A 72,089-nucleotide genomic window follows, 5' to 3' on the forward strand; every position below is an offset into this window, starting at 1 on the left:
TTTGAAATTATTATTGGTAATGTTTGATTGTGCTATTGCTTCCTCTATGAAATTGATTGTATTAATGCTTAATACTTGCTTGTTTAATCTCACTCTAAGCTTGTTAAGCTCACATCATTACCTCAACTTCTCAGCTAATGATGGAACTTAGGATTGGAATTGGCATGCGGACGTACGGCCGGCCTCGGACTTTACTTCATCAAATTATTTTAAGTTAATTATATTTTAGGCTTATTTTATTATTATTATTTGATTTTAGATTGTAAAGTTTCTTTAAACTATGGTTTGGGACTGTTTGAGATTTTGGGGTTTTTTATGCATGCACGACATGCATATTTGGTATAGAGACACGGTATTTTATAAATATTTTGAAATGGACTATGCATGATATATGACTAAATTAATAATTTGACTAGTAATGGTACATTTCCCCTGCTAAGAAGATAACAAAATGATTTTTCGAAGGCAACGCCGATAGTTAGGTTTTTTTAAAAATTCACTGAATTCACCAATTCAACCTAAACATGGTTGGACAAAGTAAATGGACATTTTTCCAAAGCTAACAATAGAAACCATGGTTTTATAAAAGGGAGTACTTGAAGGTTTTTAAATATCATTAGGGTAGCTTTGACATTAAGGTGTCCAATGCAGCTTTCCCGATTCGACCATGACTTCTAGGTCGACTTTAGGAGGTTACACTTGGATTCATTGATCAATTTCCTCTTCTTTTTTTTTTTACTTTACCTTTGGTTAGTTTTCTTCTTTTGCAAGTATCACACCATTTTGGATTGGGGAACACGACACTTCTCGATTCAATCCATTTGACTACAACAATCAATACAGTTTAAGTTTTCTTTTCCTTTATTTATTATTACTGTTTTTCTTATTTCCAATTTAAAGTTTTTAATTTTAGTATTGACTGCATTCCATTGGATATTGAGTTTGTTTTTATTGGCTTTAAGTGCGAAAATTAAAAGAATGCCCCTGAGAATGCGTAAACGATCTCGTTCCCACACCGCCTCGATTTTTTCGTTGAAATACGATGGTGTTAAATTTGCATAGCAAGAGGCTGCAAATTTTTATCAAACAATTTAGGGACATACTTTCATCCCTGAACATGATTTTGATCTAGCCTCATCATTTAATGATGAGATATAGGATGATGTACACTTTCATCGTTGGGACAATTTTTGCTTGCTTGGGAAGCAAGCTGGCATTGTACCTGTAGTGCTAGAGTTTTACTCCAATTTCAAAATTGGTACGCATGACCGACTATACGTCAGGCATGCTAACATGGATATTTCCTGTGCCGCCATTTGCGAGTACCATGGCGTACCGTGCTATGAAAGAGACGACCTATTGTCTCTTGACTTGAACAATTTCACAAATGTTGACACAGATGCCATTCTTAGAGAATTTCATCCTACTAAAAGGCCTTAAAATAAAATTTGTCCCCAAAAAATTGTCGTTTGAAATAATTGTCCGAGTCCACTAGAGCTTGACACATAATCAAAAACTAAATTCGAGTATGTTTAAGTATGCAAATTGTTTTACAAAAAAAATTTATTTTAATTTAACGTTTTAAAATGATTTTATTTTAATTTTAAAGACAACATATTTTAATGTTTATACTATAGTATTTGTATACTATTATAAATTAAATTTTTATATGAAATAAATTATATAATATATTATACAACTAAAGTTGAATTGGGTTTCTGGTCCAGAAATTATTGAGTTAAAATTTTTACCCAAATCTAATTTTGGTGCTTAATATTTTTATACGCACATTCCGGACCAAATTGCAAATTTTGGTCTTCCAATTAAAACAATATTATATGCTGCTGCTTTAACTAGGAAAGGTACTTTGTTAAGGTTTATATACTTATTGCTCCTGCTTTGGCTCTTTCGCCTTGGTTCTTTCCTGTGAACGTAATTTGAGATAGAAATTCTATCACTACTATTGGGACCGGATATCAGGAATATGATTTTTATATGTACATATATTTAAAGATATTTTAAAGAAGTATACTTGTAATGTATGTATAGAAAATAATTTTCATTGCAAAACTTTTATGGAAAATGAAAAGCTAAGTGTAACCATCTTCAAATCCACCCAATTTAGGCATCAGCCAGTAAAATGATTTGTTGACAAGTATAATCTAAAGCCCCTTTGATCTTCATCAACAAATAGCTGCCATAAGAAATTTAAGAAAAATAAACTAAAAGTGAACCAAGCCTGCAGGAACCTCCCACATAGATGCTTCTGAATGATAAATATATTACAAAATTTGGGTAAATGATAAAATACAATTTTATCAGCTTCAGTCCATCATAAATTTTCATAGTGAAAGACCAATATTTTAAATTACTCATTGCTAAGATCTCTATATATTGCTTTTCCCACTAGAAGTTTTCTGCACTAAAACATCTAAACAGAAGTGACTTAAAGAAGATAAAAATGAAGAAGCAAGTAATTTGTTCGACTGTCTTCCCTCTCCTTTGCATTCTTCTTCTTTTTCTTAGTGTTGAAGCACAGACGTGCAGCCCTAGTGGCAAGATCAAAGGGAAAACCCCTCCACCCGGGCAATGCAACCAGGAAAATGATTCTGATTGTTGCAAGGATGGCAAGTGGTACACGACATACAAATGTTCACCCCCTGTATCAAGCCAAACGAAAGCAACACTGACGCTTAACAGCTTTGAGCCAGATGGAGACGGCGGTGCACCATCTGAATGTGACAACCAGTACCACTCCGATGATGACCCTGTGGTGGCACTTTCTACAGGGTGGTATAACAACGGAAAGAGGTGTTTGAATTATATCAACATCCATGGCAAGGGAAAATCTGTGAGGGCTAAAGTTGTGGATGAATGCGATTCTACTATGGGATGCGATTCGGACCATGATTATCAGCCCCCTTGCCCTAACAACATTGTTGATGCCTCGAAAGCAGTTTGGAAGGCTCTTGGAGTGCCTGAGAGCGACTGGGGCGAGATGGATATCTACTGGTCTGATACTGATTAATCACTTGATCCATGTTTATATTTATAATGTATGTACTAGAGTAAAGATTTCTTGTGCATCTTAGTTAACATTTATGTTACTATTAATGTAAAATTTATGTATATATTATGTATTTTGAGCCGTAAACTATGTTTTAAATCTTCATTATCTGCTGTATCCTTACTTCTTACTTGCGGGTAATATTCATCAATCTTCTCATCCTACGTAAACTAGGTAACATGTTTCTGGTAAGAACTAACACTGCTAGTTCATGGTTGCCTTAATTTATCAAAAAATTTACCTTACTCGGATTTAGTCACCAGGGCTGGACATAGATATGCTTTTCTTTTTCAAGATTTTCATATATTTGAAAAGTCTTTGGAAGATTATATCTTAGTATTTCTGTGCACACATGTACGTTGTATGTAAGATCTAAAGAAAAACGATTAGTGGAGTTTTTGTTTCACCAGCACAGGGTTTTGGGTGAAGGGATTATAGTCGCAGATGTTGATGGATCAGCCTGCTTTCAAAAAACACCATATGTGCCGACAAGCAGTCTCGATGATAATTCAAGAAAGCAACCGAATCAAATATTGAAAGCTGCTATGACCGTGAACAAAGAAAAAAAAAATTTTCTCCTATTTGATAAAGACTGGGAAGAATCAACTAAGGAGAGAATTTACAAATGTGGAGGTTGAACTCTCACCAATCAATCTACGTATCTAGTTTGTTACCAGTCAAAGCTCTTCGTTGAACAACTAAAACTACTCTAAATATTGTCCTCCCTTGGCTTCTTTTGTCCCTTTGCGGCCATATTTGGAAAGTTACAACAATTAAAATAAATTGAACAGTACCATCAAGTAAGTCGTTGTAGTATAGTGGTAAGTATTCCCGCCTGTCACGCGGGTGACCCGGGTTCGATCCCCGGCAACGGCGATTATTTCTTTTTTTTTTAATCTTTCTAGCTTTTTTTAGTGATGCAATCAGATAATCTACTTCCCTAAATGCTTATTTGGAGCCTTTTGGGACAGTGAAAAGCAAGATTGTTAAAGCTGCGGCACTCACGCTTAATTCAGAGTTTTACTTGTAAAATTTTATTTCATGTTTGAACTCTTTCAATTAAGTTTGTTTATGTGATCAACTTCAATCACTGGCGTCTATTAAGCAAGCAACCCTATGCTTCAACAACACTTTGCATCAACAGCCTATGCTTCCACCCCTAGATTAAAAACCAAGTCTCCTAGATCCTTTAATAAGAATCTCAGTTAAAGTTTTTGTTACTATTAATGTAAAAGTCATATATATATATTATGTATTTTGAGTTGTAAATTATGTTATAAATTAATCTTCATCGTTAGCTCTATTCTTACTTCTTATTTGGAGAAATTCTTAGTACTTGAATTTAGATGAGTGCTTGATTTGGTTTGTTTTATAGAGGTGTAAATGATGCACGTGTGCTCGAAAGTTGCTTGAGTTAAATTCGAAAAGAAAATTCAACTTCGATTAAGGGATTATCGAGCCAAACTCAAGTTTGTGCAGCTTGAATTATCAAATGAACTAGGTTTCTTTAGGGTTAATGTACCTAAGAGGTCTCTGTATTATATGGAATGAGTTTGAATTGAAGCTAAAATATGTAAATCAGGTGAACGAGCTTACTTTAATAGAGCTTAAATAGAGTTAAAACTTCTAAAATAGTATTTGATTGAGCAAGAGTGGAGTTTTGAACAACAAATGTCAAGTAGAGCTTGCGCTTCTCATTGTTTGAGTACAGCCCTAGTGTTTTACTCTTGTATATTCAATATTATTTTTTGTTTTTTTCATGAATTTTGAGGATCCTTATAGGATCATCATATGGATCAACATGGTCCATAATTATTGTTTGTAATCAAATGGTCAAGTTTCAACGTACTAAATTACAGTTAAACAGGAAAATTCAAATCCTACTTGGAGTATACAATAGGGGTGGTGATAACACTATTCGTGGAAATCCTAATCTGAGACTAGAGTTTGCCATCCTTTGCAATTTACTTAGGCTTGTTGGGTCTCCTCGTGTATTGGGCCAATTATATGTGCTATCTGATCTTTAAACCAACTTATATAATTTATTCAAACCTAATAAATATATTATGCTATGTCCAAAATATTATTTATTCTTTGTAATTAATTAAATTAAATTAAATTAAATATATTATTTTCTCAATCTAATTTTAATTTCATTGAAGTCATGGCAACTTTATGTTAACACTTTTCTTTTTTTGGCACTTCAGAAGTGTCATTTCAACTTTCATTATGTTAACACTATCGTTCCTTTCGTGAATTGCCATTTAAAATAATTGTCTGACAACCAGAGCCCGACATGTAATCAAAAATAAATGTTTAAAACTTGGGCTGTGAAATTTTGGATTCAAAATTTTCAAAATTTTTTTTTGATTTATTTGGAATTTTTACAAAAATTGATATTTTAATTTTCGTAAAGTGAAACCAAGACTTTGCCGCCAATTCAAGTAAGAATCTTCGAACTTTAGATATGCTTTAGATACTTTTACATTAGTTACTTTAGTACAACTATTTACCTCTAGAGACGGTAGCAAATTAAACATTCTTTAAACTCTGATAAAACTCTAGCTTTAGGATTTTTCATTAAACCTAAGCTCATTCATACAACTTTGAAATTGTAGATAAGATAATAAGTAGGCAAGGTGCACGATGTCATGGTACTCATGCGCGAGGAGCACAAATAATTCCACTTTTGTACAAAACAAGATTCAAACTTGGAAACTAAGGGTAACCTAAGACTTTACCACTGAACCAACAACCTCATTCTTGTTAACAATTAAACAAAGAATATAGATAAACTAGGTGTGACTAGTTAGATATACGGATAAAAATAACAAAAATTTAAGTAGAAGGAAACATATACAAGATCTCAAACACACATCTAGAACACTTAACCATTGAGCCAGATCGATTTACTTTACACAATAAAAAATTCAAATATTAAGAAACTTGGCACGTTACAGATTTTTTTTTTTTAAATTTTAAAGACAACATATTTTAATGTTTATATTTTAGTATTCTATAGTATTATAAATTTAATTTTTATATGATAAAAATTATATAATATACTATAGAAGTAAAAATTGAGTTGGGTTTGGCTCAGTTAGGCTAGTCTTAACTCTTCCATAATTTATATGAGTTAAATTCTTTACCCAAATCTAATTTTCGTGCTTAATATTTGTATATGCAAATATCCAAATTACGGACAAAATTTTAAATTTTGATCTACCATATCTTCTTCCTGCGAATTAAAACACTATTATATGTTGCTGTTTTACCAGCCCATGAGTATAAGTGCCCAGTGATTGAGACAAAAGATTATCATGCTAACGAATTTGCAACTTTCATGGAATGGTGTGATTTTTTAGGTGTTCGTGGCCGACGCAAGAGTATCCAGATGAAACCCCATTTCGGTGGTGTTATTGACCGCCTGTGGCGATTGAACATGGATTTGTAAATAATTAGATCTTTTGAGCATGGATTCCATTTATTTCCTACATTTAGATTTGGATTTTAAACTGTATTAGTTTAATTTTAGACTTGGTAGGTCGATTTTTTATGATTGAGATGAAAATTGATGATTTTGTCATGTTTTTAGGGATTAGTTCAGAGAAATTACAATACCCAATGGGGCATATTGCGACTTTCTGGATAGTTTCGAGAGGAACCAAAATCTTCAGTGGTATCACAATATCCACCTCCTGATATCACAATACCCTTGAAATTTCAAAAGTGATACCCGGTTCCAACTTGGGTCACGATATCCAACTTAGGTCACGTGATACCCAGTTCTAGATATCGCAACCTAAAGCCTCTAAATACTCCAAAACTCTTAAACCTTCTCTTATTTCCCCAAAACATTTATTCTAAACCTTTAAAAACTCTTCCCCCAATTAATTTCTCTCTATTTCCCCTTCAAATTTCCTTCGTGTAACATCCCAGATTTAGCTCAACAAAAATGTAGATATATATCAAAAATAAAGAATTAACTCAATGGTTAGTTATTTAATGTAAAAGCATGAAAGTTAGTTTGAGGTCTCTAGTTTAAGTCTCAACTCTTACAAAATAAATTGATTTATGCAAATTCTCTTCTTTTTTTTGTGGGTTGCCATCCAAGCCTAGTAAACCTAAGCATAAATACAATTTTTTTATCAAAATAATCAGCCTCTGAATCCTTTTTTCTTCTACGTTAGCCGTCCCTAACCTCCTCTCCCTCTCTTTATCTTTACTTTTTTTCTTTTCCCTTTTTCCTACATTGTTCACGTTGTCTACACCTCTCCTTTTACCATCTTATTCTTTTTTTGCATCAAGATTGTACACCATCTCCCTTTACTATATTGCTTCAATTTCCCCCCAAAATAAATTAGCCTTAAATCTGAAATATTGAACTCCAAAATCAATCCCAAACATTGCCAAGAAGGTGTCATTGTCGTTTCTCTCAACTAGTTTGGGTAAGATCTCTTTTCTCCTCAATTTATTGGATAATCTTGTCAATTAACAACTAAAATTTCCAGATTTGGAATTCGGGATATTTTAAATGTTTTTAAAGGTATTTTTCCAGATTTTAATGAGGTCTCAAACCATTTTAAAATTCAGCCCAAATTTCAACCACCATGGGTGGTGGTGCGTACGCATATGTGTAGATTAGGGGGCTGTTTTGTTTCTTGAATATTTCCCTTTTAAATCCAGCCATAATTTGAGTTCTTGAACCATTCTAATCATCTATTAAACACATTCCAATTATGGGGAAACGTTATTGATCATTTGGGCATTCAAAACTCAAAAATCGAGAAGCGTAAGTGCAATTAAGCGTAAAATTAATTGTTGTTTCGACATAGTTGTACGGTAAAGGTTATTGGTTGATTAAGTGAAGGAATTTAATCATTATTAGCTACTTATTTTTAGTATATTATTTAATTAGGTGCTGACCCAAACACCCCGAATCAACCGTAAAGCCGAAGAACGATCGTACGTACAGTTCGCATCGATACATGCTAAGGAATCGAACTAGTTTGAATTCATAAAATAGTTATTAACTTGAACATTTGTTTGAACTCATAAGTGGGTAATTCAGAGTTGGTTAAATGGTAAATTGATTGAATTTATACTAAATTTTGGTTTAGGATTGTATAAAGGTTTATTAAGGAAAATTGGAAGATTCACTAGGATGTTGCGAAAAAGCGAAAAATAAGGTGTAGGTCCTAAACTTGTAAAATTTGTTTGATAATGATAAATTTCATGTTATATTTGATAAATTAGTTTGCTGATAGGTTTAACTTAATAGCCAAAATTTTAGTTTTGTAAATGGTCGAACCATGTGCGTTTCGAGCCTTAAAAGATTGTTGTGTTGGCAACATTACTAGTTTGACTGTATGAACATTTTGCGAAGCTAACAATAGAAACCACGGTATTATAAAAGGGAGTACTTGAAGGTTTTTAACTATTGTTAGGGTAGGTTCGAAATTAAGGTGTCCAATGCGGCCTTCCTGATTCGACCATAACGTCTAGGTCGAGTTTAAGAGGTTACACTTCGATTAATTGATCAATTTCTTCTTTTTTCTTTACTTTACCTTTTGTTAGTTTTCTTCTTTTGCAAGTATCACACCGTTTTGGCTTAGGGAACACGACACTTCTCTATTAAATCCATTCGACTACAACAATCAATACGGTTTAGATTTTCTTTTCATTTATTTATTATTACTTTTTTTCTTATTTCCATTTTAATGTTTTTAATTTACATATTGACTGTTTTCCATTGGATATTGAGTTTATTTTTATTGACTTTAAGTGTGAAAATTAAAAGAATGCCCCCGAGAACGCGTAAATGATCCCGTTCCCACACCGCTTCGATTTTGTCATCAAAATACGATGGTGTTAAATTTGCATAGCAGGAGGCCGCGATTTTTTATCAAACAATTCAGGGACGTACGTTCATCCTTGAACATGATTTTGATCCAACCTCCTCGTTTAATGATGAGATATAGGACAATGTACACTTTCATCGTTCGGATAATTTTTTTATTGATTCCGAAGCAAGCTGCCATTGTACCTGTAGTGCTAGAGTTTTACTCCAATTTAAAAATTGGTCCACACGAGCATGTTCCCAAGTCGTGTGACTCACTATTTATGATTTAGAACCACGCGGATAGAAAACATAGGCATGTGTCAGGCTGTGTGAGCCACACGGGCAAGCACATGGGCATGTGCCAGGCCGTGTGGCATATCAATAGGATTTGGACCTTAGTTTTGAGGCCATGAGTGTTGTCTAACACAAGCACTGACCTCCACAATGTATTTATGATTTGACTTTAATTATATAAGGACTATCTGATGCTCTGACACTGAGATATGAATTATATAAATGCATGTGTAATGATGGCTCTTAATAATACTGATCTGTATTATCTATTTATGAATTGAATTGGAATGACTAAACAGATGTCGTTGATATTTGCAATCTGCATTTGCATAGGTTGGGATATTGTGAAGGAGGAAGTAATCTGCTCTGAATCAGTGGCTAAGCCACAATGCATATATATGAATCTGGTGCTTTGTTGCATTTCAATCTAGCAGCTAGTCTGCATCTCTGTAAACGTGTTAGACAGATACTTTATGGTGTGTAGGGTTTGTAATAGGCCCAATTAGCCCGGGCCTGTTAAATAATATAAAAAACCAAAATATAAATAAAGTCCAAGTATTAGACTGTTCATTTACATAGCCCAATAAAATACCTAGCCCAGCTAACGAAACCCAAACCCAATTACAAACCCAAATACAAGCCCTAGCCCAACTACCATACGACCCAACACCAGAATAGAACCAGAAACCCTAGCCACATATTGCTTTAGTGCCGCAGCAACTAAGAGCCAGTCTCTGCCCTCGCACGTGCACCACCGCTACGTACCACGCCTCCACGCCACGCACCTCCGTACGCCGTACCTACAAATGACACAAAAACAGTGTAGCAAAAAGAAAAATGATGATTGTATTTTTTATTTTGATTTTATTTTCTTTTTTTTTTTGCTATAAAACAAAAGGAAGAGCCTTTGTAAGTTTTTTACACAGATTGTATTAGAAAATTAAAAAAAAATCAATCAAAAGCAAAAGACTAAGTCTTTTGAAGGTGATTTTTCTTTTTTCTTTCAGTTGTTTTCTGGGTTCTTTCTTTCTGGTTTCATTAATCGCATAAAAAAGAAAAGAAAGGAAACAAGGGACTTACCTGGTGGCTGGATCTTCGCTTACTCTGTTGTAATCGGAGTCTGGCGGAGATCGAAAGGCCAGAGAGGGTTGGGTCTCCTAGCAACTGGCAGCTAGGTTTTCGGCCATCTCAAATGGCCTGAGGTCGTCATAGTTCTTTTAATTTTATACATCGTATTAGGGGAGAGACCCGATGACCAACCGGAACAAGATTAGATCCGCGCGTTCATCCCTTGATTTTATCTCTCTACTTCAATTTCATCTGTTATTCTTTTAAATTCACCGTGTTTGTTTTGAGTTCTTTCATTTTGGTCTCTGTCGCTGCGTTGCATTTTGGGAGGCAGAATATTTCCGATATGATCCCCCATGTTTCCTGCGTGCTGCTCCTTGGCCCATCCCTTTATTTTAATTCTGTTTGTTACCTTTTAGATTTGTTTTGATTTTGATCTAGTCCTTGAACTTTACCTTAAATTGCTTTAATATACATTACATTGTAATTTACTATGTGTATTGCTTTACTTATTTATTTTAAATTTTTGTATATAATGTCTATTTTAATATATATATATACCCATTTTATTTAGTTTAATTTATTTCTTATTTTAGGATTTACCTTCAAATTGCTTTATTTTATTTTCTATTTTACTTATTATATCAATTTTTTATAGGTTATTTTAATTCACTATGAAAATTATCTATTCCAAATTATTTTCGTGTATTATTTTTTAATTACTTTATGTATTAAATATTTTAAAATTATCATATATCATTATCTTCATCAAGTATTATCGTTTTTTTAAATTATTATATATATCATTGCTAAAATTTGCGATATTTCTCATATTTATATATATTTCCATGTTTTGAAATTTTGCATTAAAATGTTTTTTATATGGTACCATTTTTTATATATGTGTACAGTTATATTTATTCTATATAATGACTTTCGCATTATTATAACCATTAGCCTTAATTTCTTTAGTTGACATGTTTAATACATATATTTGTTTAAATCTATCTTTATATATATTTAATTTATTTCTTTAAAAAATATACCTATTTTAGTATATTTTAAAGTTCATTTACATATTAACATTTCATATAATATTTTTTTTTACTCCGTTTATTGTAATATACAATTTATTTGATTCTAATTTCCTTTCTTTCCTGCTATTCATTTTCTATATCATAAAACTTGTTATATTTATGCTATTTACCATGGTGTTTCTTTTAAAATTAGCTTTTAATCCATTAGCTTAAGATTGTCAATATGATGCGAGATTATTTTGTTTATTTATATAATTTGTTTATTTATTGTCCATTAGCGAGCATTTTATTTCACAAATTATCATCTCGGGATATACACTATCATTCAATCACATTACATGATTTAAAAGATTATGTTTCATTCAGGCATTAAATCATTCTATTTCGTAAATTTTCAAAATGCTCGGTGTTCACGATTCTCGAGAGAATTATGCCCTAACTTACTGGCTTCAATTATTTTCGATGAATTTAGATAGCCAAGTATTTATTTTATAATAAAACCATATAATTTTGAAATAAAGCCTTTCGGGATTTTAAAATGTTGGATCCTAACTCACTGGATATGACGTTTTACTACCTCGAACTAAGGACTTTTAAAAATAAATGCAGTATTTGTTATTTAAGAATTTTGAAATACTATGGGATGCGATTGGTTCTAGCAGTCTTCTCAATTTTTGAATCGAACGCAAGAGTACCTGGAGCAGATCTGGTCATAAGAAACAAAAAACAAGATTAGTACGTTGCCAGTCCCCGTCAATGGCGCCAAAATTTGATGCGGTCGTTGAAAGCACCAAAAATATCCTATCCCTAGTAAATAATGAAAAAGAATAGTAAAAGGGAAGTAGGGTCAAATCCACAGGGACTGGATTTGCACAATATCTTGTTCTGTGAAATCTCAGACAGAATCTTGCCTAAGAAGCCTGCGTTCCTGAAAATAAAAAAAACAGAATTAAAGGTTTGGATCTGGAAACAAAAAATAAAAAAAACATAATTAAGAATATTGAATCGAAAATTTGAGAAATTAAAAATAGAGTTGAGAGAAAGGAAATTCTTATGGGAGATTCCAGCCTCCAACCACTAGCTCCAAGGATTTAGACTTATGATTTGGTGGAACCTGACTCTAGCCAACAATCGCTTCAGTGGGATTGTCTTATGCTAGATCAACGATTCTCAACTGCGAATCCCACGCCATTTTGTCTCTTGGGCTCGCCAACCTCTGACGCAGTAAGCTAACGAACCGACTGTGCAACCTTCCCAAAACATACAAAGCGGCCGCCTTTGCATACGTTGAAAAGCTTACTTCTTAAGGGACATGGACGGAAGCGTCAGCCCCGTAGTATGGAGAAATGATGAATACTCGTTGAGAAGGCTAAGTACGGATTCTAAGCCTCATGAGCCCTTTTGGGGATTTTTGACAACTTTTGGCTAAATGAGTTTAGTGGCTCATGGTTGTGGTGGAAAAGAAAATAAATAAAATAAAAATGGAGATTTTATAGAAAAGAAATATGAGAAGAACAAAAGCCTAGACTTTTGAGGAGAGAGTGTTTACAGAAAAAAAATAAAAGATGGATCTCTTTTGAGTCATTTCACCCCCTATTTATAGTGTTAGGGGAGATAGTCTAATCCTACTTAAATTCCTAAAAGATAAATACATTTAATTGAAGATAAATAAAGATAAATACAGGATTTAAAAGATTATGTTTCATCCAGGCATTAAAATCTTTCTATTTCGTAAATTTTCAAAATGCTCGGTGTTCATGATTCTCGAGAGAATTTGCCCTAACTCACTGGGCTTCAATTCTTTTTGATGAATTTAGATAGTCAAGTATTTTTTTGTAATAAAATTGTACAGTTTCGAAATAAAGCCTTTTGGGATTACAAAATGTTGGATCCTAACACACTGGATATGACGTTTTGCTACCTCGAACTAAGGATTTTTAAAAATAAAGGCAATATTTGGTATTTAGGAATTTTGGGAAATTGAACCTTAACTTACTGGGTATTGATTTTTCATTTGACCCAAATATCCAAGTATCCTTCTCAAAATGCATAGGTTTTAAAGAGTTAAAAGATAAACTTAATTTTGAATGTTAAAAATGTTGCGCCCTAACTCACTAGGTTTGGCATTTTATTTCTTTGAAATAAGAGTGTCTTATCATGTAATTTAATTTATTCAAAGTTAAAAGGATTGTATTTTGAAATCATTTCAAATTTTTGACACTAAGAAATTAAACAATCAATTTGGTACCAATATTGGGCGTTACGAGGGTGCTAACCCGTCCTCGTGCGTAATTGACTCCCAAACCTATTTTCTCAAAGTTCGTAGACCTATAATCATTTTCAAAGTGGTCTGATCACACCTCAAAAAAAGATCGGTGGCGACTCCAATTTTCATTTTTAAGTCGACTACTAATTTTTGTTTTCAAAAAAATGGTTTCGACAGGGTTGGTTGGGCATTAAACCCCATTAATGATGTGTTGGGATGGTCGGAGATGGTGTGTAGCAGATGGGGCTAGGAAAAACTGCATATGTATCTGATTTGTTCTATACCTAAAACTAGAATTGCTTCTGTTATCTAACTGAATCTTAGGATTTGAGAATTATCTTATAAATCTACTTTAATTGAATGTACATCTTTTATGCATTGGGTTCACAACTCATTTCGTTGTTAATTGGATTTCAGGTGGCTCTCAAGCTTGAATGGGTCGATGTTGCGAGAGCTCAGTCAATCTGATTATCTTTACTTTAAATCTTACCATTAGTAATCTCAGCTTTCTCTGATAGTATGATGTTTGGGAAGATTAAATAGTTAGTTAATTGTTGTGTTAGTTATAAAATGTTGAATGATTTCATTTTGGCTGTGTTTATAAATGCAGTTTTCCTAATACCGACAATGTAACTCACTGGACTTGGTCTGGACGTTTAGGCCGGGTTTAGGGTATTACATGTTGTGCTAGAGTTTTAATCCAATTTAAAAACTGGTACGTATGACCGAGCATACGTCAGGCATGCTAACATTGATATTTCTCGTGCCACAATTTGCAAGTACTATGGCGTACCGTGCCATGAAAGAGACTACCGATTGTCTCTTGACTTGAGTAATTTCACAAATGTTGACACGGATGCCAGTCTTAAAGAATTTCATCCTACTAAAAAGCCTTAAAATAAAAAATGGTCCCCAAACTGTAGCGCTTTTTTGATATATGTACTTCAAACTTTTCCTTTTCTGTCAAAAGTTCTACTTGAACTTTCATTATGTTAACATTATTGGTCCTTCCGTGGATTGTCATTTGAAATAATTGTCTGAGTCAACCAGAGTCTGACACATAATCAAAAACTAAATTAGAGTATGTTTTAGTATGCAAATTGTTTTACAAAAAAATTATTTTTTTATTTAACGTTTTAAAATTATTTTCTTTTAATTTTAAAAACAACATATTTTAATGTTTATACTATAGTATCGTATACTATTATAAATTAAATTTTTATATGAAATAAATTATATAATATATTATAAAACTAAAAGTTGAATAGGGTTTCTGGTCCAGAAATTATTGAGCTAAATTTTTTACCCAAATCTAATTTTGGTGCTTAATATTTTTATATGCACATTTCGGACCAAATTTCAAATTTTGGTCTGCCAATTAAAACAATATTATATAATGCTGCTTTAACTACGAAAGTTATTTTGTCAAGGTTTATATACTTATCGCTCCTTTGGCTCTTTCACCTTGGTTCTTTCCTGTGAACGGAATTTGAGACAGAAATTCTTACACTACTATTGGGACCAGATATTAGGAATATGGTTTTTATATGTGTTGACACAATTTTTGATTGAAAACGGGGTCGACTTGGGTTTTGAAAAATGAAAACGAAAATGGGAGTCGCCACCAGTCTTTTTTGATAAGGTGTGATCGGGCCACCTTAAAAAATGGTTGTTTTAATAAAAATTTTGATTTTATCAAAACGATGATTTTGGTCCACGAAAATCAGAAAACGGGTTTGGGAGTCAGTTACGTACTAGGAAGGATTAGCACCCTCGTAACGCCCAAAAATTGGTACCTAGTTGATTAATTAATGTCTTGATGTCGAAAATTGGAAACTTAAAAGAATTTTAGAATACGATCCTTATTTTGAAAGAAAATTTATAAAATCGAGCCGCTCATTAAAACTTTTTCATTTCAGAAAGAGAAAATGTCACACCCAATGCGTTAGGGTACGGTATCTTACCCCTTCAGAAATGAGCAAGTCTAAACTCGCATAAAAAGTTTATAAGTGTGTTTGATTGTTTAAGTCATATGAAAAAAAATTGTAACCCAATACGTTAAGGTACAATTTCTTCAATCGTTAAACATTGAATATTGCATTTTATTTTGAAAAAAAAATTCTCGTCTCGAGAAATCAACGTATCTTGTCCAATGCATTAGGACACGACGTATTGGATTCTCGGTAATGAGTTTTTTTATTTATGTCTTTTTTATAAAGGAATAATCTCGATTATTTTTTATTCAACAAAGAAAATCGGAACCCAATACGTTAGGGCTCGATTCTCTCGAAAATCTCAAATATCGAGTGTTATTTTTATCTTGAAATTTTTCATTTTTTGGATAAATCCGAGTAAATGAATGTAAAATGATAATAATGATGACAATGCGAATAAAATAATACGAGTAAAATAATAAAAGATAAATAAATAAGATGGCAAATATATAATAAAAAGAAATCAACAAATAAAAGTAAATAAACAAATAAAAATTAAAGCACTTAAGTAAATAATAATAATGAGCATGTAAATAAATTAATTAATTAACACCAAATGAAACAATAATAATGAATAAAATCATATATATAAAAAATATGTATGTATGCTAGAATTATAAAGTATAGAAATATACGTGTGTATAGAAGAGTATGTATGTTTATAAAAACTATATGAAAATGTAAAGCATATAGGTACATGTATATATTTATAAAAAGATGTATATAGATATATAGATTCAAATTGTAAAATATGAAAACATAAAGATAAATATATACATATACATATATATGATAAAATTTATAATTTTAAAGGTATAAATAAGCAATAATAGCAATAATAATTAATAATAGTATAACATCAAGTTTATTACTTAATAGGAAAATAAACAAAATGCAAAAGGACTAAAATAAAACTGAAGACAAGATTCGGGGTCTAAATCTGTAAATAAATTAAAAAGGAAGGACCATATTGAATACGCGAATAACAAGGAGGGACTGGAAGGGAAATTTTCCCTTCTCCTCCAAAACGCACAACTTCAAAGGACCAAATTTAAACAAAGCCGAAATTATAGGGCCACATTTAAAAACACAATAAAAATAAAAAGGACTGAAATTGAACCAACAAAATATGCGGGAGGACTGCGGGCATAAATAACCCAACAAATGAAAACACGCAGATCCTCCTGGTAATGGGTCGGGTCGCCCGCGGGTTGCGCAAAACGGACCCGTTTTGGTGCTAAAACACTCAGACGAAACGACGTCGTTTCGTTCTGTCCGTTTAAAACAATTTTTTTCTTCTAAAATTTCATTCTTTCAGCCTTTTTAACAAAAAATTTCAGAGAAACAAAAAAAAGAAAAAAAACTCAGCCACCCCCTTTTCTTGGTCGAACGGCCCACCACCGGCTCCACCACGCGCGGTGGTCAGACGCACTGAACGGTCGCCTTTGTACCCCGTTCTCGACCCCCACTTAAGATCTACCCTTTGAACCCCGAAAAGTAAAAAAAGAAGGGGTTTTTCATACCCCTTTCAGTCCGATTCCAACGCCGAAAATAGTCTCCGGCGACGGGCTTTCGAGACAGGTGAATATCTTTTTTTCTTTTCCCTTTCATTTTGTTTTTTTATTTCAAAGAATAGTAACAAATAAAAAAAATAGAAAGTAGAAACAAAATAACAAGAACAGCGAAAAAAAGAACTTTGGAATCAACCTCTTTGCTTTTTCTTTGATCTGCTTTTCTTTGTTTTTTATTCACTTTTTTGTAAAAAAAAGGAAGAAGAAAATTACAAGGTTGATATCCAGGCTTTTTATAGCCAAATAGATACAACATTTTTCTATTGTTTTTTTTCATTTTTTCTGCTATCTATATTGCTCCTGTTAGGCTTACTTTGTTTGCAGATGACTGTGGCAAGTGGGCGGTGACAGAGGAGGTGATGGGATGGGGTAGCCTACAAACGGCGTCGGCGCTGGGTGTCAGAAAGGCTAGGGTTTCAGACTGAAACCCTAGTTTGACTCTTGGCACTTGGGCTTGGGTCTGTTGGGTTGTTTTGCAATTAGGCTTGGTTGTTTGTTTAATTTTGTAATTGGCCTGGGCGAAATTGGGCTTCTACAGCTGCCCCTCTTTGCTCGTTGTCGTGTAACGAGAACGGAGCAAAGACTAAGAAAGACCAATTTTGCCCGGTCTCTTCGAATCTTGACTTCTTGGTGCGTTTCTTCTTCAGGTAGCCTTCTCGCCGTCCACTGTGTCTTGTTGCTTCGATCCACTCCACTGCACTTCAAAAAGATCCGACTTGTAGCTTCAATCTGCATGCGGCGCAACTTCAAGGGGACCAGATTCGTGGTTTTAGTCTACTCCACTGCAACGTCAGGGAGATAAGACTTGTATTTCAACCTGCTCCACCGCAACTTCAGGGGGATAAGGTTTGATGTGATAAGATCTAATTCGACCTACTGCAACTTCAGAGGTATATGATTCATCGTTTTAATCCGCTCCACTACAACTTCAGGGAGATGAGATTAGTAGCTTCAATAATGTCTGACGCGTTCCGCTCTACTGCAACTTCAGAGATATAAGATCCATTATTTTGATCTGCTCCACTACTGCTTAGGGAGACAGGATCTACAATCTTCGATCTACTTCATTGCCAAATACAGGAAGACAAGATCTGCTATATTCGATCTACTCCGCTGCCAAATACAGGAAGACAAGATCTTCTATCTTCGATATACTCCACTGCCCAAATACAGGAAGACAAGATCTTCTATCTTCGATCCACTCCACTGCCAAATACAGGAAGATAAGATCTTCTATCTTTGATCTACTTCACTGCCAAATACAGGAAGATAAGATCTGCTATCTTCGATCTCCTCCGCTGCCAAATATAAGAAGACAAAATTTGCTATCTTCGATCTCCTCCGCTGCCAAATACAGGAAGACAAGATCTGCTATCTACGATCTCCTCCACTACCAAATACAGGGAGACAAGATCTGCTATCTTCGATCTACTCCGCTGCCAAATATAGGAAGACAAGATCTGCTATCTTCGATCTCCTTCGCTGCCAAATACAGGAAGACAAGATATTCTATCTTCGATCTACTTCGCTGCCAAATACAGGAAGACAAGATCTGCTATCTTCGATCCATTCTGCTGCCAAATACAAGAAGACAAGATCTGCTTTCTTCGATCTCCTCCGCTGCCAAATACAGGAAGACAAGATCTGCTATATTCGATCTCCTCTGCTGCCAAATACAGGAAGACAAGATCTGCTATCTTCGATCTACTCCGCTGCCAAATACAAGAAGACAAGATCTTTTTTCTTCGATCTACTCCATTGCCAAATACAGGAAGACAAGATCTGCTATCTTCGATCTACTCCGCTACCAAATACAGGAAGACAAGATCTGCTTTCTTTGATCTACTCCTCTACCAAATACAGGAAGACAATATCTGCTTTCTTCGATCTACTCTGCTGCCAAATACAGGAAGACTAGATCTGCATCTTTTAGTCCATTCCTCTGTAATTTCTGAGAGATAGGACTTGATATGACGGCTTCAATTCATCCCACTGCAACTTCAGGGGTATGAGTAACTTCATTAATATGCTCTCTGGGGAACATGACCTATAAAGTTCATTTTATGAACCTACTTATGCCTAATTACTAGGATGTTATGATCAGAACGAATCAAATGCTCCTAACTAGGTGTGTATGAATGGTATTTGCATGAATGCAGGATGTCATGAGAATGATCCCTTTTTAATGTTAGGGTTGTCATTGCTCGTTATTCAATAAGGTTTTATTACCAACATGTCAGAATGCTATCTTGCTCGGCTGGTAACACTCATCTCTTACTTAGCCAGATTGCCCCCTACTATAATCTTCAGAGTTGAATCCGTTGTAATCTTCAAGGTTAAGTCCACGATAATTTTGGGACATAAAATTTGAGCCATCTTCCTCCCACTGAGTATAAGATCTGACTTTTCTCAATCCTCTCCCACTTAATTCAGGGATACAGGATCTGAATCTCTTTGGTCTTCTACACCATTCCCCAGGTGTCGTACCAAATGTTTATGCACGATTGTGAAACTTTCTCTTCCAAAAGCCTCTTTTTATCACTCGGTGATCATTGCTCGTTTGTTCATTGAAGTTTTGTCACCAACTCGACATTTTGTCGTTTTGTTCAATCCATGCTTGGACAACAAAATTCGAATGGATAGTCTTAATTTAGACTTTTCCTTCTTAGACATTTCACCCTTTAAACTTGGTGTGTTCTAAAAAATAGTCCTATTTTAGGTTCCTGTATTATTTAGAAGCTTTCAGAGTAATATGCAAAACTCCTTTTGCTTGAATATTCAGTCCATTAATCGTTATTTCAATGAAAAATGCTTGAAAAATATTATCAAAATGGACAAGATGAAATTTTATTGAGAATAAGGCTCAAAATGAATAAATTAATCAAAATAACAATTTTGCTAAGATATGAACTGAATAAGATGAAAAGGGTTATCACAATGGACAAGATGAAATTTTATTGAGAACAAAGCTCGAAATGAATAAATTAATCAAGATAGCAAATTTTGCTAAGATAAGATGAAAAAGATTATCACAATGGATAAGATGAAATTTTATTGAGAGCATAGCTCGAAATGAATAAATTAATTAATATAGCAAATTTTGCTAAGATACGAAATGAATAAGATGAAAACAGGTGCCCCAGATATTGCAGCATGAGCTTCTCTGCATGAGTTTCTTAAAGACTCTTTTGAACTTGATATGTGTTTAGAAGTCCTAGAAGACTTTGTTGATGCCCCAAGATGCATCGTATCACCTTCTTGCTAATTCAGGGAGGACAAGGCCACCGCATGCCCCACTTTTGATCAAATTTGAATTGCCCATTCTTGGGTTTTCAATTCAAAACCCCTTTGGTCTCAAGGCGCCCTTTGTGGGTTTTCACCTTGGCCTCTCCTTTTTTCATTTTCTTCTTTTCTTTTTTCTTTTTTCTTTTTTTTCATTTTTTTCATTTTTCATTTCTTTTTTTTTCTTTTTCTTCTCATTTTTTTGAAAACTCTTTGATTGAATTCGAACTCGTAGGATCAGGTAAATCCTCGTTATTCAAACTCGCAGGATCAGGTAAATCCTTGCTATCCTTTCTGGTCAAAATTAACGCTTCTCTAGATAAAGCCTTTTACATAAGGTCTTTTCAGTTTGACATCCTCTTTCTTCTAAAGTCCTTTTTGTATGGGGAGGATTTTCTTCAATGTTAGGTCCCCTTCACGGAACTCTCTAAGGTGAACATTCTTTGGTGAGCTCACGTCTCTTTTTTTGGTGCATTTGACTAAGACAGATAACTTTGAACATTTTTCTTCAATCAGGATCTGATCCAACACTCGGAGGGAAGGAATCTTGACCTCAATGAGCAAAACTACGATAAGCCAATGCGTTGCCCCGGTAGTAGTTTTTCCTCTTTTTTTGTTTTGTTTTTTCTCCCGCTACACCGTGCATTTTAGGGCGAAACATGTTAACCTTGAACAGACTGCAAACTTCTAACATCTTGCCGTTGTTCAATTTTAGTGCATTGTCAAATATGCTCCTTTTTGGTATTTCATACTGACATATGATTTTTCAAGAATTCACAGACTGTTGACTTTGTGACATTGGCATATGAAGCAGCTTCTGTCTACTTAGTGAGGTAATTGATGACCATAAAGATAACCGTCAAAAACCTTAAGTGAGATCGACCTTATGACATCTGTGCCCCACATAGAGAAAGGTAATGGCTTCCATTGATTCTGTGTAAAGTAGGATCTTATTCTCCCGTCCTTAACAAATCAGGAGATAAGCTACAGTCTCAGTTATCTCCAAAGTTTTGAAGTTTAATCTAGGCACATATCCTGCTCAAAAGGAGGTTCTGAGTCAATAGCAATGTCGCTCATATCATTGATATCTGGAGACCTGTTATAGGACGAAAGTAGATCTAAAGAATAAAAGAATCTAAGAATATTTATTTGTATAGTATGATTATGAATGATATGGAAACAATAAAAGAATGTTTGCTCAGAGTGAGAAACAAAGATGCATTTTATTGAAATAAAGATGTTGGGCATAAGCCTGTCTCACAAAAGGATTCTTATTGCCCCTAGGCTTAGAGCAATAAGCGTATTTTGGACATTACTCCGAATTAGCTCTAAAAAGTACAGGGATCCTCTCCACGCTCCCATTGTTCAAAATACTCCCAAGTGTGTAAGGGCAAATGCTTGATTCTTCCTCGGGTCACTCTTCGGGTACTGTATTAATACTTTGATAGCCAGCGATTACGACCTTCGGTTGGCCCACAGTGACCGATTTTGAATACCCTTTTTTATACAAGCTCAGGTTGCTCACTTCATTTTCTTTGATATTTGGGGTTGATCTTTTAACAACTTCCCCCGCATTTATCTTCCCACTTCTTATGGCATTTTCAATCATCTCACCAAACATTATCATATCTGAGAAGCTCATGGTAGCGCTTCCCAACATGTGGTTAATGAATGGAGCTTTCAGTGTGTTGATGAAAAGCACCTTTTTTCTAGAAGAGGTGGTTGGACTTATGTCGCTACCTCTCTCCATCTTTGGGCATATTGCCTGAAGCTCTCACTTTGCTTCTTTTCCATGTTCTGTAGTGTAGTTCTGTCATGTGCCATGTCTGTCACGTGACCATATTGCTTCATAAAAGCTTGTGCCAAGTCCTTCCATAAGTGGATATTGGTACGACTCAACTAGTTGTACCATTTGGCAGTCGATCTAATCAGACTATCTTGGAAGCAATGAATTAATAGTTGATCATTATCAACGTATCCTGTCATTTTTCGATAGAACATCGTGATGTGAGCTTCAGGACAACTAGTCCCATTATATTTTTCGAATTCTGGAGCTTTGAATTTTGGTGGGAGTACTAGATTTGGGACCAAACTTAGATCCTTGGCATCGTTCCCACAAGGGTAATCAACATTCTCCATTGCTTTGATTTTTTCTTCCAACCACCTATACCGATCTTCAAGTTGTTTTGGCAGTTCTACCCTTGCTTTTTCTATTTCTACCATTTCATCTAAATCAGAAACTGCAGGATTGGTTGGATCACTCATTGGATTGGAACCTGAGCCTATCGGGAAGTTCATCGGTGCTGAGGCACCGACTTGGCATTGGGGTCTAATATGATCACGCGCTCCATGTGGACACATATCCGGTCATGTTTGGGTGTTCGCTGGGGCAAAAATAAGGCCCTCCTGATCAACTCCCGAATTGATTACAGGTCTCTTTCCTTTATTAGCCAATAATTGTGCCAGTTGGCTCATAATTCTTTGGGATTCTAGTGCGTCTTGTTGGATCTTTTCTAGTTGTTCTTGCATCTGGGCTTGCATCTGTTCTTGCAATTGCTCTAATCTCTCCAACCTTTGGTCCATTTCTCTAGTCTTTGCTTGGATATCGTAAGGGTATATTTGGTTGGTTGGTTTTCCAGGTTAGCTGAAATAATTTTACTCGTTTAGACTCTTTCAATGGATTTTAATGCATGTAATGCAATGTAATGCAAATGCATGAAATGATTGTCTAAAGAGACGTTGATTCTGATTCAATTACATTTAGGAAACTTTTCTAGAAAGCAAATTCCATTACATAAAACGGATACATGTACGGCCTCACCCTCATATTCCAAGAAACAACATCGGTCTTTTTCTTCATCTGCATGTTTGAGGTAATCTCGCCAATAGATGCCATTGCTAGCTCATTCTCTTGATCTTGGTCGCGATCCATCATCTGCCCATCTTCAATAGGCTCGTCAGCTTGTCGAAGGCTTTTGGACAATCGTCTCGAACCCTTAGGCCACGAAGTAAAGATCACGAACTCTTCCATCGCCCTTCTTGTGTTTCTTAGAATATATTTGGGAAGTCGTATTGTTTTCCACTTTATCCAGGAATCCGTATTCCATGAAAAGCTTTCTAATTTAGTAATCAGACTTAAATCAATATCTATTTCCTAAGATGCAGATGCGATGCAATCATAATCAAAGCACAATAAGAGGGGTTAGTACAAACATAAACAAGGAAAACAGAAAGTACCTAATCGGGTGATTACTAGGGGTTTGGAGTGGCTCTATCTAGGCTAAGTTCCTAAGTCCACTATATGAGTTTTGGCTCTAAAGATAAGGTACCCGAACCAGCAGATTCCTCAATCTTCTCCCATTATAGGCTCATACCGACCGAGTTCGGTTCAGGGGAATACATTTCCCTATGGCTACACGGAGATGAAAATCTCACGAAGACATAGGTACGGATGTATCCCGAAAGTGATTCACTATCCTGCATGGAGGTGAAAACCTCACGAAGGACTAGTTTCTCACTCCCACTTAAAAGGACAAGACTAAACAGTCTCATGCAAAATGATGCCAAAATATACAAATCAATTTCCAATAATCATGCAAACAAGCGCAAAGAAAAGATCGTAATTTTTCAAATCAAATTTTCAGTTTTCGACAATAAGACAGAAACAATCAATTTTACGGCTTGACTCTCTAAAATCGTCCCCAGTGGAGTCGCCAAGCTGTTGACACCATTTTTGATTGAAAACGGGGTCGACTTGGGTTTTGAAAAATGAAAACGAAAATGGGAGTCGCCACCAATCTTTTTTGATAAGGTGTGCTCGGGCCACCTTAAAAAATGGTTGTTTTAATAAAAATTTTGATTTTATCAAAATGATGATTTTGGTCCACGAAAATCAGAGAACGGGTTCGGGAGTCGGTTACGTTCGAGGAAGGATTAGCACCCTCGTAACGCCCAAAAATTGGTACCTAGTTGATTAATTAATGTCTTGATGTCGAAAATTGAGAACTTAAAAGAATTTTAGAATACGATCCTTATTTTGAAAGAAAATTTATAAAAATTGAGCCGCTCATTAAGACTTTTTCATTTCAGAAAGAGAAAATGTCACACCCAATGCGTTAGGGTACGGTATCTTACCCCTTTAGAAATCAGCAAGTCTAAACTCGCATAAAAAGTTTATAAGAGTGTTTGATTGTTTAAGTCATATGAAAAAAAATTGCAACCCAATACGTTAAGGTACAATTTCTTCAATTGTTAAACATTGAATATTGCATTTTATTTTGAAAAAAAAATTCTCGTCTCGAGAAATCAACGTATCATGTCCAATGCATTAGGACATGACGTATTGGATTCTCGGTAATGAGTTTTTTTATTTATGTCTTTTTTATAAAGGAATAATCTTGATTATTTTTTATTCAACAAAGAAAATCGGAACCCAATACGTTAGGGCTCGATTCTCTCGAAAATCTCAAATATCGAGTGTTATTTTTATCTTGAAATTTTCCATTTTTTGGATAAATTCGAGTAAATGAATGTAAAATGATAATAATGATGACAATGCGAATAAAATAATACGAGCAAAATAATAAAAGATAAATAAATAAGATGAAAAATATATAATAAAAAGAAATCAACAAATAAAAATTAAAGCACTTAAGTAAATAATAATAATGAGCATGTAAATAAATAAAGAAATTAACACCAAATGAAACAATAATAATGAATAAAATCATATATACAAAAAATATGTATGTATGCTAGAATTATAAAGTATAGAAATATACGTGTGTATAAAAGAGTATGTATGTTTATAAAAATTATATGAAAATGTAAAGCATATAGGTACATGTATATTGCTCCTGTTTTATTATTTTTTTTCATTTTTTCTGCTATCTATATTGCTCCTATTTTGCTTGCTTTGTTTGCAGATGACTGTGGCAAGTAGGCGGCGACAGAGGAGGTGATGGGATCGGGTAGCCTGCAGACGGCGTCGGCGCTGGGTGTCAGAAAGGCTAGGGTTTCAGACTAAAACCCTAGTTTGACTCTTAGCACTTGGGCTTGGGTCTGTTGGGTTGTTTTGCAATTGGGCTTGGTTGTTTGTTTAATTTTGTAATTGGCCCGGGTGGAATTAGGCTTCTACAATATGTATATATATTTAAAGATATTGTAAAGAAGTATACGTGTAATGTATGTATAGAAAATAATTTTCATTGCAAAACTCTTATTGGAAAATGAAAAGATAAGTGTAACCATCTTCAAATCCTTCCAATTTAGGCATCAGCCAGTAAAATGATTTGGTGACAAGTATAATCTAAAGCCCCTTTGATCTTCATCAACAAATAGTTGCCATAAGAAATTTAAGAAAAATAAACTAAAAGTGAACCAAACCTGTAGGAACCTCCCACATAGATGCTTCTGAATGATAAATATATTACAAAATTTGGGTAAATGATAAAATACAATTTTATCAGCTTCAGTCCATCATAAATTTTCATAGTGAATGACCAGAATTTTAAATTACTCATTGCTAAGATCTCTATATATTTCTTTCCCATTTGAAGTTTTCTGCACTAAAACATTAAAACAGAAGTGACTTAAAGAAGATAAAAATGAAGAAGCAAGTAATTTGTTCGACTGTCTTCCCTCTCCTTTGCATTCTTCTTCTTTTTCTTAGTGTTGAAGCACAGACGTGCAGCCCTAGTGGCAAGATCAAAGGGAAAACCCCTCCACCAGGGCAATGCAACCAGGAAAATGATTTTGATTGTTGCAAGAATGGCAAGTGGTACACGACATACAAATGTTCACCCCCTTTATCAAGCCAAACGAAAGCAACACTGATGCTTAACAGCTTTGAGCCAGATGGAGATGGTGGTGCACCATCTGAATGTGACAACCAGTACCACTCCGATGATGACCCTGTGGTGTGGCATTTTCTACAGGGTGGTATAACTACGGGAAGAGGTGTTTGAATTATATCAACATCCATGGCAATGGAAAATCTGTGAGGGCTAAAGTTGTGGATGAATGCAATTCTACTATGGAATGCGATTCGGACCATGATTATCTGCCCCCTTGCCCTAACAACATTTTTGATGCCTCGAAAGCAGTTTGGAAGGCTCTTGGAGTGCCTGAGAGAGACTGGGGTGTGATGAATATCTACTGGTTTGATACTGATTAATCACTTGATCCATATTTATATTCATAATGGATGTACTAGAATAAAGATTTCTTGTGCGTCTTAGTTATCATTTATGTTACTATTAATGTAAAATATATGTATATATTATGTATTTTGAGCCGTAAACTATGTTTTAAATCTTCATTATCTGTTCTATCCTTACTTCTTAATTGGAGAAATTCTTAGTTGATTCTCAAATCAGATGAGTGTTGGATTTGGTACGCGTTCGATAGGGGTATAAACAAGGCCCTTGTGCTCGCATGTTATTCGAAAGAAATTCGAAATCGTTTCAAGCATGCGCAGCTTGAGTTATCAAGTGAGCCATGTTTGAGTACCTTATTACTTGATTTGAGCAGCTCGCAAGCTTGATCGAGTTTTTTTATTAAAAATACATTTTCAATATTTTTAATATTAGATTACTATGTCGTATACGAAACGGGTTCAAATTTAAGCTCGAATATGTAAATACTTTTTCTAACCAAGCTTAAATAGTTTGATTTTACCACAAGCCGAGTTGGAGCGTCTAGAATAATATTCGACCAAATTGGAGCCATATTTCAAGCAATGAATTTTGAGTAGAGCTCCAGCATGAATAATCTCAACAACCAGGGAGCTTATATCCATAAATCAAATGGCATATGGGTATAAAGTTCATTGTCTTTTTAACTGTTACTCTTCCATGTTTTCATAGGTCATGACTTGCGGGTAATATTCATCAATCTTCTCATCCTACGAGAACTAGGTAACATGTTTCTGGTAAGAACTAACACTGCTAGTTCATGGTTGCCTTAATTTATCAAAAAAAAATTTAGGTGTATATTATGGGTTAGTATTTGGTACATTGGCAAAATATTTTTTTTATTCCACAAGCAACCTTAAAAAATTGTTATGTGTTTCTTTTTTTAAAAATGTTTTTTTTAAGTATTTTATTATATTCTTGTAGGACATTTGTCAACCCCTAACCTTACAGGCGGAGTCTAAAATCTCTAGTCGCAGTGTATCAAATATTTCCCCTCCTATTTTTCCACAACTTTTCCAAATTTAGTAAATAAACATCTAATAAATACATTCCATAAAACATATATACATTTTAATTTCAACCTAAAAGGTAATAGAAAAATACAAATATAATCAATATTCAAAGTCCACTTTTGTTCCTTCCATTTTATGCATGTATGCAAGCCTATAAATAGCATTAATGTGAAACAACACAAAGAATTATAAATCAAATAATTGGAAGTTTAAGGTTTTTTAACCTGTTTTTTCCTATTTTAAATTTTTTTCTTAGTTTTACTTTATATCTTTTAATCGTATTTCACATGATTTGTTATAACATCATATTTTTCTCTGATTTTTTACATTAAGATTATGGAAGGGAATCATTCATTAATGATTTGAAGAATGAATTCAATGAGAGTCACTACACCAAAATAGGTCTTTAGCGGCGTTTTTTTAGGCCTTTAGCGGCGCTTTTTAACGCCACTAAAGGTATTTGCGGCGCTTCCAAAAGCGCCGCAGAAAAGGCCGCTAACGAAAACGTCACAAACGTTTGCAGCGTTTACAAAAAAAACGCCGCTAAAGACCATGTTCTTTAGCGGCACTTAGAAAAAAACGCCGCTAAAGAACATGTTTTTTAGCGGCGCTTAGAAAAAAACGCCTCTAAAGACAATGTTCTTTAGTGGCGCTTAGAAAAAACCGCCTCTAAAGACCATGTTCTTTAGCGGCGCTTAGAAAAAAACGCCGCTAAAGACCATGTTCTTTAGCGGCGCTTAGAAAAGAAACGCCGCTAAAGACCATGTTCTTTAGCGGCGCTTAGAGAAAAACGCCGCTAAAGAACATGGTCGTTAGCGGCGCTTAGAAAAAAACGCCGCTAAAGACCATGTTCTTTAGCGGCGTTTTTATACAAAAACGCCACTATTTTTGGGATTTTTTATATATTAAAATTTTCATTTTTTCAGCCTCCTGTAGCAACAAATACAAAAACGCCGCTATTTTTGGGATTTTTTATATATTAAAATTTTCATTTTTTCAGCCTCTTGTAGCAACAAATCAAAAGGAACCAGATTTAAACCAGCCAAAAGCAATAAATTTATATAATATTTCTAATTAAATGAATAAAAAAATATTAATATCAATAAATAAAAGTGAATTCATAGTATTTTTGCAAAAATGTTAAATGTTAAAATGATAAAAATATTTATGTCATACACTATGAAGGCGGAAGTTGCGACTGAAACAACTTCATCACAGCCTGAAGCTGTTTCTGGAGTTCGTCGTACTTTTTGGCCTGCTCTGCTTCTCTCGTTGTAGCTTCCGCTTCCCTCGCTGCCGCCTCTGCTTTAAGTTGTAGCTGGAGTTCTTCATATTTCCTTTGAACCTCAACTGTGGTCGCTTGCATCTCAACCATTTGGTCTTTCAACCTCTGAACTTCAGCTTGAGCCTGACTCCCCGAAGCCATGTATTGGTGGGAGCTGGATCCAAAATATTGGGTTGGACTAACAAAAGATCCTTGAAATCGAACCCGACCATACCTTTCAGGACCCAAAACTTCAGTAATAATCCGGTTATCAATGTCTTCAAGATAAACAGAACTATCATTAGAAGCAATCGCTTCGTACTCCACCTTTTTATCCTTTAGTTTTTCTTAATAAATAAATCACATAGTTAGGAATGCAATATTATATATTAAAAAACATATGCAACATAACAATAGTTACATTACAAGCAATGAATTATACCATTAGAAAATAAACACTAAAAATAACTAAAATAAGTCAAATCTTATTAAGTAAACGTACCATTATTTCACCAGCTTTAGGAGTCATGGGAGATCCATCTTTCTTCCTATGTGTAATTTCAAAAAGTTGAAGGCGTCCAACTTTTTGACCGGGTGACAGTTCCTACAATATGGTAGTATAAATATTATTTAACAGAAAGTTATACATATTTGACAATATTAAAAAATTAAAAATACCTCCGCCTCAGCTACACATGCAAAACTTCTCGACCCGGCTGTGTGGGTGAATTTTTGTTTCTGCCTGCTGCTTTTTCCAACTTGTTTACGATCCTACGTTATGAAATTTTTAGTACGTAAATAGAAAATACTATAAACCAAAATAATTACAATAGTTTGGAAGTACGTCATACCTCGCCTTTCTTCGAATGCCAAAATCTAACTGCATCTTCCCATTGGTCCCTCAACATACCCGGCGGGACATTTTGCAATTTCTCATCTAGGGTTGTTTTTGTTTTATAATAATTTCTCTTCAAAGTACTTTTATTGTCTCTCCATCTTTTTCCCAATGCTTTCTTTACGTAAGCATCCGAAACCTCTAAAGCAAACCTCACCTACAAAAAACTAAAAACACAAGTTAATAAAGTAAATATAAATGAAACTATTTCCCAAGCATTACAGATGACATTAACATTTTGTTACCTTAATATTATCGAAGGCTTGGTTTTTGTTGTTTTCAGGCATTTGATGCCATGACTCGTAGTTGATAGGCAACATATTCGCATTTCGTGCTAAAATGCCCATGTATCCTGCTAAAAGTCGAGCTTCTGATCCAACAGGCTGACCAAAACTGTTTCGTCCAACTTTGACACGCTCGACTGGATCTAACTCGTATAACTCTCTTAGTAGCGTACGTCCTCGACCTCTGCGCGTCCCACCATTTTCAGCTACAAATGGTATATTACAATATAAGAATTTGAAAAATAAATCAACTATAACAGAAACACGCATGTAAATTAAACATAAAATTACTTTGAACTTCTGTAGGATCCTCAGCTGTAATCGGAACATTCGAAGATCCAATTGCTGTCTGCTGTTCAGTACTATTTGTCTCTGTCGAGTTAGGATCATTCCTCGTAATGCTTCCCTTAGAATTTTTCTTCTAGGCATTTTATCTACAATACACATAAAATAGTTGACAACTTAATAACTAATTACAACAATATCAGCACATATAAAACAGTTGAAATATATAATAAGACCAATATTTAAATTATAATATATTACATATAAATAAAGAATCGTAAAATTTACTACATCATTATTCGTAAATATCTTCATCGGTATCCTGACGAACCCATTGAAATTGTGCACTAGTACTAGGGATATTATCGTTTAAATTTTGTTCTGGAAAGGGCAAAGTTTCTGATCTGTCGTCGATGTTATCTCTACTTCCACTGCCCATGTCAAACAAGTCTCTAGGGATGTTACGGAGTACAACGTACCAACCCTCATCAGTTGGATCTTTTGAGTAAAAAACTTGTTTGACTTGAGATGAGAATACATACGGCTCATCTATCAGTTGTTGTCCTGTGTGAATCAATCGGTCAAAATTCACCATTGTAAAACCAAATTGATCTTGCTTAATTCCACGAGCTGTATTAACATCAGCCCAATCACCTCTAAATAAGACAACTTTCCATTTGCCGTAGTAATCCAACTCTATTATGTCAGTAAGATGTCCGAAATATTCCACATTTCCCTCGACAGGATTATTGTCCCTAGCACTAGCATAACTTGTGATTGCAGAATTGACAACTATTCCACAATTTTGCGTTCTCCTCAACCTCTCGCGACATTTTGTATGAAATCTGAATCCGTTGATGAGGAACGCACTATATCGTTTAACCACTCGATTTGGACCTTGGGAGAGCCATTTAACTTCGTCGTTTACGTTCTTCCCACTCCAAACCTATTGAACGGAAAGTAAACTAAGTAATTAAAAGTGTTATGAGAAAACATTATTATTTGTAAGCGGAAGCTCCAACTGCATACCGTTTGGCTTAACCATTCATAAAAAGATTCTGTAAACATCTTATTGATATCTCGATGTTGTGTTCTTCGGGAGCGCGAACGAGATCTCAATATTTGTTTGTACTCACTATGTTAAAAAAATGTTCACCTTGTTAGAAGATAAATAGTTATTAGTTTGATAAATATTTATCAAATTTGTAGAACTTACTTCCGTAAAGGTTCCAATGATTCGTGGTGAAACAGAACATATCGATGTGCTTGTACCCACGATAAATGATCTAATTCTGCAATTTCAACTTTGCCGATTGGTTCTCCAAAACTTTGGAACAAATAAGTATCGGCTAAGTTATGGTTCGTGAGTCCAACATTTCTATTTGGTCTGTTTAACCTTGTTTCAACATCTTCTAAATATCTTGAGCAGAAGGTCATACATTCCTCTGCCAAGTAGCCTTCAGCAATCGATCCTTCTGGATATCGCTTGTTACGGCAGTAAGACTTTAATTTGGATAGGAACCTAAACACAATATACAACATTTCTTAATTATTGAAACTAAAGGCATATAGGTGAATGAAGGAAAATTGCAAAAATTTTAATTAACACCTTTCTATGGGATACATCCATCGATAGAAAACGGGTCCGCCAAGAATTGCTTCGTGCGGGAGATGGATTATCAAGTGAACCATAATGGTGAAGAAGGAAGGTGGGAAGATTTTCTCCATGTTGCATAAAGTCAAAGCGGCTCGATCCTGTACCTTCTGAAGTTCTTGAACATCCAAAACTTTGACACAAATGGCTTTCATTATGTTGGATAGTTCAATTATACAAGACATCACCTTCTTGGACATACAACATCGTAGAGCCACTGGCAGTAAATCTTGCATCAAGATGTGATAGTCATGTGATTTTAGCGAATATAATCTTCGATCTTTAACACTAACACATCGAGATATATTTGATGCATACGCATCTGGAACCTTTATATCCTTCAACACCGTGTAGAACACTTCTTTTTCCGTCTTCGACATTGAAAAAATAGAAGGCGGCAACTGATATTTCCCATTTGGAAGTGGATTGGGATGAAGATCAGGTCGGATTCCCATTTGGAGTAAATCAAGTCGACTATGAAGATTGTCTTTTGATTTTCCGTCGACATTCAAAATTGTACCCACAATGTTCTCGCAGACATTTTTCTCAATGTGCATAACATCAAGATTGTGTCGTAAAAGGTGATGCTCCCAATAAGGCAACTCAAAAAAAATACTTCTTTTTTTCCACAAGTCTGCCTCATTAGGATCGTCCTCTTCATCAGAGTCATCATCAGCTTCATCATTTGATCTTCTATTTCTTTGCGTGTTTGGCGGTTGGTTCATCTTCCCATAAATGAAATTCATATCTTCCAACATGAACAAGATTTCAGAGCCACTGGCCTGCGAAGGAGCTTCTCTAAACTCTTCAGTACCATCAAATACAGAACTCTGAAATCTAAATCTATGATTTTCCAATAACCACCGACGATGCCCCATGTAAGAGAACTTCTTCCCATTGTACAACCATTGCGAACATGTTTGTGCAGCACAACAAGGACACGCATAACGACCCTTGGTACTCCAACCAGATAAATTGGCATAAGCGGGAAAGTCATTAACGGTCCACATCAAAGCTGTACGTAAATTAAAGTTCTCATTTCTCAGCACATCGTATGTCTCGACACCAGCCCACAATTGTTTTAACTCTTCAATAAGTGGCTGTAAATAAATATCGATATCATTCCCGGGCCCTTTCTCTCCAAGGATAATCATAGATAAGATAAGGGAAGATTGCTTCATGCAAATCCACGGAGGCAGATTGTAAGGAACAAGCACTACTGGCCAAGTACTGTACGCAGTGCTCATGATCTTGAAAGGATTAAATCCGTCAGATGCTAGCCCAAGCCTCACACTCCTAGGATCGCTTGCAAAGCCTGGAAATTTATTGTCAAATGATTTCCAAGCTAAAGAATCTGCCAGATGCCTTAATAATCCATCATCGGTTCGTCCATCATGGTGCCACGTCATAGACTCCGCAGTCTTCGACGACATGAAAAGCCTTTGAAGCCTCGGTATCAGCAGAAAATACCGTAAAATCTTGACTGGCTTCTTTCTTGATTGTGCATCATTTTCATCGTCGTTCCCACCTTCTGCATTTTTACTTATCCAACGGGAGTGGCCGCATACATGACAGCACTGTTGATTTCTCCGATCGCCCCAATACAACATGTAGTCATTTGGGCAACTATGGATTTTGTTGTACCCAATGCCTAAATCTTTTATCAATTTCTTCATATCTTTGCATGACTGAGGGATTTTTGCAAAAGGAAACATTTCTCTCAAGAACTCTAACAGCATTGTCAAAGAGTTTCCGGTCCACCCTCCCAAACATTTTAATTGAAAAAGACGAACACAGAAAGACATTTTTGAAAATTTTGATCCCTCATATAGTTCGTCGTTCATGTCATTAAGTAGCGCGTAGAACTTCGCCGCTTCGTCGTTCGGCTCTTCATGACGTACACTACTTCCCGGTTTGGTAAAAACACTTCTCCCGATATTACAATCATCAGAAGCCACAAAGTCCGCTGGGAATGACTGGACACCATGATTGTGCATATTAAATGCATCCTGCAACATACCTTCCATGTCATCCCCTCTATCAGACTGGTGGTAAGTAGTACTGTCATAAGATACATCCATCCTTGAAGAAGAAGTACTAGGCGGGCATTCTCCATGAAAAAACCATTGTTTATAACCCCGAACAAACCCATCAACAATTAGATGCTCGTATACAACTTCACGATAATGCCAGTTTATGTTGACACACTTCTTACACGGGCAAAGAATCATGTTCTCCTGGCTTGCATATTGAAATGCAAAATTTAGAAAAGTCTGTACTCCATTTCGATAACCGTCGCTTACCCTTGACAAATTCATCCAAGACCGGTCCATTTCTTATTTCTTGATGTCTGATTTTCACCAGAAATTACAAGGGTAAGTTGTTAAGTGGTAACTACAAATGAGTTTTTTGAAATATATATCATATGATATATATTTATGTATTAAGTCAATTATGTAAGTTATGTACGTATATAAGTTATGTAAGTTATGTATTAAGTAAGCTATTTAAGTTGTGTAGTATGTAAGTTATGTAAGTTATCAAAGTAATGTATGTTATGTAAGTTGTAAGGTATTATGTATTATGTCGGTTATGTAAGTTATGTAAGTTTTGTAGTATTTAAGTTGTGTAAGTTATGTATGCTATGTAAGTAATGTGTATTATGTAAGCTTATATAAGTTATTATGTAACTAATGTATTATGTAAGTTTATTTGAGAATTTTATATAAGTCATGTATTATGTAAGTTAACATGTAAGTTATGTATTATGTAAGTTTTATAAGTGTATGTGTGATAGTTATATAAGTTTATTGAATATTAATAAGTTATGTAAGTTCTTGTAAATACAAAATTTGATTATGTAAGTAAATATTAATAGTTAGTCACTTTTATGTATCTTATTTATAATAAATATTGAAATTATAATATATTTTAACAAGTTATGTAAGCAATGTAATATATACTTAAATTTTAGTAAGTAATATATATTTTAGTAATGTATTTAAAATTTAAACACATTTTAGTAAGTAATGTATTTAAGTAAATTATTTAAGTAATATATTCAAGTTAATTTTAGTAAAAAATATGTTTTAGTAAGTAATGTAAGTCATGTAAAATATACTTAAAAATATATATTTAAGTAATGTAAGATATCAATTTTAAAATATATATATTAATAAGTCATGTAAAATATACTTAAAAATATATATTTAAGTAATGTAAGATATCAATTTTAAAATATATATATTAATAAGTCATGTAAAATATACTTAAAAACATTATTTAAGTAATGTAAGATATCAATTTTAAAATATATATATTAATAAGTCATGTAAAATATACTTAAAAATATATATTTAAGTAATGTAAGATATCAATTTTAAAATATATATTAATAAGTTAAATTAAATTGTTAAAATATATTTAAAAATATAATAAATATTGAAATTATATATTAACTTTAAAATATATATATATATATATTAATAAGTTATTTATATTAAACATGCAATCAAGTAATAATTTGTTGAGAATTCATTATATAATGAATTTATTAAACATTCAATCAATTAACTAACCAAAATTGATAATTCATTGACATTCATTATATAATGAATTTACAAAACATTCAATCAATTAGATAACCAAATTTGATAATTCATTGACATTCAATCAATTAATCGATCAATTTATTGAATCATCTTAGATTATTAAACATTTATTAGTTAACCGGATAAATTGTAAATCGATAAAATTGCAAATCGATAATTATAAATACAATATAATTATGAATATATATTCGAATAATTATAAAATTAAATAAAATTACCTAACAAATTATTTAAAATTTACCCATAACAACTAACAACTATACATGAGAAAAATCAAGGCTATATTAACATTAGAAAACAAATTTTGCATCCTTATCAACAATGCCATTTGCAGGATACCTGAAAAATTTTGAATTCATGCCTAGTGCTGAAATGATTTATGGGAATGGCATGAAAGAAATATGAAAGTAAATATTGACATCGATATCAAACATACAACCACTTCATCTAAAATTGGAATGCATGAAAAATAATTTTAAATTAGGAGTAAATACTGCAAAAAAAGGAAAACATATGTAAATTACACCCAAATAAACAGGAAAAAAATAAAACACTTTTACTCTAAATCCATTACTGCAAAATAACAGTTAGGCACCTATAGCAATTCAATTCGGATTTCAGTTTGGTTATAACATGTTACAACAAAATCAAACCAAATCAGAAAAGATAAAAGGAAGCCTATATATATTCAATATAATCAAACAGAAGAATGGTTTTTCTTTAACAAAAAAGTTTCCCATTGAAAAGTTTTTAAAACAAATTCATTAGATAAAACGTAAAATGCCAATAACTTTTCCACGCGAAAAACCATTGTCTAAATAGCAAACTAAAGGCATTTCACATAAAAGAAACACGTCGTACCCTAAACCCACTATCGAACTAATTAGAAGCATTGACCAATTTCATGTATAAAGGACCGATTTTTGAGCATCAAGGAGTCCAATAAAAGTAACCATATCAGAACTAAGGACCCAAAGCCACTAATTTTAAAAAATTAAATTAATACCTAGAGCTTTATACCTTGGAAAGGGTATTGCCCAAAACTGCAGATGGAATCCGTTAACACTAATTGCGGTGTCTTCTCCTCGGTTTCAGCCTTGGATCTTCTGGGGAAGTTGGAAGATTGAAAGCGTGGGTTGCTACGAGGAAGGAGTCAAAACAACAGCAATGAAGAAGCAACAGAGAGACATTAACGCATGAAGAAAAAGATGGTTGCGGCGCAGAGAAGAAGCAACAGAGAGACATTAACGCAAGAAGGGTAAGTACTCAAACTTACCGATGGTTGCGGCACCAGAAACGGACGGACGGAGTGATGCATAACAGGAGACGGCAGAGTAGCAGGTGGTCGGGTTTGGGGGGCTGTTAGGGATTAGGGGAAATTTTAGGGATTTGGGGGAGAATGAGTATTTGGGGGAAAAATATTTACCAAATTTCGGGTGTAATATTTGGTCAGACTAATGGAAAAAATACGACGCCGTTCTCATCTAAAAACATATCCATTTGCGACGTTTAGCGCAAAGCGCCACTAAATTTAATTGAAACGCGGTCGTTTCATCAACAAACAGGTGAAACATGTGGCGTTTCCCAATAAATAGCACTAACAATATAGATGAACGGCATCGTATCAAACATTGAAATACATTTTTGCGGCGTTTTAAGCAAAGCGCCACAAAATATAGGTCAAAATTTTACGGCGTTTTAAACTAAGCGCCACTAACTATCACTCAAAACGCGGTCGCTTCATCAACACTTACCTCAAACCCGTGGCATTTTCGATAAAACGCCACTAATAACATTAACAAAACGGCAACGTTTCAACAAATGTTTGAACAATTTTGCGGCATTTTAAGTAAAGCGCCACTAACTATAACTCAAAACGAACCCGTTTCCCCAACAGTTTACCCAATGTTGTGGCGTTTCTGACAAACGCCACTAATACAATAGACAAAACAACAACATTTCAATAAATATAATTATAATTTTGCGGCGATTCATTGAAAGTGCCACTAATAGCAACGTAAAACGGCGCAGTTTCAGTAACTCCTAATCCAACTTGCCGCTATTTTTCAAAGCGCCGCTAAGACAGATGAACAAAACGGCACCGTTCCCCTTCCCAGTGACAGGAAACAACACAGTTTTACTTAACGTTAAATACTCTTTCCGGCGTTTTGAGATAAATGCCTCTAACGGCTTTCATTGCAAAAAATTTTTTTAAAATTTCTACAAAATTTAAAAATATTTATAATTTATTTTAAATTATATATACTCTAAGAATAGAATACAAAAATACTAGCACGTGAGTTGTCAAAATAGTGTCATCCAAGATTGAAGTTAAATTGATCCAAAATTAAAACCAAAGTTATAAAATGGAAAAATTAATAATAAAAAATGAGAGAGTAATACATTTAAAAATAAATAAATTCGCGTTTTAAACCTGCTTAAATTATAATTTGTAATCCTTAAACCTCAAAAACCAAACCCCAAACCCCAACCCACAACCCCCAAACCCCAAACCCTAAACCCCAAACCCCAAAACTCCAAACAATAAAAGTCAAAACCAAAAGTCCCAAACCGTAATTTTCCTAAACCATATTTTAGGGTAATTGCATGGCCAATGTTACTGTACAAAACATATATTTTATATTCATATATTAAAGTACTGAATGAATCTTTAGTAAAATCTAAATGTTCTTCAATTTTTAAACAGAATCCTTAAACCCTAAACACAAACTCTAACACATAAACTATTAACCCAAAATATTAAACAGTAAACTGTAATCCCTAAAACTCTAAACCATGGACATTAAATAATATATTCTATAACGCAAACCCAATAGGCCTAACCTGACCCCGAATTTTTAAACCCTAAATCACTAACTCTTATCTTCTAACCCTTAAACCCTAAACACCAGCCCTGCTAACTTTTACTAACCCTAAACCTTGTTTAATACCTAAATTAAAAAATATTAATTAATCCAAATCCTAAATCGTAACCCGAATCCCTAACCCCTAACCCTTAAACCATATTTTATAAAAATTAAAAAACACTAATTAATCTAAACCCTAAAGCCTAACCTCACACCGAATCCATAAACCTTAAATCCATAACTTCTTAATCTATAACCCCTAAATTACAACCCTTAAATTAACCAGAATCCATAATTCCATAATCTATATAAACGTTAAATTTGTAACTCTTAAACCGACCTTAAATCCTAAATTAACCGTATACCCTAAACCGCATATATATTAAACCCTAAACTATAATGATAAATAATTAAATATTTTAAAATTAATACTATCCTATCTTTTCTAATTATATATGAAATTATTTAATATATATATAAATTACAAATCAATCAGTCATGTACCTAAAATTTTTTAAAATTATTTTAAATAATACTATTTCAATATTTCCATTTTTAACAAATATTCAATTAGAAATAAATTGAATTTTAATTAATATAACTAAACAAATTAAATATAAAAAACATATAAAATGATTTTGTGGTGCTTTAAGGAAAAACGCCGCTAAAGCACTAAAAAGTTCCGAAACGATGCCGTCTGGCTTTGGTTTTTTGTGGCGTTTCGGTAAAAGCGCCGCTAATACTATGCTTCAGCGGCGTTTTCCCATGTGCGCCACTAATTCCAGTATACATCAAGAACTAAACGTTGTGTTTTGGTTAAGATACTTTGCGGCGCGTTACACAAACGCCGCTAATGATATACTTTAGCGGCGTTTTTCATCAAGCGCCACTAATTCTAATACTCCTCAAGACCAAACTCTGCGTTTTTGTTAAGATATTTGGAGGCGCTTACCACAAAACGCTGCTATAACTATCCTTTACTGGCGTTTTCCTTAAACACCACTAATTATAGTATACATCAAGACCAAAATGGTGCGTTTTGATTAAGATATCTTGCGGCGTTTAACGCTCTGCGCCGCTAATACTATACATTAGCGGCATTTTCTTTATAAGCGCCACTAATTGCAATATACATCAAGACTAAACTCTGCGTTTTGGTTAACATCTTTTGCGGCGCTTCCGCTAAGCGCCGCTAATACTGTACATTACCGGCGTTTGTTCATAAGTGCCACTAATGCCAATATACATCAAGACCAGAATGCTGCGTGTTGGTCTTGATATTTTGCGGCGATGCGTGGTAAACGCCGCTATTGATGTTCTTTAGCGGCGTTTTGTTAGAATTGCCGCTAATGCTAGATCTTTAGTGGCGTTTTTTTCTTTGCGCCGCTAATGGTCGATTTTTAGCGGCGTTTGTTATCAAAACTCCACAAAATATGCCGCTAAAAGCTTGTTCTGGTGTAGTGAGTGTAATCAAACAGTTGCAGTGCGAGACTGAGATTTTTTACCAGAAACGATTTATTACATTCAGTAGGATAGTAATTCTCTCTTAATAGAAGCCGACGGAATTGTTATTCTCAGAAAATAGAATTTATACTTAGAAAATAAATTCTCACTATTTTTTGGCGGACTAATAAACTTGAAAACTTACATGAACTGTTGTGTTTATAGCTCTACCAGTGTCATCTATCTATAGGGAGAGACGGGAGAATCTTGATTGAATTAGTAGAAAACAAATAATATTTATTTAATAGAAAAACTAATATTCTAATTTAGAGATATTTATTTAATAAAATTTCAAACACCAAATATATTTTTTTTAGAGATATTTCAAAGAAGTACGTGTTGAAATATGTATAGAATATAATTTTGTATGCCAAAATTATATGAAAAATGAAAAAGCACAATGTAACCATCTTCAAATCCCTCCAATTTAGGCGTCAGCCAATAAAATGTTCTGTTGACAAGTATAACTAATATAAGGCCTCTTGTCTCCAAACCAACCCATTTCATCTTTTATCAACAAATTGCTGCCATAATATATAAAAAATAAATAAGTGAATCCAACCTGCAGGAACCTCCCACAAAGATGCTTCTGAATGATAAATACATTACAAAACTTGGGTAAATGATAAAATACCATATTATCAGCTGTATCATAAGTCATCAATTTTAGCGGTCCACCATAATTTTTTAGCACTTCACAGTTTTGTCATGACTTTTCTTCCTATTTTGTATAGATCATGAAGAACAAACAAAGGAGATAATATACAAATGTTGAGGTTGAACTCTAAATAAACTAAAATGATCGATTAATCTACGGTCTCTTCTTTGCTTCTTTTGCGACCAAATTTGGCATGTTCCAAAGAGTAAAATGAATTTTAAAACCTGATCACCAAGTCGTTGTAGTATAGTGGTGAGTATTCTCGCCTGTCACGAGGGTGACCCGGGTTCGATCCCCGGTAACGGCGTTTTAAGAAGACCTTTTGTTTTGTCAAACTTGAATGAAAATTTAACTTCCCTAAATGTCTATTCGGAGCCTTTTGGAACAGTGAAAGCAGTTTGAGCTTAATTTAGAGTTTTACTTTTAAAACTTCATTTCATGTTTTCAACTGTTTCAATTAACTTCAATGATTGGTGTCAATTAAGGAAGAAAATGAGAGAAATTTGATAGAAAAGATGAACAAAATTACTAAAAAAGCCTTAAACTAAATAATGGTCTCCAAACTATAACGCTTTTTCAATTTATGTACTTAAAACTTTTCTTTTTTTCTCAGAAGTGCCATTTGAACTTTCATTATGTTAACACTATCGTTCCTTCCGAGAATTGCCGTTTAAAATAATTGTCTGAGTCAACTAGAGCCTGACACGTAATCAAAAAAATAAATGTTTAAAACTCAGGCTGTGAAATTTTGGGTTCAAAATGTTCAAATTTTTTTTTGAATTATTCCAATTTTTTATGAAAACTGATATTTTAATTTTCGTAAAGTGAAACCAAGACTTTGGCGCCGATTCAAGTAAGAAACTTCAAACTTTAGATATGCTTTAGATACTTTTGCATTAGTTACTTTAGTAAAACTATTTACCTCTAGAAATGGTAGCAAATCAAACATTCTCTAAACTCTAATAAAACTCTAGATTTGGGATTTTTCATTAAACTTAAGCTAATTCATAAAACTCTGAAATTGTAGATAAGATAATAAGTACGCAAGGTGCACGATGTCATGGTACTCATGCGCGAGGAGCACAAATAATTCCACTTTTGTACAAAACAAGATTCAAACTTGGAAACTAAGGGTAACCTAAGACCTTACCACTGTACCAACACCCCCATTCTTGTTAAAAATTAAACAAACACTATAGATAAACTAGGTGTGACTAGCTGGATATTGGGATAAAAATAACAAAAATTTAAGTAGAAGGAAACATATACAAGATCTCAAACACACATCTAGAACACTTAGCCATTGAGCCAAATCGATTTACTTTACACAATAAACAATTCATATATTAAGAAACTTGGGGCGTTACAGTTTTTTTTTAATTTTAAAGACAACATATTTTAATGTTTATATTATAGTATTGTATAGTATTGTAAATTTAATTTTTATATGATATAAATTTATAATACACTACAGAACTAAAAGTTGAGTTGGGTTTGGCTCAGTTAGGCCAATCTTACCTCTTCCATAATTTATATGAGTTAAATTTTTTACCCAAATCTAATTTTCGTGCTAAATATTTTTATATGCAAATGTCCAAATTACGGAAAAAAATTTAAATTTTGGTCTAACATATCTTTTTCCGGCAAATTAAAACAATATTATATGTTGCCGCTTTATCATCACAAGAGTATAAGTGCCCAGTGATTGAGACAAAAGATTATCATGCTAACGAATTTGCAACTTTCATGGAATGGTGTGATTTTTCAGGTGTTCACAGGCGACGCAAGAGTATCCAGAAACGATTAAGGATAAGGAAGAAGATACGACTCTCAAGAGGCTCAAGTCTTGCGTTGAACAAAAGACGTGTTCGAGTGTCGAGGACACCGATGAAACCCCATTTCGGTGGTGTTATTGACCGCCTGTGGCGATTGAACATGGATTTTTAAGTAATTAGATCTTTTGAGCATGGATTCCATTTATTTCCTACATTTAGATTTGGATTTTAAATTGTATTAGTTTAATTTTAGACTTAGTAGGTCGGATTTTTTATGATTGAGATGAAAATTAATGATTTTTTCATGTTTTTAGGGATTAGTTCAGTGAAATTGCGATATCCAATGGGGCATATTTTGACTTTCTGGACACTTTCGAGAGGGACCAAAAATCTTTAGTGGTATCACAATATCCACCTCCTGATATCGCAATACCCTTGAAATTTCAAAAGTAATTTTTTTATTTACACAGTGGTATCGCAACACCCAAGGCAAACACGAAGATGAGGGATCAAAATAGGGGATATCACGATATCCAACTTGGGCCACGTGATACCCGATTCTAGATATTGCAACCCGTGCGTTTTGGAGGCTTAAAGCCTCTAAATAATCTAAAACTCTTAAACCTTCTCTTATTTTCCGAAAACATTCATTCTAAACCCTTAAAAACTCTCCCCCCTACCAATTTCTCTCAATCTCCCCTTCAAATTTCCTTCGTGTAACATCCCAGATTTAGCTCCACAAAAATGTAGAAATATATCAAAAATAAGGAATTAACTCAATGGTTAGTTATTTAATGTAAAAGCATGAAATTTAGTTGGAGGTCTCAAGTTTAAGTCTCAACTCTTACAAAATCAATTGATTTTTGTAAATTATCTTCTTCTTTTTTATGTGTTGCCACCCGAGCCTAATAAACCTAGGTATAAATACATTTTTTATCAAAATAATCAGCCTTTGAATCCTTTTTTCCTCTACCTTAGCCGTCCCTACCCCCTTCTCCCTCTCTTCATTTTTATATTTTTTCTTCTCCCTTTTCCCTCCATTGTTGCCGTTGCCTACATCTCCCCTTTTACCATCTTCTTCTTCTTCTTTTTGCATCAAGATTGTGCACCATATCCTTTACTATATTGCTTCAATTTCCCCCCAAATAAATCAGCCCTGAATTTGAAATATTGAACTCCAAAATTGATCTCAAACATTGCCAAGAAGGTGTCATTGTCGTTTCTCTCAACAAACTTGGGTAAGATCTCTTTTCTCCTCAATTTCTTTGTTAATCTTCTCAATTAAAAATCAAAATTTCTAAATCTGGAATCTGGGAGACTTTAAATATTTTCAAAGGTATTTTTCCAGATTTTAATGAGGTATCAGAACATTTTAAAATTCAGCCCCAATTTCGACCACCATAGGTGGTCTTGCGTGCGCATATGTGTAGAATAGGGGGCTATTTTGTCTCTTGAATCTTTCCCATTTAATTCTAGCCATAATTTGAGTTCTTGAACCCTCATAATAAACTATTAAACTCATGTCAATTGGGGGAAAATGTTCTTGATTGTTTGGGCATTCGAAACTCACAAATCGGGAAGCGTAAGTGCAATTAAGCGTAAAATTAATTGTTGTTTCGACATAGTTGTACGTAAAAGTTATTGGTTAATTAAGTGAAGGAATTTAATCATTATTAGCTACTTATTTTCCAGTATATTATTGAATTAGGTGCTGACCCAAACACCCCGAATCAACCGTAAAGCCGAAGAACGATCATACGTACAGTTTACATAGATACATTGTAAGCAATCGAACTAGTTTGAATTCATAAAATAGTTATTAATTTGAAAATTGGTTTGAACCCATAAGTGGGTAATTCAAAGTTGGTTAAATGGTAAATTGATTGAATTTAGATTGAATTTTGGTTTAGGATCGTATAAAGGTTTATTAAGGAAAATTGGAAGATTCACAAGGGTGTAGCGAAAAAGCGAAAAATAAGGTGTAGGTCCTAAAGTTGTAAAATTTGTTTGATAATGATAAATGTGATGTTATATTTGATAAATTAACTTGCTTATTGGTTTGACTTAATAGCCAAAATTTTAGTTTTGTGAGTGCCCGAACTAGGTGCTTTTCGAGCCTTAAAAGATTGTTGTGTTGGCAACATTGCTATGTATGTGTAATTGAGACTGTTATGTATAATTATATTACGTGATATGAGAATGTTTGATTGAATGGTATGAAATGTTGAGATATTAGGTTTATGCAGGATTTAAATGCATGAAATATTACTATGATATATATACGTGAGGTTGCTATTGCTGCATAGTGAAATTCGTAAAGTATGTGAATTGAACGCTATTGATAGATACCATCTTAATGGTAATTTCAAAATTGGAACACTGCTTCCTTTTACTGAAAGTAGGTGATTATTGAGAACATGTTGAACATGTCAAATAAATGTAAAAAGTATTGAAATATGATTATGTATGAATTTGTATGACATATTGCATGTGCATTGGGATGAGATTTTGTGGTTGACAGAGGAGTTTCGTGGAGTACCGGCAGCATAATAAGCCCGAATATATTTGTAGTCAGTGCATTTGGAGTACCAAGGGGATTGGCGATTATATCGCATTATTTATTTGGCAGTTTCAATGCATTATTAATTATTGGTGGTTCTACCACATTGAACTTTGCTCACATACATTAGAGTTTGGCAGACGGGTTCTGGGGAATTCGTGGTGTGTAGCGGATGGTATGGGTAGGATCTTACATGTTCATTTTTCCCGATCATGTGCATTTGAAATTATTATTGATAATGTTTGTTTGTGCTATTGCTACATCTATGAAATTGATTGTATTAATGCTTAATACTTGCTTGTTTAGTCTCACACTGAGCTTGTTAAGCTCACATCATTACCGCAACTTTTCAGCTAATGATCGAACTTAGGATCAGAATTTTAGCACTTCACAGTTTTCTCATGACTTTTCTTCCTATTTTGTACAGATCATGAAGAACAAACAAAGGAGAAAATATAAAAATGTTGAGGTTGAACTCTAAATAAACTAAAACGACCGATTAATCTACGGTCTCTTCTTTGCTTCTTTTGCGGCCAAATTTGGCATGTTCCAAAGAGTAAAATGAATTTTAAAACTTGATCATCAAGTCGTTGTAGTATAGTGGTGAGTATTCCCGCCTGTCACGCGGGTGACCCGGGTTCGATCCTTGGCAACGGCGTTTTAAGAAGACCTTTTGTTTTGTCAAACTTGAATGAAATTTAACTTCCCTAAATGTCTATTCGGAGCCTTTTGGAACTGCGAAAGCAGTTTGAGCTTAATTCAGAGTTTTACTTTTAAAACTTCATTTCATGTTTTCAACTGTTTCAATTAACTTCAGTGACTGGTGTCAATTAAGGAAGAAAATGAGAGAAATTTGATAGAAAAGATGAACAAAATTACTAAAAAAGCCTTAAACTAAATAATGGTCTCCAAACTATAACACTTTTTCAATTTATGTACTTAAAACTTTTCTTTTTTTCTCAGAAGTGCCATTTGAACTTTCATTATGTTAACACTATCGTTCCTTCTGTGAATTGCCGTTTAAAATAGTTGTCTAAGTCAACCAGAGCCTGACACGTAATCAAAAAATAAATGTTTAAAACTCAGGCTGTGAAATTTTGGGTTCAAAATGTTCAAAAACTTTTTTGAATTATTCCGATTTTTTATGAAAATTGATATTTTAATTTTCGTAAAGTGAAACCTAGACTTTGGCGTCTATTCAAGTAAGAAACTTCAAACTTTAGATACATTTTAGATACGCTTTAGATACTTTTACATTAGTTACTTTAGTAAAACTGTTTACCTCTAGAGACAGTAGCAAATCAAACATTCTCTAAACTCTAATAAAACTCTAGATTTGGGATTTTTCATTAAACTTAAGCTAATTCATAAAACTCTGAAATTGTAGATAAGATAATAAGTACGCAAGGTGCACGATGTCATCATACTTATGCACGAGGAGCACAAATAATTCACTTTTGTACAAAACAAGATTCAAACTTGGAAACTAAGGGTAACCTAAAACCTTACCACTGTACCAACACCCTCATTCTTGTTAACAATTAAACAAACATTATAGATAAACTAGGTGTGACTAGCTGGATATAGGGATAAAAATAACAAAAATTTAAGTAGAAGGAAATATATGCAAGATCTCAAACACAATAAACTTGAGGTGTGACTAGCCAGATCGATTTACTTTACACAATAAACAATTCATATATTAAGAAACTTGAGGCGTTACAGTTTTGTTTTTAATTTTAAAGACAACATATTTTAGTGTTTATATTATAGTATTGTATAGTATTACAAATTTAATTTTTATATGATATAAATTATATAATATACTATAGAACTAAAAATTGAGTTGGGTTTGGCTCAGTTAGGCCAGTCTTAACTCTTCCGTAATTTATATGAGTTAAATTTTTTACCCAAATCTAATTTTCGCGCTTAATATTTTTATATGCAAATTTCCAAATTACAGAAAAAATTTTTAATTTTGGTCTAACATATCTTTTTCCGATGAATTAAAATAATATTATATGTTGCTGCTTTACCATCACAAGATTATAAGTGCCCAGTGATTGAGACAAAAGATTAACATGCTAACAAATTTGCAACTTTCATGGAATGGTGTAATTTTTCAGGTGTTCACGGGAGACGCAAGAGTATCCAGAAACGATTTAGGAAGAAGATATGACTCTCAAGTGGCTTAACTCACACGTTGAACAAAAAACGTGTTCGAGTGTCGAGGACCCCGATGAAACCCCATTTTGGTGGTATTATTGACCGCCTGTGGCGATTGAACATGGATTTGTAAAGAATTAGATCTTTTGAACATGGATTCCATTTATTTCCTACATTTAGATTTGGATTTTAAATTGTATTAGTTTAATTTTAGACTTGGTAGGTCGATTTTTTATGATTGAGATGAAAATTGATGATTTTGTCATGTTTTTAGGGATTAGTTTAGTGAAATTGCGATACCCAATGGGGCATATTGTGAGTTTCTAGAGAGTTTCGAGAGGGACCAAAAATCTTCAGTGGTATCACAATATCCACCTCTTGATATTGCAATACCCTTGAAATTTCAAAAGTAATTATTTTTGTTTTACACAGTGGTATCGCGACACCTAAGGCAAACTCGAAGATGAGGGATCAAAATAGGGGATATCACGATATCCAACTTGGGTCACGTGATACCCGATTCCAGGTATCGCAACCTGAAGCCTCTAAATACTCCAAAACTCTTAAACCTTCTCTTATTTCCCCAAAACATTTATTCTAAACCCTTAAAAACTCTTCCCCCTATTAATTTCTCTAAATCTCCCCTTCAAATTTCCTTCATGTAACATACGAGATTTAGCTCCGCAAAAATGTAGAAATATATCAAAAATAAGGAATTAACTCAATGGTTAGTTATTTAATGTAAAAGCATGAAAGTTAGTTGGAGGTCTCAAGTTTAAGTCTCAACTCTTACAAAATAAATTGATTTTTGCAATTCTCTTTTTTTTTGTGGGTTGCCATCCAACCCTAGTAAACCTAAGTATAAATACAATTTTTTATCAAAATAATCAGCCTTTGAATCCTTTTTTCTTCTACCTTAGCCGTCCCTAACCTCCTTCCCTCTCTTCATCTTTATTTTTTTTCTTTTCCCTTTTTCCTCTATTGTTCACGTTGTCTACACCTCTCATTTTAGCATCTTTTTCTTTTTTTGCATCAAGATTGTACACCATCTCCTTTACTATATTGCTTCAATTTTCCCCCAAAATAAATTAGCCCTAAATCTGAAATATTGAACTCCAAAATCGATCCCAAACATCGCCAAGAAGGTGCCATTGTCGTTTCTCTCAACTAGCTTGGGTAAGATCTTTTTTCTCCTCAATTTCTTGGATAATCTTGTCAATTAACAACTAAAATTTCCAGATCTGGAATTTGGGATTTTTTAAATTTTTTAAAGTTATTTTTTTAGAATTTAATGAGGTCTGAAACCATTTTAAAATTCAGCCCCAATTTCGACCACCATGGGTGGTGGTGCATACGCATATGTGTAGAATAGGGGCTGTTTTGTTTCTTGAATCTATCCCATTTAATTCCAGAAATAATTTGAGTTCTTGAACCCTCCTAATCATCTATTAAACACATGTCAATTTGGGGGAAACGTTCTTGATCGTTTGGGCATTCGAAACTCAAAGATCGAGAAGCGTAAGTGCAATTAAACGTAAAATTAATTGTTGTTTCGACGTAGTAAAGGTTATGGATTTATTAAATGAAGGAATTTAATCATTATTAGCTACTTATTGTTCAGTATATTATTGAATTAGGTGCTGACCCAAACACCCCGAATCAGCCGTAAAGCCAAAGAACGATCGTACGTACGGTTTGCACCGATACATGGTAAGGAATGGAACTAGTTTGAATTCATAAAATAGTTATTAATTTGAAAATTTATTTGAACCTATAAGTTGGTAATTCAGAGTTGGTTAAATGGTAAATTGATTGAATTTATACTAAATTTTAGTTTAGGATCGAATAAAGGTTTATTAAGGAAAATTGGAAGATTCACTAGGGTGTTACGAGAAAGCGAAAAATAAGGTGTGAGTCCTAAACTTGTAAATTTTGTTTCATAATTATAAATGTCATGTTATATTTGATAAATTAGCTTGCTGATTGGTATAACTTAATAGCCAAAATTTCAGTTTTGTAAGTGGTTGAACTAGGTGCGTTTCAAGCCTTAAAAGATTGTTGTGTTCGCAAAATTGCTAGTTTGACTGCATGAATGTGTAATTGAGATTGTTATGCATAATTATATTATGTGATATGAGAATGTTTGATTGAATGGTATGAAATGTTGAGATATTAGGTTTATGCATGACTTAAATGCATGAAATATTACTATTATATATATACGTGAGGCTGCTATTGGTGTACATTGAAATTCGTAAAGTATGTGAATTGAACGATATTGATTGATACCATCTTAATGGTAATTTGAAAATTGGAACACTGCTTCCTTTTATTGAAAGTATGTGATTATTGAGGACATGTTGAACATGTCGAATAAATGTAAAAAGTATTGAAATATGATTATGTATGAATTTGTATGACATATTGCATGTGCATTGGGATGAGATGTTGTGATTGACGGAGGAGTTCCGTGGAGTACCGACAACATATTAAGTCTGCATATATTTGTAGTCAGTGCACTGCATTTATAGTACCAAGGGAATCGGCGATTATATCGTATTATTTATTTGGCAGTTTTAATGCATTATTGATTATTGGTGGTTTTACCACATTGAGCGTTGCTCACATACATTGGAGTTTGGCAGACGGGTTTTGGGGAACTCGTGGTGTGTAGCGGATGGTATGGGTAGGATCTCAAATGTGTATTTTTTTCGATCATGTGCATTTGAAATTATTAATGATAATGTTTGATTGTGCTATTGGTACCTCTAAGAAATTGCTTGTATTAATGCTTAATACTTGCTTGTTTAGTCTTACACTGAGCTTGTTAAGCTCACCTCACTATCTCAACTTCTCAGGTAATGATTGAACTTAGGATCAGAATTGGCATGCGGACGTACGACAGACCTCAGACTTTACTTCGTCAAATTATTTTAATTTAATTATATTTTAGGCTTATTTTATTATTATTATTCGGTTTTGGATTGTAGAGTTTCTTTAAACGTGGTTTGGGACTTTTTGAGATTTTGGGGTTTTTCATGCATGCATGACATGCATATTTGGTATACAGACACGGTTTTTTATAAATATGTTGAAATGGACTATGCATGGTATATGATAAATTAATAATTTGATTGGTAATGGTACATTTCCCCTATTAAGAAGATAACAAAATGTTTTTTTGAAGGCAACGCCGATAGTTGGGTTTTTTTTTTTAAAATTCACCTAATTCACTAATTCGACCTAAACATGGTTGGACTAAGTAAATGAACGTTTTTCCAAAGCTAACAACAGAAACCATGATTTTATAAAAGGGAGTATTTGAAGGTTTTTCACTATCGTTAGGGTAGGTTCGACATTAAGGTGTCCAATACGGCCTTCCCGATTCTATCATAACGTCTAGGTCAAGTTTAGGAGGTTACACTTTGATTCATTGATCAATTTCTTTCTTTCTTTTTTTTACTTTACCTTTTGTTAGTTTTCTTCTTTTGCAAGTATCACACCATTTTGGCTTGGGAAACATGACACTTCTCGATTCAATCCATTCAACTACAACAATCAATACGGTTTAAGTTTTCTTTCCATTTATTTATTATTAGTTTTTTTCTTATTTCCATTTTAAAGTTTTTAATTTATGTATTGACTGCTTTCCATTAGATATTGAGTTTATTTTTATTGACTTTAAGTGTGAAAATTAAGAGAATGCCCCCGAGAATGCGTAAACAATCTCGTTCTCACACAGCTTCAATTTTGTTGTTGAAATACGATGGTGTTAAATTTGCATAGCAAGAGGCCATGATTTTTTATCAAACAATTCAGGGACGTGTGTTCATCCCTGAACATGATTTTGATCCAGCCTCCACGTTTAATGATGAGATATAGGATGATGTACACTTTCATCGTTCGGACAATTTTTGCTTGACTCCCAAGCAAGCTGCCATTGTACCTGTAGTGCTAGAGTTTTACTCCAATTTAAAAATTGGTCCACACGGGCGTGTTCCCAAGCCGTGTACAAGCCGTATGAGCCACACGGGTGTGTGTCCAGGTCGTGTGACTCACTGTTTATGATTTAAAATCACGTGGGCAGACAAAATGGGCGTGTGTCAGGCTGTGTAAGCCACAAAGGCAAGCACATCGGCATTTGCCAGGCCGTGTGGCATATAAATAGGATCTAGACCTTAGTTTTGAGGCCATGAGTGTTGTCTAACACAAGCACTAACCTCTAAAATGTATTTATGATTTGAATTTGATTATATGAGGACTATCTGCAACTCTGAGACTAAGATATGAATTATATAAATGCATGTGTAATGATGGCTATTAATAATATTGATCTGTATTATCTATTTATGAATAGAATTGGAATGACTAAACAGATGTCGTTGATATTTGCAATATGCATTTGCATGGGTTGGGATATTGTGAATGAGGAAGTAATCTGCTCTGAATCAGTGGCTAAGCCACAATGCATATATATGAATCTGGTGCTTTGTTGTATTTCAATCTAGCAGCTAGTTTGCATCTCTGTAAACGTGTCAGACAGATACTTTTTGGTGTGTAGGGTTGGTTGGGCATTAAACGCCCTTAATGGTGTGTTGGGATGGTCGGAGATGGTGTGTAGCAGATGGGGGTAGGAAAAACTGCATATGTATCTGATCTGTTCTATACCTAAAACTAGAATTGCTTCTGTTATCTAACTGAATCTTAGGAGTTGAGAATTATCTTATAAATGTACTTTAATTGAATGGACATCTTTTATGCATTGGGTTCACAACTCATTTCGTTGTTAATTGGATTTCAGGTGGCTCTCAGGCTTGAATGGGTCGGGCTTGCGAGAGCTCAGTCAATTCGATTATATTTACTTTAAATCTTACCATTAGTAATCTCAGCTTTCTCTGATATTATGATGTTTGGGAAGACTAAATAGTTAGTCAATTGTTGTGTTAGTTTTAAAATGTTGAACGATTTCATTTTGACTGTGTTTATAAATGCGGTTTTCCTAATATCAACAATGTAACTCACTAGACTTGGTCTGGACGTTTAGGCCGGGTTTAGGGTATTACATGTAGTGCTAGAGTTTTAATCCAAACATTGATATTTCTCGTGCTGCCATTTGCAAGTACTATGGCATATCGTGCTATGAAAGAGACGACCGATTGTCTCTTGACTTGAACAATTTCACAAATGTTGACACGGATGCCATTCTTAGAGAATTTCATCCTACTAAAAAGCCTTAAAATAAAAAAGGGTCCCCAAATTGTAGTGCTTTTTCAATATATGTACTTCAAACTTTTCCTTTTTTGCCAGAAGTGCTACTTGAACTTTCATTATGTTAACACTATTGATTCTTCCATGGATTGTCGTTTGAAATAATTGTCTGAGTCAACCAGATCGCCTGACACGTAATCAAAAACTAAATTCGAGTATGTTTTAGTATGCAAATTGTTTTACAAAAAAATATTTTATTTTTATTTAACGTTTTAAAATGATTTTATTTTAATTTTAAAGAAACATATTTTAATGTTTGTACTATAGTATTGTATACTATTATAAATTAAATTTTTATATGAAATAAATTATATAATATATTATACAACTAAAAGTTGAATTGGGTTTCTGGTCTAGAAATTATTGAGTTAAATTTTTTACCCAAATCTAATTTTGGTGCTTAATATTTTTATATTCACATTTCAGACAAAATTTCAAATTTTGGTCTGCCAATTAAAACAATATTATATGCTGTTGCTTTAACTACGAAAGTTACTTTGTCAAGGTTTATATACTTATCACTTCTCCTTTGGCTCTTTCACCTTGGTTCTTTCCTGTGAATGGAATTTAAGACAGAAATTCTAACACTACTATTGGGACTGGATATCAGGAATATGATTTTTTATATGTATATATATTTAAAGATATTTTAAAGAAGTATACGTGTAATGTATGTATAGAAAATAATTTTCATTCCAAAATTTTTATGGAAAATGAAAAGCTAAGTGTAACCATCTTCAAATCCATCCAATTTAGGCATCAGCCAGTAAAATGATTTGTTGACAAGTATAATCTAAAGCCCCTTTGATCTTCATCAACAAATAGCTGCCATAAGAAATTTAAGAAAAATAAACTAAAAGTGAACAAAACCTACAGGAACCTCCCACAATAATGCTTCTGAATGATAAATATGTTACAAAATTTGGGTAAATGATAAAATACAATTTTATCAGCATCAGTTCATCATAAATTGTCATAGTGAAAGACCAATATTTTAACTTACTCATCGCTAAGATCTCTATATATTGCTTTTCCCACTTGAAGTTTTCTGCACTAAAACATTAAAATAGAAGTGACTTAAAGAAGATAAAAATGAAGAAGCAAGTGTTTGACTGTCTTTCCTCTCCTTTGCATTCTTCTTCTTTTTCTTAGTGTTGAAGCACAGACGTGCAGCCCTAGTGGCAAGATCAAAGGGAAAACTCTGTTGGCACATAATTAAATTAATCTTGTACAAATAAATTATGAAAAGTTAGAAGAGTGAAGAGACTTGAATATGAAGAGTGAAAAGACTTGAAGATGAAAAGTTACACACATGTATGGATAGTCATAACTCTTATAGTATTTAAGTTATGTAAATGAATAGTCACAACTACTAGCATTTAGTGATATAGATGAATAGTTACTTACAACTCCTATATAAAGAGTTGTACGTGATGAATAATTAAGTAGAGTGATTCAAATAAAAAGTTTATTAGAAGGAATTTTATTTCTTCCATATACAAAAATTATTTTTCTTTTCATTATATTCTTTATCATTTTCTTTGTTTTATTTCTCCAAATATTGTTCAATTTTCTACAAATTGGTATCAGAGCCTTGTTCGATCGAAATGAACAATTCTATTCCTCTTTCTTTCGTTCCCCAATTAACCAAAGAAAATTATGGCAAATGGAGTATCCAAATGAAGGCTCTTCTTGGATCTCTAGAAATTTGGGAGATTGCTGAAAAATGTTATAATGAAGTTGAGGTTGAAGTGGAGGAAGGATTAACACAAGTTCAAAAAGAGAGTCTAATAAAATCAAGGAAGAAAAATCAGCAAGCCTTATTTTGGATATATCAAGGAGTTCAATCATATGAAGCGGCTTGGGAAAAAATAGCTTGTCCCACCATGGCAAAACAAGCATGGGAATTTTTACAAAATTCATTCAAAGGAGATGAAAAGGTGAAAAAAGTTCGGTTGCAAACTCTTCGAGCGGAGTTTGAAAGATTGCAAAAAATAGAGTCAGAATCAGTTTCTGATTACTGTTCACGGGTTTTGTCCATAGTCAACCAATTAAAAAGAGATGGTGAAACTATGGATGATATTCGTGGTGTTGAGAAAATTCTCCATTCTTTAGATTCCAGATTTGACTACATTGTGGTAGCCATTGAAGAATCAAAGGACTTGAGTACCATGACTATTGATGAACTCACAGGTTCGTTGCAAGCCCATGAAGAAAGATTAAACAAGAAGAAAAAGGAAGTAGATCTAGATCAAGCACTCCAGTCAAAGTTGTCTCTAAATGAGAAGAAGGGAGATTTTAAAAATCAAAGAGGAAGAGATCGTGGTCGTGGAAGAGGAAGAAATTTTAGAGGAAGAGGCTCAAATGCTCGTGAAAGAGGTGAAGATGCAAGCACGGAGAATGGATGGAAAGAAGACAACCAAAGTCAAAATTTTAGAGGATCACAAAGAAGACGTGGATGTGGAAATCAAAGAGGAAGAGGTCGTGGCTATTTTGAATGTTATCATTGTTGCAAACCTGGTCATTTGGCAAGTGAATGCTGGTACAAGAAAGAAGAAAAAAATGAAGCTAATATAGTACAAAATAATCAAGAGCAAAACCAAGAAACTTTGTTGCTTGTATCTCATGGTGGAGAGATTGATGATGTTTGGTACATAGACAGTGGTGCTAGCAAGCATATGACAGGTAACAAAAATTTGTTTTCAAAGTTATTTGAATCTGATTGTGGAGAAGTAAAAGTAGGAGATGGCAAAGCTTACAAAGTTAGCGGTGTTGTTGAGTTAGAGTTCAAAACAAAGCAAGGAAGGGTAGAGAAAATGTCTGAAGTTTATTTTGTTCCTGATCTTAAAAATAATCTGCTTAGCGTTGGGCATCTCTTGAAGAAGGGGTATGATATTCATTTCCGTGACATGGCTTGCTATTTGTCAAAGAAAAATCAGGTTGTTGCTAGAGTTGGTGTGGCATCAAATAATCTTTTCTCTCTCACCCTTCAAAATCAGAATATGTCTTGCTTTATTGGTGCTCATAAAGGAATTTCAAAGTTATGCCATGATAGATATGGACATTTGAACTATGGAAATTTGGAGATGCTTTCAAGGAAGATGATGGTCAGAGGTTTACCAAAAATCGATCGGCTTGATGATGTTTGTGAAGCATGTCAACTTAGAAAGCAACACAAAATTGCTTTTCCTTCTCAATCCTCGTGGAAAGCAAGAAGACCATTCCTACTTATTCACTCAGATCTTTGTGGTCCAATGACAGTTTCATCTTTGGGAGGTAATCGCTACTTTATCTCTTTCATTGATGATTACTCAAGAAAGTTATAGGTGTATTGTGTCAAAGAAAAATCAGAGGTTTTTCAGATATTCAAAGATTTCAAGGCAGAAGTGGAGAACTTTACTAGGTTGAAAATTAACACCTTACGGACAGATCATGGAGGTGAATATTTTTCAAAAGAATTTGAGAAATATTGCCAAGATAGTGGCATCCGGCATGAAATGACAATCCGCCATACACCTCAGCAAAATGGTGTGTGTGAAAGAAAGAACAGAACAATTATGGAAATGGCTAGATGTCTTCTTAAGAAGAAGAGGTTATCAAGAAGATCTTGGGCTGAAGTTGTTTCCTGTGCAGTTTATCTTATAAACAGATCACCGACAAGAAGCTTGGAGTATTGCACACCACATGAGGCGTGGTATGGTATAAAGCCTAGTGTTCGTCATCTTAGAGTATATGGGAGTGTTGCTTACTCTCATATTCCAGATGCAATGAGAAGCAAATTGGATGACAAGTCAGAGAAATGCATTTTCATTGGCTATAGTGAAAGAAGTAAGGCATACAAGTTGTACAATCCGATGACAAAGAAGATTGTGATAAGTCGAGATGTTCGGTTTGACGAAAATTCCATGTTTGAAGATATGGAAGTTGAAAAGGAAAATTTGCCAATTTTTCCTTTTGAATTTGAAGAAGAAGAAGATGAAGTAATTGAGAATGCTGAAAATGATGCTCAACTAGGAAATCCTCCTGCTTCCCCAAGTTCTTCATCAAATTCTTCTTCATCCAGCCCGATCCGAAAAATAAGAAGCATCCAAGAGTTATATGATGTAACAGATGAAGTTGTGCAAAATGATGTTGTATTCTTTGCTTTCTTTGCAGGAGAAGATCCAATTTCTTTCGATCATGCATATCAAGAAGAAACATGGAGGAAAGCCATGAAAGAAGAGATTTGCTCAATTGAAAACAATGATACATGGGAACTCACAGATTTACCGCCGCACAAGAATTCAATTGGAGTCAAATGGGTGTACAAGACAAAGATGAATCCGAATGGCTCTATCAACAATTACAAGGCAAGACTGGTTGCAAAAGGATACAAGCAAAAGGAAGGAGAAGATTTTACAGAGGTATTTGCTTTAGTTTCAAGACTTGAGACAGTTCGGTTACTTATTTCTCTTGTTGCCCAAACAATTGGAAAATGTTCCAAATGGATGTAAAATCTGCATTTTTGAATGGTGTTCTCAAAGAAGAAGTCTATGTTGATCAACCACCAGGGTTTGTTAAAAAAGGAGAAGAAAAAAAAGTTTACAAGTTGAAGAAAGCTTTGTACGGGTTGAAGCAATCACCCTGAGCTTCGTACAGCCGCATCGATTCTTATTTTCAGAAGTCTGGATTTCAGAAATCTCCATATGAGCATACTCTCCACATCAAAGGAAATTCTCAAGGAAGATTCATGTTTGTAAGTCTCTACGTTGATGATCTTATTTTCACAGGAAATGATGTGAAGATGTTGAAAGAATTTCGGCACTCAATGATGGTAGAATTTAAGATGACAGATTTAGGAGAACTTCATCATTTTCTAGGCATTGAAGTTCATCAATCCGAGAAAGGAATTTTTATTTCACAAGAGAGCTACGCAAAGGAAGTTCTAAAAAAGTTCATGATGGAAAATGCGAATCCAGTCTCTACTCCATTCATTACAGGTCTGAAGTTATCTAAAGAGGGTGAAGGAAAGCTTGTCAATTCCACCATATTAGAAGTTTGGTTGGGAAGTTGATGTATCTGACTTCGACAAGGCCTGACATCGTGTATGCTATTAGCTTGGTGAGTAGATTTATGGAGAAACCTTACTCCAATCACTGGGAGGCTGCCAAGAGAATATTGAGATATGTGAAGGGAACCATTGATTATGGAATTTTCTATAAAGCTAATACATTAGTTGATCTCATTGGTTATCTGAATAGTGATTTAGCAGGAAGCATTGATGATAGCAGAAGCACTTCTGGTTATGTTTTTCACCTTGGCAGTGGTGCAGTTTCATGGAGTTCAAAGAAACAATCAGTTGTGGCGCTTTCGACTACAGAAGCTGAATATATCGCTGCATCTTATGCAGGATGTCAATTGATTTGGTTACGTGGAATTTTGGAGAGTCTTAAGCAGAAGCAGAGCAAGTCAACGATTTTGTTTTGTGACAATAGTTCTACTATTTCGGTCACAAAAGATCCAGTTCTTCATAGAAGGACAAAACACATTCGCATTCGGTATCACTTCTTGAGGGAACTAGTGAATAATGGTGATATTCAAGTTGAATATTGCAAGACAGAAGATCAGATGGCCGATATCTTCACAAAGCCGCTTAGTGGACAAGTCTTCAAGAAAAATGTTGAAAGGTTGGGAGTTCGAAGCAAGTTTAATTTAAGGGAGGCATTGTTGGCACATAATTAAATTAATCTTGTACAAATAAATTATGAAAAGTTAGAAGAGTGAAGAGACTTGAATATGAAGAGTGAAGAGACTTGAAGATGAAAAGTTACACACATGTATGGATAGTCATAACTCTTATAGTATTTAAGTTATGTAAATGAATAGTCACAACTCCTAGCATTTAGTGATATAGATGAATAGTTACTTACAACTCCTATATAAAGAGTTGTACGTGATGAAGAATTAAGTAGAGTGATTGAAATAAAAAGTTTATTAGAAGGAATTTTATTTCTTCCATATACAAAAATTATTTTTCTTTTCATTATATTCTTTATCATTTTCTTTGTTTTATTTCTCCAAATATTGTTCAATTTTCTACAAACCCCTCCACCAGGGCAATGCAACCAGGAAAATGATTCTGATTGTTGCAAGGATGGCAAGTGGTACACGACATACAAATGTTCACCCCTGTATCAAGCCAAACGAAAGCAACACTGACGCTTAACAGCTTTGAGCCAGATGGAGACGGTGGTGCACCATCTGAATGTGACAACCAGTACCACTCCGATGATGACCCTGTGGTGGCACTTTCTACAGGGTGGTATAACAACGGGAAGAGGTGTTTGAATTATATCAACATCCATGGCAATGGAAAATCTGTGAGGGCTAAAGTTGTGGATGAATGTGATTCTACTATGGGATGCGATTCGGACCATGATTATCAGCCCCCTTGCCCTAACAACATTGTTGATGCCTCGAAAGCAGTTTGGAAGGCTCTTGGAGTGCCTGAGAGCGACTGGGGCGGGATGGATATCTACTGGTCTGATACTGATTAATCACTTGATCCATATTTATATTTATAATGTATGTACTAGAGTAAAGATTTCTTGTGCGTCTTAGTTAACATTTATGTTACTATTAATGTAAAATTTATGTATATATTATGTATTTTGAGCCGTAAATTTTGTTTTAAATCTTCATTATCTGCTCTATCCTTACTTCTTACTTGGAGAAATTCTTAGTTGATTCTCGAAATCAGATGAGTGTTGGATTTGGTACTCATTCGATAGGGGTATAAACAAGGCACTTGTGCTCGCAGGTTTCTTGAGTTAGTTTGAAAAATTTTTTTAACTTCAATTAAGGCATTGTCGAGCCAAGCTCGAGCAGCTTGAGTTATCAAGTGAACTAGATTTGAGTACCTTAATACTCGATTTGAGCCGCTCATGAGCTTAATCAAATTTTTTTATTAATAATGCATTTCTAATATTTTAATCTTAAGAGAAAAATTCACCTGGAATCCAAACTCCAAATTTAATAGGAAACTTAACTCCAACCCGATCCAACCCAACCCAACTTAAATTAGATTAAATTATTTTATTTTTATTTTAAAACAAATAACAGTAAATTTTTTATTTTTTATTTTAAAGAAAATAAGATTTCTTTTTTAGTTTAAAGTTAAAATTTTATTTATTTATTTATTTCTTGAAAACAAAAACTATATATATATATCAAAGGCATTTTTTTAAAAATATCTTGAGATAGGTAAATTTACCTCAAACATGACCATATCTGACTCTGATTATTTTATTAATTTTATCCAACCTGACCTACCCTAAACCTAATTTTCTAAAAAAAATTCATTCTTGACGAATCAAGTCGAGTCGAAACCTATTGTATTCAAGTTTTTTTTACTTAATATAATTTACTTATTATTAGACTATCTTTATATAATGATGTTGTGTGTAGTATAAAAACTAAGAATTTATCCTTAAAAGGTATTAGATACAAATAAAACTTTAAGAGTTAGGTAACCATAGGAAGTTACCATGGCATGGCATGGAATGCCGTTTTATAAACTAAACTTTGAAATAATTTGTTTTCAAACATGAGTGTATTTCAAAGATCACCATTAATTAGTTTATATTTGTAAAATTTGCTTTAAGCTAGATCGAGAGTTTTTCATGACTGTGATTTATGGGGCTTTTGTCTTTGATTGAAGAGTGGAGCCAACCGCATCTATAAGGGGGAATTTTCATTGCGATTATTGATTGTATTTGAAATTGATTCCATTTGACTTTTAAGTGTACGGTCATTTGAGTTCACTAAAATCTGAAAATTATGGTGGGCGTTATAATATTTTTACAAAAGTCAATCGGTTATCAATTTAATAGGGTGAAATAAAAATATTAAATTATTAAAATTCTCATGATAGAAAAAAAAAAAGAATGGAACAATCGTTAGGAGGTTCGGGGGTAGGAAGGGCAAAGAAAGTCCGTCGTCGGGATGATGATCCAACGGATGTGGGTGATATGGAGACTGATGATGGAGGTTCAAAAGTGGCTTCGTTCAAGGACAAACTACTAGGTTGGAATCATAAGAGGAAGATTATGAGGAGGATGAATTTGAGCTCCTTGATGGTGATGTTGTTACAGAGATGATGAACGGAATTCTAGATATCAAATTCTCAGAAAGAGTACACACTCTGATTCAAAAGAGTATGGCGAAAACAGTGATCATCAAGTTTCTTGGCAGGAAAATTGGCTTTTACAATCTAATTTCTAAGCTTCATTTGTTGTGGAAACCAAGACGATCGTTCCAGCTAATGGACTTAGAAAATGATTACTACTTCGTTAAGTTTCAATCAAAAGAAGATTATAACAAGGGGTTAATTGAAGGGCCTTGGACGATTTACGGCCAATATCTAATAGTTCAGCCATGGTCTTCTTTGTTCAGTACTTCTCAAAGCCTTCCGAATCAATTAGTGGTTTGGATCCGACTTCCAGGTTTCTCAAGATCTTTTTACAAAAAATGCTTACTAGAAGTGGGTAATTCGATTGGCCAGGTGATTAAGGTGGATAATCAAACGGAAAACAGGATGAGGGGCCAATTTGCAAGGATGGAAGTAAGTGCTGATCTCAATTGTCCTCTAATCTCTAAGGTCCGTGTAGAAGGGAAACTGCAGAGAGTGGAGTATGAAGGCTTACCGAATGTCTACTTTGGTTGTGGACTCTATGGCCATCAGAAGGAGGTATGGCCTAAGCTACGACAAGAGGAACTGACAGAAAATCTGGAAGAGAACGTGAAATTGAAAACACCAGCACCAGCAGAATTGAACAGAAGGGCGGAAACGAAGGAGTTCGACTCATGGATGGTTGTCTCGTGCCATTCACGGAGGCTTACAAGGAGGAACACGATTATGGATACAAATAAGCAAAATCACAGTATTGGCTCACGTTTCTCCTTAATTTCTAATTGGAATTGCTGAAATTATGGAAGGGCAGATAAAAGATAACAGTAGAGCTGTTAGGCCTTCTTTGGGCTTCTCAATGGGTGAAAATAATGGGCCTCGATAAATGGGTCAAAAAATAAAGGGAAGTTGGCAGTTAGTGTTGGGCCTAAGAAAAAGGTATTGGTTGGAATAAAATAAGGAGTTAATAGCCTGAAACAAAAAGGCATACAAATCAATGAACCACGTTAGGAATTTGAGCTGAAGAAAGTTGGGATGGGGATAACGTTTCAGGGATTGACTGAATACAAGGAAAGTTTGAGTGGGAAAAATAAGCATAAGGCAGCGGTAGTCGAAGAAAATCAAAATCCGAACATCGTGGTGGTTGAGGGGGAAAGGGGTGGCGGTAGCTTGGCCCTGGAATTTCTTTATTGTGTTTTAGCGTCTTCTGTACCACCTGGATCATCTAGCGTCAAATGGGGCAAGTCTTGTGATCAGAACCACATTACGTTACGGAACAAAGAGAATGAAGAAGTTATGGTGTCGACGGTGGAATTAGTAGATGACATCTCAAAGAAAATTGATTCGTTTGTGGGCTTGATAAAAGATAACATTAATGACAGCATGAAGCTTCAAGAGGAGCAAAGAAAGGACCTTATTAACCAGGTTCGATGTCAAAATTGTTTGTTTGGGTTTTCATTTCTTTGTTATTCTTTTGGATGAGTCCAAAATTATTAGTATGGAACTATCAAGGTTGTGTGCGTACTCGTTTTAATTGCATTTTGAAGGAGTATGTCTGTGAGTTTGATATGGATGTGGTTTTGTTATTAGAAACTAGAATCAGTGGGTTGAGGGTGGAGTCGATTATTATGAATTTGGGTTTTGACTACTCTCACAGGGTGGAAGCGAGAGGTTTTGCAGGAGGCATTTGGGTTATGTGGAAGGACACAATGTCAATTAATATTCAATTGTGCCATTTTCAATACATTCACTTGTCTGTGAATAGGGCTGTAGTTTATGGGAGTCCGGATGCAAAGAAAAGAGAGTTATTATGGGATTCATTAAATCAAATGGCAAGGATGATGAAGAAATCGTGGTTATTGGGAGGTGATTGGAATGCAATTCTTGGTGCTAAGGACTACAAATGACCGAATAAGGGAAGAAAACATGGATGTCAGAGATTTAATGCCTTTTTGTTAAATCATGACTTGTACGATTTGGGGTTCACAGATCCAAAATTTACATGGAACAGGGGGCTGACGTTTGAATGACTTGATCGTGGTATAGGTAATATGGAATGGATTAAAGAGTATCCAAATTATGTTATTCGACATCTACACTGTTTAAAATAAGACCATCGTCCATTACTTATTTCACTTGAAGGGCAAGAGAAGATAAAAGGCTTGCGACCATTTCGTTTCTCTGTTAGGTGGCTGACTCATAGTTCGTTTCCCGAGTTAGTTAAAGAGAACTGGATTTTTGATGGAACTATGAAGGAAACAATTGATAATTTCACTAACGAGGCAAAGAAATGGAATTCCAATACATTCAGCAATTTGACTAAGAGAAAAAAGGAGACAATTGCTAGAATAAAAGGGGTGCAGTGGGCTCTTGAAGAGAAACAAACGTGAAACATGAGAAAATTAGAGTTCCGGCTAAAACAAGAGGTGGAAATGATCTTGGATTTGGAGGAACTGTTATGGAAGCAGAAGTCCTGTTGTAATTGGATTACTGAAGGAGATAGGAACACTAAATACTTCCATAGTCAAACAATGAAGCGGAGGCGAACTAATAGGATTGAGGCACTAAAATTGACTAATGGGGTATGGAGTTTTGAGGAGGAAGTTTTGAACGTTGAGGCTGCCAGTTTTTTCAAAAACCTTTATACGAATGATGGGCCAGTAAATGGTAAACTCTCTTGTGCAAACTTTTTTCCGCTTCTAACAAAAAATGAGTTGCAAAGTCTTTGTTTGGATGTTATAGAATTAGAAGTGAAGAACGCTTTAGATGGTATGTCTCCATTGAAATCTCCAGGTGTTCATGGTTTGCATGAGAAGTTCTTCCAAAGCCAATGGGCTATTATAGGTTCTTCGGTGCACTGTGTGGTGAGTGATGCATTTACTGGTAGGTATTTTGATCAAAGCATTAACAATACTTTGTTAGTGTTATTACCAAAGATAAACAATCCAGAAACCATTTCTCAATACAGGCCAATTAGCCTTTGTGCAGTCATATACAAGATTATCACGAAGACACTGGTTAATAGATTAAAATCAATTATGTCAAAACTGACATCTCCAAATCAAGTTAGTTTTGTGTCGGATCGTTCTATTTTGGATAACATCATTATTGCTCAAGAGGCAATTCACACAATGCGTATATCAAGATCAGACTGGTTGGATGGCAATTAAAATAGATTTGGAGAAAGCGTACAACAGGATTCGTTGGGACTTTTTACAGGATACTCTTTTGATTGTTGGGTTACCTTTAATGATCCATAATTTAATTATGAATTGAGTCACGACGTCTACCGTGCAGATTTTATAGAATGGTAATGTACTCCGGATTTTAAGCCTACTCGTAGGGTGCGTCAAGGTGATCCGTTATCTCCCTATCTGTTTGTTTTATGTATGGAGAGATTGGGTCATTGCATACAACAAGCAAGCGATGAAAGGAAATGGTAACCGTTGAGGCTGTCTGATAATGGACCTGGATTAACACATCTGTTTTTTGCAGATGATCTTGTTTACTTTTACAGAGCTGAAATGGATCATACTAATGTTGTTAAGGACGTTATAACGCAATTTAGCTATTTCTCAAGACATAAAGTAAACAACCATAAATCCCAAGTTTTCTTTTCTGCGATGGTTAATAATGAATTAGCAGATGTTTGGGGGTGTCACGTACGGATAACCTTGGTAAATATTTCGGTGTTCTTTTGCTTCACGCTCGTGTAACTAAAGGGACATATGCTTTTCTGATTGACAAAGTGAGGAAAAGGCTTAGTGGTTGGGAAGGTAAAATGTTGTCACTTGCCAGAACAGTTACACTAGTAAAGTCTGTTCTACAATCGATTCCCAATTATTTCATGCTACCCACTCTCTTACCTATGGGCATTTTTCAGGAGATTGAAAAAATGATGCGCAAATTCATCTGGGGCTCAAATAACATTTTTCAGAAAACAGCTCTAGTTGGATGGGATAAATGTTTCTTACCGCAAGATAGAGGGGGTCTTGGGCTTAGGCGCACACAATATCAGAATCAAGTGTTTCTTATAACGCCTGGTTTAATTTTTTAACGAAAAGAGAAGCATTATGGGTGAGGGTTCTAAGGTCAAAGTATAAAATTGAGGAAGATTTTCCTGTGAATATTGAGAGGTGTGTTGTAGCTCTACTTGGAAATCTATTTCACAGGTATGGAAGGACCTACGTGATAGTATTTTTTGGAGATTAGGTGATGGACGAACAGTGTGGTTTTGGTCCGCTCATTGGATAAGAGAGCTAGGACCATTAGTCAATTATAGCGTGAATCAAACTCCAACTTTTAAAGATGCAACTGTATATGCGATGGTATCTTTAAATGGGGATTGTAATTGGGAGTATTTTGTGAGGGATCTTCCAAGGGAGGTACTTAGATATATTGCAGGTATTATTCCTCCACGAGATGATGCCGGAGCCAATCAAATAGGGTGGAAGTTGATGGAAAATGGAAAATGCACAATGTCTAGTGGTTATAGCAAAGTTGCGCAAGATGTTTGGTCGATTCAAGATCATACATGGAAGATCATTTGGAAGCTGGATGTTCCCCAAAGAATTCGACAGTTTCTTTGGTTACTTTTACATAACCGTATACTTTCCAATTCAGAACGGTGCAGAAGAGGCATGTTAAATACTAATTTTGTAGTCTTTGTGGTAGTGGAATTGAAATGCCGTTACATGCAATAAGGGACTGCGTTGCCACTAGGACGATCTGGGCTAATTTTATTTTGCCTCGAATGTCTGATAGTTTCTTTTCTATGAATTTGGAAGAATGGTTGATAAAAAATCTGCAAGTTTCTGATGAAACTATTATCCAGGGTGTTAATTGGAATATTCTGTTTGGTATTATCATGTGGAAAATCTACAAACGTAGGAATAATATGATTTTCAATGGGGAAGCTGGTGAACTGGTGTCTTGAAACTGCAGGAATTCTAGCTTATGCAAGAATAGTCACTATGGCCAAAAACCAAAAGGATAAACAAAACAGTGATCGGATTTGTTGGCAACCGGCCCCGGAAGAGTGGTGCAAGTTAAATGCGGGCGGTACCAAGCATCTGACGACAGGTAGAGCAGCAGCTGGCGGACTGATTCGAGATAACAGAGGCAAATAGATTACCGGTTATAGTAGAAATATAGGCATATGTTCTGTAATTGATGCAAAACTATGGGCTATTAGGGATGGTCTTGATATAGCATGCAAGAGAAGGATTAAACAAATGTTGGTGGAGAGTGATAGTTTGACTGTGGTTAATACTCTTAATGGGCAAGCAGAGGAAGCCAAGTCGAGTTTGGTGCAAATTATTAGACATCAGATAGCAAGGGATTTTAATATTAAGATACTGTATGTTCCACGCTAAGCTAATATGGTTGCGGATAATATGGAATTCTAGGCAATCAAGACCCAATTGGATTGCGCATTTACGATGGTCCACCCAAACAAATTGCTATGGGATTACTACAACAAAAGTGTTGGTAAACATTATAAAGTTTATTATGGCTAATTGTATATAGCTTTTTCTTCTTACCAAAAAAATATTAAATTATTTTATTTTATTTTTAAAATGTTGTCATATTATATCATTTTATATAGAAAAATAAAAATATAAATACAATAATAAGATTTAAACTTAAACCATTTTTGTTTTAAATGATTTGTTCTTTACCATTCAACTAAAACTTTATTTGTTATTTTGTCAATTTTTAATAAATATATTTATTACATAATTCTATTTTTTTACTCACATCATAAGTATGTTATGTTGTAATACTTTTTCTAAAGCATTGCAATAGTGAGATTATTGATTCAATTTAATTAACACCAAAACTTCATTCTCCCATTTAATTTTTTTTAGGTAGAAATTTTCTAGAGTAATTATTGAAATTAGTTAGATAAGATTAAAAAAATTCATGTAAAGCTTTACAATAATATAATTTAGTGTGTTTTTTTGTTGATGCAACTAGTTGCAAAGCCCAATTGCAACTAACTAGTTTACTTGAAAGAATTAAAAAAAAAGGCAAGAACTATACCTACATTTACTCATGAATGAATTTACTCATGAATGAAATGAATATGTTTCTAGCTTGAATTTCATTGAATAGAAGAAAGGTATATATACACCTTAGCATGAGTGAAGCTAAAGCTTACAACTGATTAACTGATTCTTGAAATGTAAAATTGAATCTAGTTACAACAGTTCTAATATTCACCCTACTACACCAAGACTTGAAGTTTCTCTCAGAATTAGGAAAAACTAGAAGCAGAAGGGTTTGGTGAGGATATCGACAACTTGATCACCTGCAGGAATGTTACCAACAACCAATAATCCATCTGCAACCTTTTCTTGAACAAAAAATAGATCAAGCTTGACATGCTTGAACTTAGAATAAAGAATGGGATTAGCTACAACAGTCACAGCCTGGAATTATCTCACAAAATAGTAGGGCGATCATCAGAAGACAACTGAATTTCCCGTAATAATGATTCAAGCCATGTGTGTCAATAGTTGCAGTAGCTATACCACGATACTTTACTTTAGCCATTGATAAAAAGAAAACTTGTTTCTTTGATCACCACGAGACAGGATTCCCACCAAAATACACACAATACTTAGTGGTGGATCGTCGATCATCAAAGTTCAAACCCTAATTCGCATCAACATACCTAACCAAAGATAACATTTTGGAAGGTCGAATTTGTAACCCATAGTCAATCGTAGCACAGAGGTAGCGTAAGATGCATTTGAAGGCAACAAAATGAGCATAAGTGGGAACGTGCATGAATTAGCATATGCGATTATCAACATAGGCAATATCGGGTTGAGTAAGAACTATATACTATAATGCTCGAGTAATACTCCGATATTCACATGGATCATCAAGCAGAGTTCCCACATGTTTGGATAGAGCGCAAGAAACCATGGGTGTATGGACTCCTTTAGCCTTGTCCATATGACAACGTTCTAACAAGTCAAGGATATATTTCCTTTGACAAAGATGAAGGCCACCGGTTGAAGAACAATTCACCCCAACACCCAAAAAATAGTAAAGAGCCCATGCCTTTGAGTGAAAACTCAGTGTGCAGTTGGTGAACAAACGTATCAATCTCGACAGGGGAGTCACATGTAATAATGATGTCATAAACATAAACTAGGACATACATATGAAACTCATTAGTGATATGAATGAATAAGAGGAATCAGACTTAGAGAACATTAAGCCAATGGAAATAAGAAAAGCCTTCAACTTATCGAACCATGCCCTTGGAGCTTGTCGAAGACCATATAAGGCTTTGTTTATGCGACATACAAGGGGTTGCCATTTGCATCGATTTGAACATAATCAGGAGGTTGCTGCATATACACCTCTTCAGTCAAATCACCATTTAGAAAGGCATTATTAACATCAACTTGTCATAATGGCCACTGTTTAGTGACAACAATGGAGAGAATGGTGTGAATTGTAGTCGGTTTGACGGCGGGACTTAATGTCTCAAAAATCACATTAGGGAACTTGAGAACACCCTTTACCAACCAATCTTTCTTTTCGACGAGCCACCATACCATCGAGATTTCGTTTAATTTTAAATAGACACTTGTAACCAATTACCTTTCGACCCGGAGATAAGGGAACTAAAGTCCACGTGTGGTTGAGAATCAAGGCATCATATTCTTCCTGAGCTACCATCTTCCTTACTACACTAGAAAAGGCTTCTTCAATAGTGTGTAGCTCTTATTCAAAAGGCTCAACTATCATTTAAAAATTTTGACCTTCGACCTAGTGACCATAGAGTGAGTATTACCAAGTTGTGGTGGAAGATCAACCGGAGCAAGAGAAATAGGAATTTCCTGTATGGGAGAGGAAGTGTCAAATCCATCATCCAGTTCAACGGTATCATTATTATCCAGAAAAGGGGAGTCTGAAACAGATTCGGAAAGATAAGTTGGTGAATGAACCAATTGAGCATCATCCGTGGGCATCGTGCATGGTGGAGTAGAGTGCACGAAAGTAAGAAATGTAGTGACTCAGTCGGATGCCGGAGAAATAGATGGAGCATTAGAAGGAAATAAAAAATAGTCCTCATTAAACACCATATACCGAGAAATAAAAACCCGGCCATCCAAAGTAAAACATTGATAGCCTTTGTGTTAGGGACTATAGCCAAGGAAAGGGCACGATTGAGATTGGAACTCCAACTTGTGTTGATTAAATGGTCAGAGATATGGATAGCAACAACATCTAAAAACACGAAGGTGATCATATTTCAACAGAGTACTATAGAGCACCAAAGACAGAGACTGATTTTGAAGAACCGGAGTGGGCATTTGATTGATCAAGTGAACCACACATGAAAAGCTATATGTCCAATACTTCATTGGTAAATAGGCTTGAGCAAGTAAGGTAAGCCCAACTTTAACTATATGACAATGCTTTCTTTCAACAATCCCATTTTGCTTAGATGTATGAGGAGAGGTGATGCGATGGAGAAAGCCATGTTGAGCCAATAAAGAGGAAAATGAGTGAAATTCACCACCCCAATCACTTTGAAATTGCTTTATATCTTTGCCAAACTGAACTTTCACCAATTTCTGAAAGCAAGCAAAACAATTAATAGCTTGAGACTTCTTTTGGATAGGAAATAACTAAGTAAACCAACTACAAACATCAATAAAGGAAACATAATACCAACTGGTCCCACAATTAATAGAAGTAGGTCCTCATAGGTCAAAAACAACTAAATCAATTGGATGATGATACACTGTAGTAGAAGTTAGAAATGGTAACTTGTGCGACTTCCCTTGTTGACAAGAAGAACATACATGCTGTAATTTATTAGTATCAACAACAACATTACCCGACGATAGATGACCAAGTCGACGATGTCACAACTCAAACAAATTACATTTTTAAGGAAATAACGAGCTAGTGCCCAACTCTGTCTCATGAAGAGACGTGTCATGGCCTCGAACGGATCCCACTTTGTTAAAAGATGACACCGGAGAAAACTGATATAGTCCTTCATGTGTGTAGCCTTGAAGCAAAATCTCGTTGGTCTGTATGTCCTTTACAAGACAATGGAACAAATGAAACTAAAAAAACATTATTATCCCAAGCAAACTGAAAAATCGAGAGCAAATTTTTTTTCAGATTGTAGGAACAAGTAACACATTTGTTAAATGCAACAACTTTCGAGAAGTAAAAATAACACTATCACCCAAACTCAGAATAGGAGCACACATACCATCACCCATTAGTAGAGGAATTTTACTTGAAAATTCACTCAAATTATTCAGCATAGAGGCTTCCTGACAAATGTGGTTGGTGGCATCAGAGTCGGGGTACCAAACAGATAGCTTATTAGAAACAGCGGACAAAGGCATGGTCTGTATGGACAAAGCATGAATAGGCTCAACATGTTGCAGTAACAAAGGCATAGCAACCCCATTGGCAGAATAGGCCCAGGCGACCCAATATCTCCACTAGACGGAACAGGCCTAGGTGATCTAATAGCACCATTCAACAGACCTGGCCTAAAAAAGGAACGCACATACGATCCAGTAGGGACATTCAGTGAAAGAGGCCCAACTGCAGCAAGTTTCATCAGCCAAGTCGCAGAAGAAAACCCAATTCATTGAGGCCCAAATCCAAATGCAGCAGGCGACCTAAACCCGTAGGCCACATAAAGAACTTGGGCCACTAATCCAGATGGAGGAATCGAGCCATGAAAATAAGGAAAAATATAAGAGTTAGTGGAAACCCGATTCAAAGACACCCCAAGTCACCTGCACAACCATCTAATAGTCATCATACCCCCGGGAGGAACCAAACACCGAAAATCCACCTGTAACGCCCCAAAAAATAAGTTTTTAATTTCTACATGTTATGACACAAATTGCTTGTTTGCTTTAATGACTAAGTGATTTAGGTGTGTATGAGAGTGTTTGAGGAGCCTGGGTTCAAGCCTTGGCTTTTGCAGAATTTTTAATCTTTCTCCTAAATGAACCTGGACGCTAGTATAGGGATGTGCGAAATTCGGGTAAAATCAAAAAAATTTGGTTAACTGACCGAAGTTGGTTAGTCGGTCGGTTAACCGAATATTTTCAGTCAGGGGTCGGTTAAGAGTTTTTTTAAATTTTTGGTTAACGGTTAAATCAGTTCGAAACCGGTCGGTTAACCAAATTTTTTCGGTTTAACTAAATTTTGCAAGGTAATGGGCCTTAAGTTAAGCCCAGCCAGCCAGCCCAATATATTTTTTCTCCTCCTGGCTCCAAGCCCAAGAACCAAGCCTTTTCTCAAGAGCACTCACTCAGCAGACAGCAGGCACAAAGTCACAACTCACAAATCTGCCATCGGGTTCTCATTTCTCAATTTGAATCTCAGATTTTCAATCGGGAAAATCCACCATTTTTGCTGTCCATTTCTCTTCCAGCACACTAATACCTAGAGGCCAGGTTTACTTTCTTCTAATTTCCTTTTGTTTTTTTTCCAATTTCTTCAATGGCAGATATATTTTTAATTTTAGGGTTTTGTTTTGTTTAGTTCGTCTACCTTGCCAACAGCTCCCCTTATCCCTCCGTAAAAATTCAAGTAGTAATTTCTTCAGTATTTTTGTTATTAACATGCTGGAAAGTGGAAACTACGTATAAAGTTCGATTTTATAATTTATACTGTTTTACCATCAAAAGAGGCAATGGTTTTTGAGTTTTTAGCAAAAAAATTTAATCAATGGTGTATCATGGAGAGTGATACAATAATTACTTAAGAAACTGAAGCCATAACATACTAATTTTCTCGTATGCATGTATGTATGTACATTTACTGTTGTCATCGCCTTCAATTTGAAAGATACTGAATTTGTTTTGAAAATTGTTTCCATTTCAAATTTCAAAGATATTGGCATTATATTAAGATATAATTGTTTCAATTACTTCATCACTCTTGCTTTGCTTGCTGTTCATGCTCCTAATTTGCGTATGCTAACTCGCAACAATCTGGAAAACAACCTTCAAGCAATAGGTAAAAGAGTATCTGCAGACTGCATTTAGGAAAAAGAGTATCTACAAACTCCATTTAGGTAAAACACTCGACTAATAGACCTCAATTCAAATGCATATGAATCCTCTCCATATGCTATCCTATGCTTTAAATATTAACTCTTTTTCACATGTAAGTCTTTAGAGATGAGAAAATGCTTTCTCAATTCTCACTATTATTTAATTTGTCTATTTTGTAAAGGGTCAGAGTTTTGCTCTGTTTTTGCTCATTTAACACCATGCATCAAACTCTGATGTACTATAAATGGCTGAATTAAATAAATTAGGAAATGGAAATCTCATGATTGTGATAGGATCTGAGCAAAGATACATTAAAAAAACCAAGCATAAACAGATTGTCAAACTGGTTTCAAAGCAGTCGTGTAAAATGAACATGTGGGTTCTGTTATGGGCGAAAAACCAAATTTGATGCCACCCCACCCATCGATTAAATCG

At 34.4% G+C, this 72,089-nt stretch overlaps 1 non-coding gene and 2 pseudogenes across 1 annotated transcript; all 3 read left to right on the forward strand.

Annotated features, from left to right (window-relative positions):
• The first annotated feature begins 2,205 nt into the window (after positions 1–2,205).
• Positions 2,206–26,596, forward strand: LOC121203271 (uncharacterized; annotated as a pseudogene).
• TRNAD-GUC (transfer RNA aspartic acid (anticodon GUC)) lies at positions 3,872–3,943 on the forward strand. Its single transcript has one exon. It is a non-coding gene; the product is annotated as a tRNA-Asp (tRNA).
• A 2,211-nt stretch (positions 26,597–28,807) lies between the features above and the next one.
• On the forward strand, positions 28,808–59,070 carry LOC107903008 (kiwellin-1-like; annotated as a pseudogene).
• The last annotated feature ends 13,019 nt before the right edge of the window (positions 59,071–72,089 follow it).

This window comes from Gossypium hirsutum, chromosome D05 (genome assembly GCF_007990345.1).
Source record: "Gossypium hirsutum isolate 1008001.06 chromosome D05, Gossypium_hirsutum_v2.1, whole genome shotgun sequence".
Classification (NCBI taxonomy): Eukaryota; Viridiplantae; Streptophyta; class Magnoliopsida; order Malvales; family Malvaceae; genus Gossypium; species Gossypium hirsutum.